We start from the raw sequence: 72,089 nt of genomic DNA on the forward strand, positions 1-72,089 counted from the left end.
TTTGAGAAAATAAATAATCATTCTAAATAATTAACAATAAGAGCAAGGATTCTCTCATTCACTTGGTAGTTGGTACCCAAATCTCAAAAGTGGTCGACCTGCGATCTGGTAATCGCGTGGGCTCCCCGCCAACACCCCTTTCGTCGGGGAAAGATGGGCGACAGGGTGCAACGCGATGGTTACAACCACCCCATCTCACGCTCCATTGATTGGTGGGCGGTCAGCATCTGTGGCACGCGCTCCAGTGGGAGCTGGGTCCACCGCGTGGCACTCATCTTTCTGGCACTACATAGAGTGCTCGCGTGAGATTGGAGGCTTCTTGTCGCCAAATGGATGCTCTTGGGAAGGGGGGATTGTTCTGGTGGAATTTTTCTCCGAGGGGCCACCGACATCGATCCAAGAGAAAACCCAAATCCTCCTCCTCGGAATCCATCAACGTCCGAGGGCGTGGGTGGTCCCTCGCCGACTTCCCCCTCAAACAGGCCACTATCGCTGCGTCCCTCACCCTCACCGGCGACACCGTCGCCCAGGTCAGGGACCGATGGATCGTTCATCGCCGCGGCGAGCCGGATTCAGAGAACAAGGCAAGTCCCATCACTTATCCCCATTCTATACATAGATTCTTTGATCCCGGAAAACCCTCGTCCTTTCGCAAGATAATCTCACGTATATATGAATCTATATCATGGAGTGGGCGTTTATATGTTTTCTATCGACATCAAGCAGTAAGAAAATCTGGTCAGGACAAAGACATTCATTAGACATCTAGAAGCTAGGATTTATGAGGCGGACATCTTGATAGCGGCATATCATCAGTAATTTGATGTGCTTAACAGTTGTTTACCGCTGGAAAGTCTTTCTCGAATGTGGTTGTTGTGCCTTGAATTGTACATGACCCTCACGACCCTTTCTTTACTCTTTAATCGCACTTGGATATAACATGTCCATTTTTAATTCTTTTCTTTCATTTCAAAGAATGCTATATTCACTATGGTCTGCTCCGCACTTGTATGATTTATGAATGGACTTGATTGTTCACGGTAAGTTGAATTCTCCCCCTTTGTCTAGCAATATTTGGAGCTGGCATAAGGATGGCAAGTTTTAGGGAGCTACTAAATGTAGTTTCTTGCGCTACTGTCTCAGTAATATAACCCTGAATTCAAATTGAACGGTAAGATTTTTCTTTTTAGTCCAAATGGATGGTAGGTAATGGCTTCGCTGACGAGATTAAGAATGTTACACTGACTGATTCCTTGTGAAGATGACCTCCGGTTGTTCTTTTATTGTTGTTGCTACTTCTAGTGGCCGTTCTCTTTAGTGAAGAAACATGGGTAACACAATTTCAGGTAATGGATATTTTACTGTTTCACTGAAATCTCTCACTGGCCTTCACAACTTTCCACAGCCTGTTGTCATGCTGTTTCATAAGCGGATTTAACAGGCCACATGCCTGGTTTGGACATTTTCATCATTTCGATCTTGGCATCCACTTTGATTAAAATCATCACAATTATTCTCTCTTCCTCCAATGACCTCTTTCATCATCAGTTTTTTGTGCTTTGTAGTGTTGTTTATAATTCATCCTCCTTCTCTAATTAAGCATGCATGTCCTTTGTTAGTAAGAGATGATGTAAAATGGGCCTCCTCACTAATCCTTATTTAATGCTCTGTCCTGTAATGGAGATTTTGTGTTGGAATAGGGGTGACCTCTGCTTGATCGAGTTCGCATGGTTGTCCAGTAATAAAATAACTAATATTTTGATATATAACATGTTTCACATCATCAAGAGCAAGCCCTTCCATTAGCGCACTCTGTTTTATCAGTAGATGGGTTGTCATTTATAAAAAAACAATTTATATACTATTGTATAGAGCACTTTACTTGTGCTTGTTGCTTTAGGTAACTAACTGGTTGTTATCGCATTATCTGATATCTTAAAGGGGACCCTTTCTTTACTTCTTATTTATTGTGAGTGTGTACAACTGTTTAAGATCTATCATGACTCTGTTGGTATCTGTATATTATCCTGGCTCCAAAAATCCAGTCTACTGATCAATTTGTTAGTTCTTCAAAAGGTTTAAAGTACCATGCTATATTGCTTTACATATGGCAAACTTTTGGTCTTTCATCCACTGTATGTTGAAGAGTTTAAAGTTATGAACTGCACATTGCTATGTTCTATGGACTGTACCAGAGAGGTTGTCAAACATATCCATGTAAATTGGGCTATAACATTCTTACATCCATAAAAAAGTTTGCCCAAGCATAGCTCTCAAAAAAAGAAATTCTCAATGTTCATTTTTTTTTTTTAAATGTTGATTGCATGATCTTCCATTAGTATGGTATACACTTATATTTTCCAAGCTGAAATATTGGCTTCTATCTTGCAAACAAGAAATTCTAGTAAGCTTTCTTGGATTATAATCCTTACATTCATATGAATCCCTCGTCCTAGTTATTTGTTTATGATATAAGATCTTATTACTAATTACTCTATTGTGTTTGGAGTCATGCTTGAGTATTGTCAATATATGTTATTCATAGGACATCACATCAGTGCTCCTGTCACATGATTGGCTTCGTGCTCTACGCATGGCTTCCTATGGGTTTCTTCTTTATGGTCCAGGCTCTCAGGCATGGTATCAATTCCTTGATCGTTGTATGCCAAAGCAAACGCTTGTAAATCTGTCGATTAAGGTAATGTATTTTGAGCTCTAGTATTGAAAATGTAATGGCATTATGTAAGGCTTCCTTTGCCAGTTTCTTGGAAACATAAATATTTGTTGATTCAGCTGATCTTCATTTTTTTCCCCTTCAGGTTTTACTAAACCAGATTGTACTGGGTCCATGTGTTATTGCTGTTGTTTTTGCATGGAATAATTTATGGCTAGGGAAATTATCGCAGCTACCTTCAAAGTATCAAAAGGATGCTCTTCCTACACTTTTCTATGGTGAGGAGCTTCTATATCTATATTTTTTCGATGGCAGGATAGGTCAGAAATAATTCACTGACTTTTTGTGTTCAATTTGTCCTTATGCAGGGTTTAGGTTTTGGATTCCTGTTTCAATACTTAATTTTGGGTAATCTTTTGACCCTTTGAACTTGAAATATTGTTTCAGCATAATGGTGGTGATAATATGAAGTAATCTAAAATATTCTTAAATTTTTCTAACTAACTGATGTTTCAATCAATTAGATCTTTCGCTATGTCAAAACTTTGGTTCCCTATTTATGTCAAAACTAAGAAAAATTATCTGACTTATTATTTGCTTTTTGCTGTAACAATACCATGCAGAAACTTGTAGTTTTTCTGGATTAACACATGCCAGAATACCTCCTAAAATCTTTGTCTATATGTATCTTTAAATGTGACTATGGTCTCAGCTAGGGGTGGTTAACGAACGAGCCGACTCGGGCTCGACTTGGGTTCAGCTTGTTAGAAGCTCGACTCACGCTCGGTTAAACCAAATCCAAACCTGAGCTCGAGCCAGAATATAGGCTCGTTGGGTTTAATGAGCCAAACCCAAGCTAGTAAGATTGAGACTCAGAAGGCTCAGCTCGGCTTGGTGGCTTGGTTCTAAACCCTAAAATCTTTAGCATCCTTTCCAGTTTCCAATTTTCACCTTTCTCATTTCAACTAACAGCTGCTACAAGCGGCAGCCTCCTGCCTCCCTTTTCTTCTCCCTGCCTCCCTTCTCTTCCTCAGGTCCTCAGCCCGTAGGCTGCGGCTCCTCAACCCACCCTCCATCGTGCCGTCGCCCATCCCAGCCGCGCCGTCATCCATCCCAGCTCCGTCCCAGTCGTGACGTTGCTCGTCCCAGCCGCACCGTCACCCCTCCTAGCTGCGACGTCGCCTGTCCCAGCGGTGTCGTCGCCCGTCCCAACCGCGCCATCGCCCATCCCACTCTCCTTGTCTGGTGACTCTGGTCTGGTTCCCCCTCGGCCCTCCTCTCATCTGTTACCGTCGGATCCTCCCGCCATCGCTTGTCCCAGCCGCGCCGCTGCCATTGCCACTCGATTTCTTGAACTGAGCCGAGCCCAAGCCGAGCTTGAGCTGCCCTGTTTCACTCTCGAGCCGGATTCCTACAGGCTTGTTGAGCCCGAGCCGAGCTCCAAGCTAGCTCAAAAAAGAACCGAGCCGAGCCGAACCGATCAAAGCTCGCACTCGACTCGACTCGACTCGGTAACACCCCTAGTCTCAGCTGAACATCAGTAAGTCATTGATAACAGACATTGAGTCTCATATTGGTATTCCTAATGTTTAAGAATCATTAAACAATCAAAATAAAAACATGTTCATTATTAAACATTTTACTTATGGCACTGCATTCTTTTTGTCATTTTGTAATCACCAACTAATAGAACCATATAATGCTGTGCAGTAAACTACAGTTGCATGTATATGTTGGTGATCCTTGCATTTTATTTTGGATTTCATATTAAAGTATGTGAGATCTGTTCTGTACGTCTATAGGCATATAGATGTCTACCTGAGCATGCCTATTTAGGTGTCCTAGAAATTCAGCTCTTCTGATACCTGTTCATGCAGTCAGTCGGGGCAAGTTAGCACATTATGGTCACTCTGGTTGCTGTAGAAGTTGAATTATGTATTTTCATTGAATTTGACTGTTGTTGATATTGAAGTTCATATCGCACTTGGGATAAGTTCACATATTTGCCCAGTTGACATTTCAACTGGTGGATCCCATTTGCAAAAGAGAATGCATTCTCATAAGTTGCGAGGCAGAAAAGGGTACAAGGTTAGATTTTTATTTTTTTAGTGGATTCACTTGATTCCATCGTGTTTTTGTTGGTTAATACAAGTTTCCTACTAATTTGGGTTCGCAGCAATGCCCTTGGCAATATTTCTTATGGATATATTGCCAACTATTGAGATATGATCATTAGCTACAAGGATACAAAAGTCACCCTGCATGCCAACAATCATGAGGATGTTTTGCTCTTTTAATCAGTGGTGTAGAACATGTTGATGTAAGTAGACAAGGGGAAGAAAAGACCCTAACAATTGATTGGTTTAAATCATGGTATGCCGTAGCGGTTAGTACCAATGCATATTAAGCATATACCGTATTGTACCAATACTGAACCATATGCACCATAGAGTGTACTAAGTATCGATACGCCGAACTAACCCAATACCAACCTTGCCAACACTATACCAAGATGTTATCAGTATGGGGTCTAGTACTGAGATGGCAAACATTGGCTTGGACAATGTTGTATAAAGAGAAGTGATGAATGATGGTCCACTAACTTCAGCTTAAGACTAAGATGGAGTATTATAAATTTATTAGTTGATGGATAGTTATCATTATGATTAAGGTTCGCGGATTCGGTACCGATATCTGTGCCAATTGGCTAGCGGTATAGCTCAATACAGGTCTGTATCGGACTGAATCGGCACGAACCGACAAGACACAAAAGGAAGAGGAAGAAAGAGAGGAAGAGATGGGGGAGAAGGAGAGGAAGAGGGGGCCTCCAGCTATTGTCGGAGGCCACCTGGGATCTTGCTGAGTGTCGGTCTGCGCAAAGGGAGGGACGGAGAGAGAGTGGGAGATCTCACCGACTCACTGGAAGCCCTCGGAGGCCTTCGAATGGGTGGTGAAGCCGGTGAGCTCTCCAACGTCCAATAAGAAACGCAGAGGGTGGCCGAGGGCCGCGGAGGATGGTGTATTCGAAACAAGGGTTTGTCCCTGTTTTGATTTTTATTTTTGATTTTTAACGAGTGAAGTCGACCTTTAAAAAAATCGAATTCTGAAATTTTTTTAAAAAATAAAAATTCGTGAAGTCGGCAATTGTGTTGCTGACTTCACGTGTTAAAATCCAAAAAAAAAAAAATCTGAAAGAGGGGCAAACCTTTATTTCGAAAACGAAGAAGGGGACAGAGGCCCTCCTTCAGCTCGGCCGCCCTCAAGCCCCTTAACATGGGCTCACTGACCGCTGGAGATGTCACGACGGAGGCGTCGTCCATCCGAAGGCCTTCGACAGCCTCCGGAGGCCCGGTAAGGACCTTTCGCTCTCTCTCCTTCCCTCTATCCATACGTACTGACCTCGGCATGACGTCAGATGGCCTTCGACGGCCGTCAGAGGCCCTCTTCCTCTCCCTCTCCTTCTTCCCCCCTCTCTCTCTTCCTCTCTTTCTTCTCCCTCCCTCCAAAAATCGTTTTGGACATCTGAACTGTCCCGGTTCCCTGTCGATCCGGCTCGGTACGGAGTGTACCGGATGGTTTGGGTCGGTTCTCAAAACCATGATTATAATAGTTGGAAGATGCTTTGAACTGTCTGGAGTCCTTTTTATATAGAGGATTTCTCAAGTAACATTAACTACTTCACCTAGTTAGTTATTCTTATGATGTTTTAAATATACATTTTTCCTGAATAAAATGTCCTTGCGCTAGTTTCTCAATGTGAATATATAGCTGCATGGATCATTGAGTACCTCACATCAGCTTATGGTTACCTAGATCCTTCTAAGAAGGCTGAAATGGTATTTTGTTTTGGTGGGAAACTGAGGGATGCCTTGTGTTCTGGTCTCCCTAAGTATTGCAGTGCTGGAATTCTGTTGAAGAAATGGAGACTGCAAAAAGTCTATCTTCTTCATAGTAACCATCTTAACTATAGCTGTAATGGAGTCCAGATTGGTTAGGTTTAGACAACATATGACTTAGATAGCATTGCTGTCACTAGCGGCAATTTGCTTCTTTGCATGTGAAACATTCCTCAAATGAAAAATCCATAGGTTTCATTTCCTTTTTTCTCTTAAAGTCACCGCTCTGTAGTTGATCAGATGGAAATTGTTCTCTCTTGAATGCCATCCTGGTGCTGATACTTCATGTTTTCAGGGTGGTTCCTTTAGCTGCTCGTGTTGCATTCATGTCCTCCTGCTCCATTTTCTGGAACTTTTACTTGTCAACAACTATGAGCAGATAAATTGTTAGAGCTTGCTGGGCAAAACCTGGAGGTTCTCTCTCCCTTAAAAATGTGGGGGTAATGATGGCTTCAGTTTCACTTATTCTTGCCATTGCAGGCGTCTGGTTCCTTGATCACGTTTGATTTGGAGGTGTTGAATATAGTTCTCCAGAGTTTACAAACAGGAGAACTTAGAAAGTGTTTATTTAGAAAAAAATTATTGTAATTTGTTGAGACTTGAATATTCTTTCCTTATTCTTTTCTGGCCAATGTTGTGTATGGAAGGTATTTTAATTTTCAAGTTGTTTGTAGATTAAAATGGTTTGTTGTATGACAGCAGCCTTATGATCAAAATCTACTTTTAGATTATTGTAATTTTGTAGATCAAAAATGGAGTGGCCTTCTCTGTTCTCATTCTGCTATTCGCCATGGCTTGCTCTTTTCTTGTCGGCTTCCACCTTTCAAATTGCATGGTTATGTGCATGGACTATAATTTGGATGATAAAAGTCTGATGGCAAATGCGGCATCCATTTCAATCATACTGAAACATGGTCCTTTGTTTATCAAATTTCTTTAAAATGTATCAAGTTATAGGTTAATTCCTTTCCTTAAAACTATTGTATACGTTAGAGAAAGTAAACAGGGAAGTGGGCCAATTCCTTGCTGAAAAAACAATGCTGTGGTTGCACTCCAAGTTAGAAATGTCACCGGCTATGCTCATTTTTTCAGGTTAGACCTGGCAGCAGAAATGTCTGGATACTGCCCCAAATTGATCCTGTATGCGTGCTCAGGCTCCATGCTTCTCTCTTCAACCTCAGTTTTATTCAAATTATTATATACATTTAGGATTTGATATCTAAATTTGTTTGCACCCGGGAGCGGGGTGTTGGATTGTGGAACCTATTTATTATGCCTAAATCATTTTGTGATGTTTGATATTGCGATAGAAAAGTTTTTCTTGGAAGCATGATTATTGTTATTATATTCTTTTGTGCGTTGCTGTTGACCGCAGTGTAGCCTGATGAGTTTGATCAAATGAAACCTGATAGGTACACAAACAATATCCAAATATTCAAAAAAAAAAAAAATCCTTTATCTCGGCGGCATTTGTTTTGGCTATAAATGGCTCTGAACTTAGTAAATTTAATTATCCAATGCCAAAGTCTTAATTGGCTCGTTTTGATTCATATTATGCATTTCTTACGATATATTAGAGTTGGATCTGGAATTGGAACCTGCAAGGGTGCAAATGTCAACTAAACCTTGTTCCTATCTTTTTATTCAGTAAATAGATGCGTTTCACATCCGCACCAACCTGAGGACAATCGACAGTCGACATGGAACCCATACAAGTCTAATGGGACGGTTCACCCAGCATGTAGATGGAGTTCTTCTATCCGCGAGGAAACGTCAGTACCCACGCACCTTTTTTTTTTTTTACCCAAAAAAAAAAAGAAATTTAAGTACTTAATTAGCTCACAGAAACAAAATGCACATAGCTCCTGCCCAGATTCTGGAGGTTGCATGGCCCTGAGCCCAAACCGGGCCCATACAAGGATAAGCCAGAAGCCTTTGCTTCTCTCTCTCTCTCTCTCTTAATAATTTTTTTCTTTCTTTCTTCTTCCTCCCGTTTTTTTCTATATATCCATATAGAATTTTCTTCCTCTTGTTTGGCTTCTATTCTAAAGCTTTTCCCCACAATTCGATTTCCCACCTACTGAATCCTTTGTCGGTCCTTTGTTAAGGTTACGGAGCATCCACCGGCTGGGTTCCAACTTCCAAGTTCCAACAGCTGGTGAAGGATGTGTGCTAAAAGCTTCGCCTTCACCGCCCCAGCGAATGCAAGAGCTTGGAATGAGTACAGATGAGGCTCTCCAGATTATGACCCATACTGAAACCGGCAGCCACCGGTTAGCTTCTGTCTATATCTTTTACCAAGCACCAAAGAACACTTAACATCTACCCATTATCTTTTTTTTTGTAGGAGTTGAAGAAAGCTACGAAGAAGTTGGGGAAGCGCGAGAAGTATCCATGGAAATGAGACGGAGGAAGGATGAGTAGGAGCTGTGCACGATTTCCTTGGACGCCTTTGTACCCAACAAGCAGGTGGTGATGACTGCATGCAATCATATTGTTGGGATAATTCAATCTACTTTTTCAATTTACAATCGATCGAGCGAATATCTATCGATTACGGATGATGAACTATCAAAACTACATTACAGAATAAGTTCTGTCTTAATTACAATACATCATCCGATTTTCAATCGATCTAATAGGAACAGACCACCGACTATTAATCAGTAAGTCGACTAACAGTCGGCTATTTTCAACCAACTTCTCTGACAAATACAATTCAACTATAGCGACTCAACTCACTTCATGACCGTTGACCATTTGTATATCAGAGTTACCGATCGAAGATCATTCGGATTTCTACAATTACCGACATACAGTCGATACATTCAAACTACCGATATAAAATCGGTATACCGGAAACCGTCAGCACAGAATGTGCATAATGGCCACATACTATGATCATTGATGGGTATTAATTCCTCATCCCACGATTACATAGTACCGAAATAAGTGAAACTCACGTGTCCAACCATTACAAACGGTTACCAACAACTCATCTATAAAAAAGAAGTAAATGAACAACATTGATAAGATACTTCTGGACTAATACTCTGCCTCTCTAAAAAATCTATTTGCTGTTCACCACCCCCCACTGACTTAAGCTTCGGAGGATTTTCATCCAAAATAACTCCGATCAACGTGGACTTCTTTTGCAGGTGTTCTTCTCCGGCAACGGGCGCAACAGAAGATTGACCACAACAGATTGGTGTATCAGGTAGGGGGGAATGAAAGTGATTAACAAAAAATTATGGCAAAAATAAGAGCTCAAAATAACTCCACAGGATCCGCAAGACAATCTTTCCATTAGAAAGATCCCCCACCTCCATCGGTAGAGCCTAGTTCTTCGCATCCGATCATCACTGCGGACGTTCAGCAATTTTCTGTCGTCGTGCAGCAAGTAAAGATGCTGACAGAAGGCAGTTCACAGCCTCTAGAAGCAATCGAAGGAGCTCTCACTGGTCTCGATTGTTCTCTCAAATTGACGTCGTCGACCATCGACTGCCCTGTATTGGCATAGCTAACAATCAATGATGGTGCAATCTCGATGGCAGTCTCATCGGTGGGATAGGCCACACCACTCAATCCATCACTCTCAACTTGCTAATCACCACCTATTCTCCCCTACAAAGTTGATAAGGGAAAATGACGATGTTCTTTTCTTTTCTTGTCCAACAAAAGTTCTACCCTTGGGTGCTCTCTCTGAGAAGATTTTCAGCATGTGAACAATTACGAGTAGAAGCTCCAAGAGCCAGATCATCAAATTAAAAAGCTACAAAATGATTAAACGATGAGGCTTCGGAGGGCAGACATTTTAAAAGCTTCTTCAAACGATGAATCGATTGCGATCGATAATTTTGAAAGCTTCTTCAAACAACGAATCGATCGTGATCGACAATACAGAAAGCTTCACTAAACGACGAATCGATCGTAATCGATGATGAAGAAAGCTTTTTCAAATAACAAATCGATCATTATCGATGAGGTGGAAAGCTTATCTAAATGACGAATCGAACTTAATCGACGATTTGAAAAGTTCCTCCAAATAATGATTATGCTCCTCGACAATGGAACGATGTACGATCATATTTTGAATCAACGAAATAATTTACAAATACAAGCTTCGGCTCAAGCTCCAAAAGGCCAAAGCAGGAAAATACCGATCTTTGAATCGAAATGAGTCTTAAGAGGATCAATATGCCAGCTCGACTCCGATCGGACGGAACAACATACTGACTCGACTATGATCAGATAGAACAACATGCTGACTCAATCATGGTTGAGCGAAAGAATAAGTCGATTTGACCTCAGCTAAATCAAAAGATATACCAACTTGATTTCACTGGATCGAAGGATATTCAGCTTGCCACTGTCTATCAAATACTTTTAAAAAGAATTATGCCTAAAAGCTAAGTCGGCTAATACCCAGCTAGCAGGCAAATTATTCTGCTATGACTATCGATCGACATTCGACACATCGATTGATAATCAACAGATAATCGATAATTCAATTAACATTCGACTGCATTGACCGCGGTCATCTACAATGAAAAGCAGCATACAAAGTTCAATACAAACTTTTCAATATTTGAAAAACTATTTTTTTCATTCATGAGCAAAAGATTACAAAATTAGACCCAAAGTTCGATTACAAAAGCAAGTTGGACTATTGTCTGATTACAAGAAAGAAAAAAAAATATCTACATCAGTCATTAGTCTATTTCTTCCTCGACTGTGTCGGTAACTGCTGCAGGTCCGATTTCGTGGCCTTCGACAGTAGCCGACTCTATTTCAACCGACCCTGGTGCGGTTTTCTTTGTAGCTGGGGCCGACTCTATCGTAGTCGGTGCGACTTCTTCAGTTAGGGCATTGTATCATCGGTTGGATCCTCTCACAACACACCGACAGGGACGGTTATGTTGCTCAGATCTAGGTCAGGATAAAGCTTCCCGATCGCATCTCTCCCGCCTTTATAACCGACCCAGCCTCAAGGATTTCATCTTGAAATCCTCGGATACTTTATAATCATCAACGGCCTGCTCTCGTGCCCGACTGAGTGCTTTTTGGGCCGACTTTGCTTTCACTTTGGCAGAAGCCGACTCTGCATCGATCAGTGCCAACCTCTCCTCGATGGCCCGATGCCTTCTCTGTTCATTCACCAGCTCCTCGATGCAGTCATCACGTTCCTTCCGGAGCCGATTGATCGAGTACTTCTTGCTCTTAATTCGGGACTCCAGGGACTTAACGTTCTGTTGGACCGACTTTAATTCGGCTATGATTGACTCCAACTCGATCTTAATGCGGAAGATTTCCTCTTGGAGCCCTTTCTCCTGCTCAACCGCTGCCTTCTCCCATTTAGTTGCTGCTTGGAGGGGTTCAATAGTAGCAGCCTTCTCGATGTTCACCGCCAAAATCTTATCGCTCTACATTCAGCAGAAGTTCGCGATCTTTCGATAACCACTCTCCAGTGCCGACAAGTCGTGGGCCAGCTGAAAAAAAGAAAAAATAGTTAGGAAAAACTAGAGAAGACGATCGAAAAGTAAAATATGGACTTATACTGAGGATCATCAGGTAGAAAGATGAGAACATCTCGAACACCGTCTGTCTCTTTCTGCTCTCCTTATCAGTCGGAAGAAATGCAGTCTCAATGAGTCACTTGGCCAACTTAGGTTCTCCAAAGTTGACTCACCGATGGAAATTCGAACGTCGAAAAGCTCCGTGAAGCCCATCAACGATCCATCGTCGATCGAAATTGCCGTGCTTTCCCTCTCTCTCCAATAGGCAACCGATCGCTTGATCCCGCCATCTATTCGACTGTTGAAGGTACCCGAGATAGTGCCGGTCTTGTCTTGATCGATCCTGGTTCGGGTGCAAAAATTTTTTGAGACTCCATCAGCTCTACACTGACCGGCATTGTTCTGGCTGGTGGTGCTTCGATGACTATGGCATCGTCATGATCGCCTGGCTCCTCAGACACCGAAGGCACTTCAATTGGTAGAAGCACCATCAGAGCTGACAGTGCAATGATAGGCTCAACTTTGGGAACCACTACCGATGCAATGTCGATCTCCCTCATCGATGCCGACTCTGAGCCAACCTGACTCTTCTTCGTCGTTCGGGATGGTCCGGCATCAGTCGCTGCTTTCTTTTTAGCAGCATGTTGTCGAACATTAGCCATCGAGATTCGCACTACTGATCGCATAGCTGCAATCAGAAAGTAAAAAGATTCAGTTACAAAGTTCAAAGATAAATGAAAAATAAAATGAATGACCGACTAAACTATACCTAGGAAGGTCACCGGACTAAGTCCAGTGTCATAGAGAGCTTGCTCCGTCAGTAGCTCTTATTGTGCGAAGACTTCCATATGTGAAGACTTCCATATCCTTCAGTTGGAGAAAGTTCTCCCGATCGATAATGTCGATCCGACTATGTTCATTGGGATTTATTCTTGGATCTCTTCAGAACGAAGGAAAGCTCCAGGACGAAGAAGAAGAAATAAAGAAAAATTGATTCTTCCATCCGTGATAAAGAAGATCAGAAATAAAAAACAAACTCTTTTTCAGGTTGAAGAACCACCAACCCTTAATTTTTGGGTGGGGATGAAGAACAAAAAAAATATAAAAAAGTGAAGGCTGAGGGGTGGTCGGGATCATGTGACACAACAAAGCAAAACTGATGATCAACCGAATGGAATTCAGAGCCAATTGAGCAGGGCAAAGATAGTAATAATCAAGGAGATTCTGGATAAACTCTGAAATCATAAAACGAAGACCATCCCAAAGGTCCTCTATATAAATCGCTATCTGATCCGGAGGAGAACTCATCTGACTATCCGGATCAGGTGCAAAGAACAGAAATTGCTTCGGAATACGATATTGTTCTCAAAGCCAATCGACATTAGATCTGAACAAGGAAGAAACTTCCATATTCGGATCTAAAAGAGAATTGTCAACTGAATCTTTCGATCGATCATCTTGAGGAGCCTCATCTACTCTAACCTTTTCTTTATCTTTCCTACTTCTATTAGCCATTGAAAATGATAAGAAAAGAAACTTAGAAGAAGAAGAAAAGAGGGAAAAAAAAACTTAACCTGAAACTAAGGGATGATTTGGAGACCGCAAAAATACGAGAAGGAAGACTCCAAGAACCTTGAAGCTTTTGGCACCCAAAATAAAATCGTCAGTTGCAGAAGAAGATAACAAGTACAGAAATAAAAAATCTAAATGAAAGCAACATTGTATGTATAGGGCTCGTCAATGGTCGAGATGAAGTTGTTTAAATCAAGATCGTTCTAGATTTTGACATGTGGCTATATCAAAACCGACCATCAATCGGATGGTTCGACACACATATTGCCAGATCATGCCACTTCATCTCTATCCACGTGAACGGCTGAGAGCCAATAACACTCGGACACGTGATCGAAATCGACTAGTCAGAATCAAATCAGTCGGATCCTCCGGACGCCAAATCATCTTTTCGAATCAACATCCCAATGATGATCTCACAGTTATCAAAGTGACAAAATGACGAAGATTCTTCGTTTTTCGAAAAAATCATTAATATCTGCAGTCGAATTGGGACTCAAGATAACACGTAACAACTCCCTTCGTCCAACGTATTAAGCTACATGCCAATCCACATGTTAGACCACCTTGGACTTGAGAGTGGGGGGCAACTGTTGGAGTAATTTAGTTTGCTTTTTCGATTCACAGTCGACCAATCGAATATCTATCGATTACAGATGATGAACCATCAAAGCTACATCACAGAACGAGTTTTGCCTCAATTACAACACATCACCCGACTTTCAATCAACCTAATAGGCACAGACCACCGACTATCAATCAGTAAGCCGACCAATAGTTGGCTATTCTCAACCAACTTTTCTAGTAAATACAATTCAACTATGGCGACTCAACCGACTTGATGATCGATGACCATCGATATATCAGAGTTATTGACCGATGGTCATTCAGATTTTTACAATTACCAACATACAGTCGATACATTCAAACTACTGGCATAAAATCGGTATACCAAAAACTGCCAGTGCAGAAAACACATAATGACCACATATCATGATCATTAGTGGATATGAACCCCTCATACCACGATCATATAGTGCCGAAATAAGCGAAACCCACATGTTTAACTGTTACAAATAGCTACCAACAACTTGTCTATAAAAAGGAGGTAAATGAACAGCATTGAAAAGATATTTTTGACTAATACTCTGTCTCTCTAAAAATTCTATCTGCTGTTCATCATTCATTGATTTAAGCATTGAAAATTTTTATCGAATATAATTTTGATCAATATAAATTTTTTTTTATAGATATTCTCCTCCGATAATGATCGTAATAAGGGATTGGCCTCAACGCATACGTTCCTTGGTGATTGCTTGGCTCCGTGGGCGAAGGAGCACGGGAAGTGCCCGGTTTGCAGGCATGCGCTCTCGAAGAAAAAGGAATCTTTCGGGTGGGTTAGCCACCCGAACGCTGGTTCATGTCATTAAATATGGGACAAGCTGTTTGGGCATCTAAAACATTTATTGCTACTTCGTTGTCAACTCCTACGCAGACATGAAATAAAGTGGTGATGCTCCTCCTCCCACGAAGCTTAATTTTATGTATTGGTTGTCATTATCTTGATTTTTTTTTTTTTTTTTGATTGAAGCTGGATTTTATTTATGCCAATCTAAGAAAAATACATCTCTGTGAATTAAAAAAAATAATTATTTCAAAAAAGAATCAAAAAAATAAAAGAAAAAAAATATATTTATGATTTGTTACCTATGTCGCTATCCAATCACATTATCAGCTTTCCTAAAAACATGCATCACCTCATGAAAAAACAGAGCATAAATTATTCTCGAGCAATTATATGTTAAAGTTGGGTCATGACCCTCATCATTCCTGCAACCCCCCTTCAGTCCATAAAGTAGTTTCTTTATGATTTGCTACAAATGTCACTATCCAATCAACAGCATTATTAGCTTTCCTAAAAATATGCATCACCTCATAAAAACACAGAGCATAATTTATTCTCTCAAAGCCCATCTTGAATCACCAGAACCTCTCAACGAAAAAGAGGGGGAAAAAAAAAAACATTGCTACCGATAACATAGTAACATATGGTCCTGTAATACCAATCTCAATCTAGTGCCTCAGTGGGAGTTCCCCACAAAACCAACCATGCGTAAAGCTATGTAATGTGAAGCGTAAACACTGCTTATCCGAGGACGGGAAATAGAAGGTTAGAACTATGTTGCTGTGCACCATTCTCTATCTACGGTGAGTAATTTTTTTTAAAAAATATTTATAAATTTTTAGATAGATCTAAATTATTTTTAAGTCTTTAATTTTTAAATTGAATAATTTTTTGAAATACTAAGAAGTTATTTTTAAATTTCTGCGTCCACACAGATTGGTTACACAAGTCTATGTTCATGTTACACAGATTTATATTCAAGTTACACAAATTTATGTTCAGATTACGTAAATTATCTAGTTTCAATATCTAGTTATGCACGTTCATGTTCAGCTTATACAGGTATGTATCTTGGTTACATAGAAATAACTTCTTAGCATTTCAAAGACTTTTTATTCAATTTAAAAGTTCAAAGACTTAAAAATAATTTTGGATCCATCTAGGGATCTATAGATAATTTTTTCTTTTCTTTTTCCTCACCGTAACACTCTATTTGCAATTCGATTGGGAGCTCGTCTAACCTGAATATGGGCATCTTGTCAAGCCAGACCAAGCTCAACTTGAATCTAACTCATATTCTAGCCCAAATTTTAAGCTGTGCAGCAGAAACTCATCGAACCCTTAAAGATCTTAGGCCGCCCCCTAGTACATGTACAACCGCAATTTCATTGCCGGCCGCCAGTTCCGCTCGCTGGCTCTCCTCGAGATGTGTCTTGTGTGTGATTTTGGTTGCTGTGAAAGAAAAATGCGAGTAATATCTCTCTTTTCATATATAACATAATGTATTATGTGAGATAAATTAACATCTCAAAGGTGCTCGCTTATCCAGTTTGTACCAAATGAATTAGAATTGACTCCCACCTTTCCCAAAAGTTTGGTGATTAGAGGTATCTAGAAAAGAACCAATCCCATTGGATAGCCCATTGTCTATGGGCTCTCTCTATCAAAAAACCAAAACCCTAAAATATTCATGTTCATAACCATGAATTCTAACACACGACATGTTGTAGCACTTATGAAGGTCTATCTATCTAATTAGTATTGTACAGAAAGAAATGACCTTATAGCAATTGATATAATTAAGTCATCTCACAATTCATAGCTATATAACTTTTTTTGAATACATGGTGCAAGGTAAAGATCGGTTCAAGCTCATGATCACATCCATTTCTACATGGGTAGCTGCAAAAGATCATTAATATATGACATGTCATGGCATAACTTTTGTTGTTATATTGAAGCTTCTTTCCAGAATTTGATTTCATATTCTCACAGACACTTGATAAAGATCTGGAGCATCCACCGGCTGAAGGAGAATACTCCTTTTTGCGTGCCTCAAGTCATTGGTCATCAGAAGTGGAAAGAAAAGCAGATTCTTTCTTGTACACCCACAAAGGATAAAAACGACATCATAGAGCTAAGCATTCATTTCCATATTGCCAGGGATTGGGGTTCCAACTGCAGCTGAAGGATGAGAGCTGGAAATGATCATGGTAACTCCTCTCCTAATCATGATCGGCGCTGGAACTGGAATTCCACCGTTCCCCGGACTCTATTCCCTCGGCTGGTAGGTTTATTCTCCATCATATATTATTATCACCAAAGATTTCTAACATCAATCTAGCTTCTTTGATAACATTCCAGGATGAAGACAGAGGTATGTATGCTCCTTGGAGATTGTTCGAGGAAAGAGTGAGGACTGGACCCTATGGCTTAACCCGGTATGCACCATAAGATGATCTATTACCATGACCACGCTTATGGTGCTTTTCATGCTTAAGCTCTGTTTCAAGGTTTTAAATTTCAAAAAAAAAAAAAAGAAAAAAAGTGAGTAACAATAAAGAGAGTTTAAAAGGATCTATTTCACTAGGCTGTTTTTAAGACATGAATGATGTAGATATCATTTGCTTGTTATATGATAACCTGTGAATACCTCGTACTTACCGAGTAAAAAAAGACAACATACACAATTATGAAATATCATAATTTAACTATCCATCTAACCCTTAAGCAATTTCGATCAGCTTTCCATTACGACCTTATTCGCCGATACGGATCCTTCTTGTTCATGGCGAAGAGGAGGATAGGGTGAACCCGAGGCTTCGACAGTTTATCCAACAATCCCCACCACGGATCCGGGGAGAGTGGCATCTAGGGCCAGGCTCGGAGCCGGAGGACCCCGGCTTAAGTGAGGAGGAGTTCAAGAAAGCTATGAAAAAGGTCAGGAAGCATATATATAATCCTCCCTACCCCAGGCGGAGGGCATGGAAGCGAGGCCTTTTCAGCAGGAGAAGCAGCAATGTACCTAATGAGGAAGATGATGAGAAGGATGAAGAGAAGCACTGCACCATTTGCTTGGAAACCTTCCAACCCAACGAGCAAGTAATGATGACTCCATGCAACATATGTTCCATAATGACTGTTTGGTTCCATGGGTGAAGGGCCACGGCAAGTGTCCGGTCTGTAGGTATGTGCTTTGTGAGAGAAGGGAGACCACGTTAGCACGTAACGTTGGTCACAATAATAATTACTACAGCAACAACTCTGGGTACAGCAACGCAAGCTATGGGGGTGGTGATGACGACTTGGCTGCGGACTTCATCAGGCTGGTAAGGGCGATGGAGGAGGCTTTCAATTGGGTTACCGACTCGCTGCCTGGTTCATATCGTTAGATGAGACGTGCCTTTTGTTTGTTGACACCTCTCTCTCTCTCTCTCTACTTGGTTGCCTAAGTCCTACGCAGGCATATAATAAAGTAGTGATTGCTCCTTATGGTGCTTAATTTCATGTATGGGCATGTATCATCCTGAGCCTCACAATGAAAAGAGAGAAAGGAAAGAAAATAAAAACTTGCTATCAGTTGCTTGCCACACAAAAATTACCAACCTTGATGCATCTGACCACAATTCAGTACAAACCCACAGTTTGTGAGCTCATTATTTCTTCATTGGCTACTGTTGATATTTATTTAAGAAAAAAGAAAATAGAAAAGAAAAATGACTTATATAAGTGTGGTAATTTTCTAGCACTAGAGTGTATCACCTTCAACTCTTTTGAAGAGAATCTGTTTGTAACTATATAATCTGATTACATGATACATCAGTCTCATCAAAATCCTGCTCGCAAGCCGTCTAATGTCGTAGCAAATCTATCGATTGTTTGTCAAGACTCCATATGTGTTGCCAAAACACGTGATGTATAGATTTTGAATCAACCTATTATGTTAGCTTAAAGGAACACACAGGAATAGGAATCCAGTGGAACAAAGAAGTGCAAAAATATTACGATGAAAAAGGAATAGGATCATACTCGCATGCAATGTCAATTGAAGCATGAAGAGTTACAGGGACACCAGGTGGGATTTCTGGTTTAACAAGGACATATATTAAAACAAGGACCTTGAGTTTAGTAAGCATCGAGTTTGATGGAAAATTTTCCCTGTAATCGGGGTAGATCGACATAACAGGGGAAGGCTAGGTAACGAGTTGATTCATTGCTCAGCTATCAACTTGATGCTGAGGGAAGCAGCCAAACAGATATCAGCAATCATACATAGGCAAGGAAATTCCCTGCAGATTCGATGGCAACCAAGGGAAAACCCAGGGAAACACTTCCCCAAAATAAGCATTTCATGATGAACCTGGTAATTTGATGTTAAACAGATATATATACAGCTTACACAAGAGTGCTGAATCAGTTCATTTACTCATATTAAATACATTCCGTCAGGGATACATTAACATGTGGAGACAGAACTATAGGAACATAAATATTGTGGGGGCTAAAACACTATATATCACATGCATATAAAAATTTGAATAGGTTTGGAGTTCTTAACTGAACTTGGCCTAGGGATTCCTCCACCAAAATGGAAGACTATGCCAAAGCTCTAAACTGAAAAAACTTACACGAGCTTGATGTGCTCAGCTCAGAATATATTGTGACCCCTTCTTATAAAGCATAAAAAAATTAAGAGGAATGCATTAGCAAGTGAGATATTTTATGTAGTCTTGATTCAGGTTGAGCTCAGGCAGAAAACATCAGATATGGACTTCCCTTCACCAGTTTCTTCCCAAAATGATAAAAATAAGAGACATATTTGCAAACTTTAACATAAAAGAATATGGATTTCATTTTTCATTCTTTCACTTTTGACGAATGTACAAAATTTCCTAAAATGACTGACATAACAAAGTCAAAAAAGAGAACTAATAATACATGTAAGACAACTGCAGCAATGCAGATATGTCTTATACATCCATTGACACTAATCGGATATGAAATGGGGAATTTACCTTGGGGATCTAGCACGAAGGCATCTTCCACATGTCACTAGCTTTAACAAAGAGCATGGTCTCCGTGTCCTGATTCTCAGATTTGAGAGCTGCAGAGACAACTTACAAAGTGAATAGCATGCTCATCATGAAAAGGGGAATACGCACATAGACATGCATAATGATCAAAGATATCAATTTATGTCAACGGCCATGGTAAAAACACATACACATATTACCACTAAATTACATAATGAAAACTATTGCAACTTCTTGTTTTCAGCATCCTTCAAAAAAAGAATTTTTAGAATTAATTTGCCTAAAGATCAAAAATATGAATGGGCAATTATTCTTTCTATATTGCTTACTTGTTCAAAAATACTAATTTATGTCAAGACCATGGTAACCATATCAGACATCACATATTCATGTGGAGCACTGATTTCCAGGACAGTGGATTCTCTTTTACCAGGGTGGAACAACAAAAAAAAGGCACACACAAGTGGTCCATGTGGTGGAGCCCATGCATGCATCATCTTTACTAGATAATCTACATTCATATTTCAGTATCTGTCAAAATATGTAGGACTAGTCTTTATTATATAACTAGCTATTTTCCTTCTTTATTAGGCATGGAAAGATGCAGAACCATCCACACCTATAAATTAACAAAAGAAAAAGAACAAGAGTTTCTTATGATGTCAGATAATGATAAAATACCAAGCCCAATTTAAACCAGGCATCCAGCAATTTAATGAAAATATCAACTACTTAGTCAGGAAAGCTGGACTACAGCTTGTAATAGAATGTGATCCGATGTTGTTGAAAACATTAACAGTAAAAAGAAAGTAAGTTGTTGTTGGCATTTAAAAGCCTGTGTTGATTCTTAAAAAGATTCACATTCTGGAGAAGGCTATTACCATGCACATAAAAATGCAATAGATGATATTTCAGTGCAATACCTTTGTTTGAGTTACCCTAGAAGCTTTCCAGCAGAGTAAGGTTCGTGATCTGGGCTCCAGTCTCCTGTATAATTAGGTAACTATCAATACAACCAACCAAGCTTATTTCTTAAAGTATAATTGAGACAATAAATTCACATAAGGCTTCACATGCACAATGGAAATCTAAAATATATTGTTCAGTAAATGTGTGGGCTGCATTTCTTCAAGTGCATGATATACTAGCGTAGTTCCAAGTATAATATAAAAGCACACCAAAAATTTCCGCACGGAAGGATCCAACTCATGTTATGAGTTAAATTCTTCTACTATTTGTTATGAAATGAACATTTATACACATGATTAAATGTTGTCGACTGTTCAACAGTGAACATGTACAAACTCCTTATGTGATCAACTTGCTATTGAACATTTATTTTCAATTTAGCATGGCACTATTCTGAAAAGCATTCAACATATTTCACTTTATTATAATTCTAAGAGCCAATCCTCATCCTAGTCCAGCAGTTTCCACACTTGAAGAAAAAGCCTAGGGCATATTGCTCAAATTATTGGCCCAATATGGATTTTTATCTTTACCCAGGCAAGATGCCTAATATTTATGACGTTTTGGTACTTGCAACTGGGTGGTGTTCAAGATCGACTGAACATCAAACTGAAAAGGAGCCTGGTCAGTTAGGACTGCAAATAATCAAGCTGTTAATGAACAGTTTGGACACAGCTCAGTATATTCTATTTCAGCTTCCCTCCCCTTCAACCCACCCATCAGAAGCTACCAATCAACAATATCTAAATGGACTAATGAGCCATTTCTCTCCTATGTTGTAAGTATAGAGAAAAGTTCTGGTCAAAAACTTGAGAGGAAAGAAACAGGTAGATTGGAAAAATACCATGGATCCCCAGAAATGAATTGTATAAGGATTATGGGAGCTTGATGTAACAATCAGATTGAACAATACTAAGGCAAAAGCACAGAAAAGAACAATGATGGACCTCAAGCAAATTAGGTAAGATTTGATTAAAGATCAGATCTATATGACAATGTGGAGGAAGGTGTTAAGTTTTAGTGCCTCTCAAACATGTCCATTAATCAAAGTCGAGGTCCAAGAGTGAGAAATATACAGCTCACAATGCTTTTTCCAGTATAGATAGAATTATGCTCTCAAACATGTCCATTAATCAAAGTCGAGGTCCAAGAGTGAGAAATATACAGCCTCACAAGTGGCTTTTTTCCAGTATAGGATAGAATTTTATAATCTAAGCTGGATTTGATGGGTTGAATTAAACTTTACGTAGTTCTAAAATGTTGGAGCTATAGTTTAAGTGAATGCAATGTGAGTATTCATTATTACACCCCAATAATCTAAATAATCAATTTTTTTTAAAGAATGAGAAAGAAAATAATGTGTGATTTTTAAAATGAAAACTTTTGATCTTTTTTAACTATACAACTTTCAATTATGTGTGTCTTGGTTTATTTAATGAATCTAAATCATGTAAAATTAACTATACTTAAATGCTCACTTACCATTAGCCTTTCTCCTGTGTGAGTGGTAATGGGTCAGGCGAGGTCAGATTTGACTTAGCTAAAAAAGCCCTTAACCTGGATCTCACATTTTTATAATCAGGTTGAAGCGAAAAAAAAAAAAAATCCATGCCCAACCCATTTAATTTATATGGATTAGACCCAACCTGCCAGCCCAATTAGCATTTTACTTGCCCATTATATAAGCTAAAACATGAAAACAGGACCAGCAAGAGGGAATGAGGTTCAGGAATCCAAATAATGTTTGTGTGTGTGTGTGTGTGTGGAGGGAATTCAAATAATGTTTGTGAGAGAGAAAGAGAGAGAGACTCGTAGCTATAAACTGCAAGGTTTCTTAAATCAACCAATAGGGTCTCAGCTAACCTGCAGCCCACCAAACTGCCAGTGCTGTTCTAGGAACCTATGCAGTGTCACAAGGGTATGTTCATGGATGGGCAACTCATAGATCCATGGCTAAGGTCTTTTGCATTACAACAGTAGAGACGTAAGTGTATTTGATTAGAAAGGTCAGCAGATACCAACTGTCCATTAGCTGAGAGAAGATTGTACAAAATTGAGAATTGGAAACAAAAACCATAAAGAGTAAACTAGTTTTTACCAAATTCAGTACAAGTCAAAGGTAGATTTCTAACAGCTAAGCAGTCTCTTAAATGAAATGTTCTTTGAGGAAATTAAAATAAATAAACAGGTGTTAAAAGGACCCATTCATGTCAAATAATATTAAGATCAAAATCAGGACAATATTATCAGTAGTTCCTTTTTTTCCTGAATAGAACAATTTGTTTAAGAGGGTATCTGCATTTCCATGCAACAATTTTCAAGTTACTTAATGAGAAAGATCCTTTTCATATCTTAACTCCAAACACAGTGAAAGTCTGATAATATTTTCAGCACAGTGTCGATACTTCTGATTTTCTATATGCTTTCTTATCCAACCGTGATATATTAAATACAGCAGCTTTTAAAGGAAATTTAGTTTCCAATCAATTGTGGAAATAAGATAGACAATCCAAAAACAGATGCATATGATCATTGTTCTTAATTTTTTTCTACAAATAACAAAACAACAAATGAAGCAATAAATAGATACCATAAATAAGAACTGCAATTCCAATACTTACAAGTTCTCTTGTTCAAGTTTTCAGCAATTGATATTGCTTTGCGTCTAGACCATCCACCTCGCTGGGAACAACCTTCAGCCTGTTGAATGACATGTGCAAGGGATACTTTTCCTCTAACCAAGCTTTGTCGCCGATATTGTTCTTCACTTTCCCTACTTTTTGATAGAGGAATCAAGTTAGCTTGGTGCTGAGAAGATGAAGCTTCCTCAACCCATACACCCTTCATGTGCCTTTTCTGTATGTCCTATAGTGTTATTGGTTAATTCAATGTTCCCATGCTCTAAAGCAGTAGCTCCTGTTTCACTTATTTCACCTTCTGCCATTACATGGGGATCAGAGTGCAACCGTCGACCTTGTCTAGAGCCTATCCCTTTAATACCATTTTCTTTTGGTAGCCTTCTTGTAAGTTTTTCAGAGCCTGAATAAAGTGACCTCTGATTGGTGATTGATTGCCGCTTCGTCATCTGAGAAGAACCATTCTCAGAAGCAGGCAAAACATGTTGATTTTGGATGTCTGAGTTCCCATCTTTCCTATATCCACATCTGATTTCCAGTATTACTGCAGAAGAAAGTACATATTCAAATGCTTGTAAAATCTGCCCTCTGAACTTTTCAGCTTTGGACTTGCATCCGTCTGAGCTGAACAACAATTGCACTGTAGGGGCTGCAACCGGGACACAGCAGTGACATCAATTATTCAATTTTAATCCATTAAGAGTGGAATATTTTCAAAGGAATTCAAGATATATTCATTTGGACTTAAGGTTGCCATTGCAAGCTATATTCAGAAATGCTCATGGTGAGGCAGGAAGGACCACAAGCATCATGCAAGAAAAGATAACATAAAGCAAGGATAATTACAAGCTAATAAAACCCATTTTAAAGTGTTTCTACAGCCGCCAGACCTTCTAAATAACAACAATTTTTCAGGATGTGCATACTGGCTGCAATTCTTTTCTTTCAAATTATAATATCATATACAAGTTCTTTTTTTCCTCCTTTTGGCAGAAAGGCCTACAGGAAATGGACTACACAACTGGAGGAAAACCCTCACACAAATACCACTAATCCCCCAAAAACATGGTGAAGGTGGGATTTGAACCAAGGTCACCAATGCAACCACCAGGAGACCTTTCCATCTTAATAAGCTGGCAATTTCAAACAAGCTTTACAAAGACAACTTCCATGGAGGATAACAAAGGAAATGAGAACTGAACAGATCAGATAGCCTAAGCATGCAAGAAACTTTTCATAAGCTATTGAAATATCGAGCCTCATACTAATTTTTCCCTATCGAATTTACAAGTTCTTCTTTGTTGTTCATTGATTTCACAGGCTCTCTTTCCTGCCAGCAGCCTTCTCAAATTATTTTCACAATTTTAAAAAACGAGCTAGCATACAATATCCAAAGAATATTTACACATTTTAACTATGCGTTTATTTCTTTTCATGGAAATTTGACATGATAAGAACAAAGGCAGGATACAGAAGCAACATGTATTTAAGATCCTAACAGCATCTAGGCTGACTGAATTCAGCCTGCCTTCTTGATAGAAAAATGCCTCAGCATATTCATTTCAATATATTCATGTTATTTTCCAAACTTTGATCTGACTATATTCAAAGAACATCTTAACTTATATCTGAATATGATGTTTCTTGCCATAGAACACGGTAAGGTTAAATATAGGATATATGAACTTGCATGAATTTAAGATCTTACCAGCACCTAGGCTGACTGAATTTAGCCTTCCTTCTTGATACAAAAATTGCCTAAGCATGTTTGATTGAACATTCTCAAGTACTGCTTGCCAGATCTTCTCATTATCCTTGTTGGTTTTACCATAACTATATTCTTCACCTGCTTTGGTAGCTCCACCGGACAGCATAAGACTGCATGAAGTGTGCTCACCATGTACCATTCCACTAAGGTGATTACGAATCATCTTATTATTACCACGCACTGCATCGCTAGCACCTCTGTAGCCATGACTTCCTGTTCCATTTCCTCTTAACAGGTCCCTGTCATAAATATGCATCTCCTCCTGCTCATTAATAAAATTCCTAGGTTTATCTCTGTCACTGTAGTTGTTTAAGACCAACGGGCTGTGGTTGAGACTAGCATCTGCAGAAGAACTTGGCAACATATATTGTTGATCTGGAGCAAGTTGAAGCAGAGCAGCTGTAAGCCAGGTCAATTTGTCATTTGACACCCTCAGCTGTTTTTCAGTTTCAGATAGCGTTTTCAAAGCCTGGCGCAATTTTTCCATATCTTCCTTGGATACTGAAACAATCAAAATGTGAGATACAAATAAGTTGTGCAAAGCCTAGAAAATAACAAGACAATAGTAGCATAGTAGCATATTTCAGTGAACTAAGCTAAAGCAGGGTGGAGCTAGTCAAATCACATGAGAAACATGCCGTACTCTCAGATATTGAGATTTGTTCCCAACAAAGTTAAGCAGAAGATGAAACTCAATAACAAGAAAAAAAAAAACCTAGAATTTGTAATGATTTTTAAATATAAAGGTTGAAGCAAAAAGAATTTCAACTCACAGGACAGTCGGCGAAAAAACTTTCTGCGTAGTCTTTCTCGTGTGAATATATAGCTACCAGCAAGGATATCAGTAATAACTGTAGCAAGTTGTGACATTAATGCCAGAGGCTCCACTCCAGTTTCCATTATCTCTCTTAAGCTCTTCACAGTGTTCACGGTGTCTGCAGATAATGCCAAATCAAGTAGATCAACCAATCTTTCATCAGACACCAAACCAACCTGGGAAAAGAGCCAATAACAATAAGAGTTGTTTATGTCAGATAGTGCGAATCTGAACTGACTTCTAGAAGTTAAAATTTTACTACAGCAGACTAATGCAGTAAATTCCTTCATTACCAGTTAAAGTGATCTATATGCTCTGATGCCTAATCCACAGAATCCTGGTGTCTAAATGTGCCATAAAGAGCCAGTGGTTACTTCATTACCTCCTAACTCAAGCAGCAGTTAAAACTATGAAGATTGAGATCTCAAAATTTTCATGTGGGTGTATCACCAATATATACATGAATTATGCATCTTAAAAACAGAAGGATTGAAAATTAGATGTTTGAACTGCATATGACACAACATATGATTGCTAATTCATAGATGGTGTCTTATTTTCACAATGACCTCATTTGCAACTGGAATTCAAAATGCAGTTGCAAGTCTGTCCCTATTTCCAAGTCTCTGTTTCCTCATCATTCAAAATCAGCAAAATAAGATTCTCTTTAAAATTTTTGAAATTTAAACATTGATTTATGTTAATTCTCGTAAAATTTTAGCAAGAGGCATGTTCAAGTTCAATGAAATCTATTTGAGTTTAGAAATGCAGATGATGAACAATTCTAGATCAGTTCCAGAAATATACTAATTAAATATTTAAATTATGAAATCCAATATAGAAAATTGAAAAAATAGGAATAGTGGAATAACTTACAAGCTCCTGAACAAGAGAAAGAGAAATTCTTTGTCCAAGCAAACTCAGCTGATCGAGGGTCATCTCAGCATCTCTTAAGGATCCATCTGACCGTGATGCTATGAGTTTCAAAGCATCCTTGTCAATTTCCATGCCTTCGCTGGTTGAAATCCACTGCAAGGTAGAGATGATATCGGAGTCTTTCAGTTTTGGAAAAACGAACTTCTGGCATCTGGATATGATTATATGAGGCAAATGGTCAAGATTCGAGCTGACAAGGATAAAAACCACGTGCCTGGGTGCTCGGTCAACAATCCTTGAGATGACATTCCATGAGTTAGGGGGCAGGGTATGACAGTCATCAACAATGAACACTCTATACTGAGACGACAATGGTGATAGCATCACATTGTCAAGGACATCCATAATGCTCTCAAAGTCGAAGTTACCCATTGGCCCCACTTCCAGCACATTTTGACTCTTACCCAAATTATGTGAGATACAGGAAGCACAGACATCACAAGGTTTTGGATGCTCCAAGGATTGGCAATTCAAAGCTTTCGCAAATACACGAGCACAAGATGTCTTCCCTGTTCCATGAGGTCCATAAAAGACATAAATCAACCCAACTTTTTTTCTCAAAACAGCATTTGAAAGAGCTTGCACAACCAAGTTTTGACCCACAAGATCTTTGAAGGTTCTTGGCATGTATTTCTGGGTCAGCTTCGATGCCTGCCATGGCGGCTTCTAGATTTCCACTGATTACCTGACCGTGCTTCAGATGCAAGGTCAGAGTCTTCATGTCTTAGGCTGTGATTGGAAAAAATTCCAAGTTCTCCTGAATAATCCTGTATCAAATAAGGATTGACATCACTATCCTGAGATCCTGATGCCTCAACTAGTAATAGTTGTGCCTCTGAATCAGAGCTCGTTGATGAACTTAAATGATCAGATGCAATTTGAGGCATATTTGAAGTATTCCCTCGTCTTTGTCCAACAGGACCTTCAGCTTTTCTCAACCTTGAATCAGATAGCCCACAGGACAAACTCCTTCCTGCCATATCTAGAAATGTTTTACCTCTATGATGAATCCTAGACCAATTCCATGGAATCCCACATACATGTCTTGGCGCCCGTGCAAATTCTAGCTCAGCATCCTCCTCTGGTCCTTCCCCTGCATAGCCCTTCTGATGCATGGAAACTTGAGCCAGTGATTGAGAGCCGGTAGACATATTATGTTGAGCTCTCACACTTCTCGAATTAGTGGAACCACGGGCTCTTCTCATCCCTCTGAACCTACGCCTCTTCCCCCTTGTCAACCCACTACAGTGGCCATAACTGCTTGCTTCTGGCTCCTCATGGATTTTCTCTTCACCTGTGTGCATCCTATTTCGGCATAAGTGAGGAGGATTCCTCCTCTCATTGTCTGTATGACCTGCAACCTCCTCCAATTGTTCCGAAAGAGTCTTGAGACGAGCAGCCTGTCCATGGGCAGCCCTCTGGGAAATCCTCTTGTCCTTTGCCTCCACCTTGTGTGGATTCTCGCTTCCTTGTGAAATATCACTCTTCCGACTCTTTCTGCTGTGCTCTTCCCCTTTACTTATTTCAACATCCATATCTCCTGCAATGTTGTGGCCGCTGCTAGAATCTACAGCAGCAACTTTTGATGTTGCAACACCTGCAGCCAGCGGTGAGCTTGCGGACATCCGACCAGCCTCCTTTCGCCCATCAGCACCTATAGATCTTCTTCCACTATGCATTGCACCATCCTTACCCGGTCTCTTAGTGTGGCTGCCAAAAGTGGAAGGGGAAAACCACGATGGAGGACTGGTGGAGGGATCTCTAAGGGATTTTGACTTCTGAAGAACAATGAGATCCCTCATAAGGGACCTCTCGGCCGGGTTGGGGCTGTGGTAGTGCATATGGTTCTTCAAGTGAATACAATTGGTCAGATGCACATGGTAGCGGAGATGGTCGCTAATGGCACCATACTCATCCTTAAGATGATTACCGATAGCACTGCTGTCATCTTTAAGAAAATTGCTGCGTACGGCCCTGGTCATGACCAAAATCTAATTGTGTCTTCAAGCAGCAATAACAGTAACAAATCACCCCAAGAATGGCACAAATAGCCGTCTCAGGCCTCCCAATTGCCATCTTGTGTCTTGATAAAAACAATGCCGAACCATAGTATGCATTTCATCTCATTCTACTCCTCCAATGCCCACGAAATCAAATCCCACATGCCTTCCCCCTTTCAGAAGGCACCATACAACCCGGCATTAATTCAATCCCTGATTTCTTGAACTTGAAACAGGCACCAAAAAACAATTTAAACCCAAAGAGTTCAATAAAAACCAGACGTCACTATCAAGACTCTGCAATCACTCAAGCTCCATCAAAAGAAGAGCCAACAGGAAAAAAGAAAAAGGAAAAATTCTTTTTCTTTCAAATGGCCAAAAGATTGAATAAAGAAATCCCAAGAAACAGACTCGCTTGAAGACGAAATCGAGAGCAACCTTAAGAGCTCCTCAAAATACCACTAAACCCGAAGTATCGGATCCAAAATCAGATTATCCTGCAAAATAAACCCCCCAAAAGAGCTCAAAATCGCAACTTTACGTCCGCTTCCTGTTCCAAGAATCGAAACCTAAAACCTCCATCGTTTCGGATAATTCGAAAGCCAAGAAGCATCAAAGCCAAGAGAGAAGAGCTCGTGCAAGAAGAAGAGCAGAGCCACTCACCAGAAAAGATAATCACATGCTTTGCACCCTCCGCCCACCGAGCGGATCTCGATCCCTCGGCCGTTCCATTCCTCTCTCTTTCGAAGGCCTATAAGAACTCGCCGGGCGATCTCCTTTATAGCTAGACAGATACCTAGAGAGAGGAGGGGTCCGTTGGCGAGGCCACTGACCCCGTGCCCGGTGTACTTGCGGGCAGCCCTTTCGCCTGCGGGCGTACCATAGCCCTAGACTAGGTTTGCTAGCAGATTTTACTTATACATCCCCGACGTTTAGTTTTAACAGGCAATCTGGCCGTCCGATCGGTTAGACCTTCCGTTCGATTTGATGCCCTTGTCCCGTTCTGGAGACCGTCTCTGCTTTGGACGGTCCTGATTGAAGGGGATCCCTTGGGATTTGGAGGATAATGATATTATATTTGGCCCTAATTAGTGATAATATATTAATTGTAGGTAAGATTAAGAGTAATGAGGAGAGAGAAGGGTGGAAGCACTTGCTATCGCAATCATTAGTATCAGCTATCGCCACGAGGGATAACGACAACGAGGGTGGCGCGACGCACGTGCTTCGGTCAGGAGGCTGCCGGTTGGGAGAACACGTGGCTGGTAGGAAGGGCACTTTTGGTAATTTATTTCAAGGAGATTGATTAGGATCCGTCGGATCGACGATTGACTGTTGGATGGGAGGCAGGGGAGCGGTGACTGCTGTGCGTGAGAAGGGGAGCGAAAATTTTGTGTGTTATTGCGATACGGTGAAACAGTAGAGGATGGTCGGCAAGAAGGGACATAGCGGGACCCACACATCCAACCTATAACGGTCAAAAAAACGCTGAGTTGGAAAAGGATGTGACCGGGACGGGCTGTGCAGATGTTGACAGGACCACACTTAAATCATCAGATCAATAATGGAACGGATGGATTTTATGGTGTTATTGTAAATGTCGGTACTGGGATTAACAACCGTTGGATGTAGTGTCTGGGGCTTAATTTCTTTGATTTAGAAAATATTTATCCACAAACAATTGCCAGGAGAGTACGGCTGCGTCTGCATTCAAAACTGAGGTGGACCTTCTGAATTGACTTTCATATTTAAATATTGATAAAAATTTAAATATTTAACTACAATTCATATCCGCATATACATATATATATTTAAATTATAAATATTTATATCTATTTTTTAATAAATAAACAACTATCTAATTCATATATGCATATTTGATTTTGTTTATAATTTTATTTAATTTTTATAATATTTATAATTCTTTTTAAAATATATAATTATATTAATATACTATTAATTTAATTTACAAACGATATCTTTCACTTTATGATCATAAAAATTAATTATCTAACTTATATTCTTTATTTATATTCATCCATCTGATACCAATTTGGATACGTATTCGTGCATTTAAACTTTTGCATCCGACGAATATATATATCTATATTATCAAATAAAATAAATATGAATATGAATATATTATATATGATCTATAATCAATCCAATTTCAATCCTAATTTGAACCTTTAACCCTACTTGGAAAAATCTTAGGACTTTGATGCTTTAGTACTAGGATCCATTGGACATGAGTTTTAATATTTAGTTATCAAGTTGGAGCAATTTTTTTCAAAACAAAAATAAAATAGATGAATAAATTAAGCAACTAATATTTAAAATTTTATTTTTTTCTAGATATGGTTCTTGATGGAGCATAGAGTAAAAAAAAAGAAAGATTGCGTGTCAAATATGTAGCAATAACAACAATATCAAATATGTAACAATAACACAATTATGTGGTGTATATTGGATTACAACAACTTTCCTAACGGTTCTTCTCCATTTTCTATATTATAAAGCACTGAAACAAGCTTGGTCCTGATCAAAAAAAAAAAATAAGGAAAAAAAATGTTACGGATAAAATATTTGACAAAAGAGAAGAGTTCTCAACGGGGACAATAGAAGAATACGACGGAAAGCATGTATCCATTATTTCCAGCGGTTCCATTTGGCTGTTCCTGAAAGGTCAAAGGAAACCAACTGATAAGGTTTCTTACTTAGCTTGTCCAAATTTATAGACAATCAAACTTATGTTTTGTTATTGTTATGAATCAGCCAGGACCTAAAAAATAAATTTCATTAAGATAACTTCCAATGGCAAAGTTTAAACCGCAAAGTTAAACCATTTCAAGTGAGGTGGCAATTGAATCCGAGTCGAACTACGTATGGATGGGATCACATACAAGATAAATTAAAAATCTATCAATCATAATATAATATATTTATTAAATACTTCAAAATTGAAGATCTAAATCTGATTATTTTATTAAGTTGATAATCTAACTCGATCTATAAAAATTGAGTCGAGTTAAATGGGTTAAATGGTTAAGCATTATAAATCCGAATTTCAATCGCCTTTAGACCGTGGGGACCTAGCTCATCTTGTGGTCCCTGATGTCCACGGCCCATTACATGCTTTCTTCCATTAAACAACGCTTTCATGGCAGGGATTGTGTGGTCGCGTGCGTGCTTAGCCTCGTAAAACACATCAAAAGCAACGGAACAAAGTATTTGCGAGCCTGGTTCCCACGGTGTGGCGGCCAAATCGAGGGAACCGGTGCCTGCCGTCCTCTTCAGTTCCAAACTCGATGGAGGCCAAGTCAATGCTTCAAGTCCCGAATCCATTCTTTAATCATGGCTGTCCCTTCTTTTCTACTCGTCGCTCCCACGACCATTGAACCGTTCTTTAATCACAGTCCAGTCACTTCCCTTTCTCCCTTTGGGAATGGTTGCCAGAGCTAGGGTCTTCCATTAGCTAGACTCTCCTCAACTCTCAAGTGGGAGGAATGGCGTGGGCTTATTAAGTCATTGCTGTTTTTAACCATTTTAATGTCCTTCGAACCATTTGCATTATCGGTTTTAAGCATTCCTGAAGTCGCTTTACATTTAGTCTCTATTGATCGAGCATTTTTACTCTTGGCTTTTAATTTTGAGGATCATTTAATATTTTAATTCTTGATTTGCATGTATAACAGACAGTGGTGCAAGGGAACCAGTGTATAAAAACAAGGCCGAACTATGTGTAAAGGATTAAATATAAAACGATCAACGATGGAAGTGTTAAACTGGGTTATAGCATTCCCTTCTAACTTGCTTGTAGTCATATCTTGAAGGGAAACCAGCTAGTAAATTCCACAAAGCGTAAAAGATAGCTAGCAGCTACAGTGAGGTGTATGTCCTTATCTCTTCTCTTTCTTTTTTGCAAACATATAATCCTGGCAATTATTTAGTTTGTCGGATTTGGGAATGATGGGGACCTGGATTTTGTTAGCATTTTACAGGACTGAAGAAGACAGATAGATGCTGCACGCCAACTATACTGCTAATCATACACAGATTATGAAAAGAAATTCATGGGGAAGAAAGAAAATATAAGAGTGGATGTGCCATTTGGATCAGATATTAAATGACGATTTGATTTGCAAAGAAATGAGAATGGCTGGCCCATTCACATGTCCTATCTGGATGAATGTGCCATAGGCAGAATATTCTGCACCAATTTTATATCTTTATTGCTTGATCAGCAAGCTCTTGTACCCAGATAAAAAGGAAGCCCTAATCCTACTGTGCCTTTTTAGGCATGGGCTATGAATGAAAAGGGCACGTGCAGACCAACTCGTGTACATCGCCTCCTGACTCACTGCTAAACTGGACAGAATGTTCCAGCTAGAAAGTCCAATAATCACGTAGCTTGACCCTGAAATATTATGCGTCACGTCAGATATGTTGTGCTAGTGGATACACTAGAGAATGAATAAGAATTCTAAGTTAAAGTTTTGCAGTAATAAAATCACTAATAACTAAAAACCCTATTTCTTCACAGGGCTTATGTTACTCCCACAACAATCTGGAAAATGAGAAACATTACTGGCCTGGATAAAAGAACAGCATAAACAGGGTTTGCATGATCCAGAAGATCATCAGATCATAGTGCAAGAACAATCATAAGCCTCAGCTTAACTTGTGACTGGTTAGAAACTAAAGCAATTGCTACCATGGTGTTTCTTGGAATGCAAACACAAGTTCAATGGTCATGCAAAAAGGTTAATCGACAAAACTATTTCTTGCACTTATTTTGGTAGTTGATCCATACTTGGCTGGATCATATTCCAGGGAGACGCTCAAGGGCCGAAAGAACAATGCCTGTTCATTTAGACACTTCAGATCCCGTTAACACTTGGCATCTTGAAGGATATACTTGCAGAAATCCCGGTTTATATAAAGAATATATTGCGCTTGAGTTCCATCTATCAGATCGCTCCATCCATTCTGAGTTCTGTCTTCAATGGGCAGAAACAATAATTTTTCAACAACTGCATCCTTTTAGCACGCACACATAAGCCAGAAAGCACATCTTTTCAATTATTCTAAAAACATAACAGCTATTAAGTTACTGTCGACCACCATAAGCACAGCAAATTTGTTTGATGTGACAAGAAACTACCAAGAGTATACCGTCATTTGTCTGGTTAAATTACAAAATAAATAAATAGATAAAGCAGAACAACATTCTGAGAGGAATACTCTGACTATACAAGATTTCGTTGCATTACTCACTGCATGAAAACTACTCCCAAGGGTAAGCATGTCTCACAATAGGCATATAATAACATCCAGAAAATAAAAACAAGTTGGAATGTAATATGTAGGAACAGATGAATTGACCATTACACAGGGCACGCTTGTATTCTGTTCATTATCGAGTGAACTCCAGCTACAGATAAAAGCTTAAGAAGAAAAATGGTTCAAGTTTAAAGTGCTGAGCAGAAGCTTAAACTGGCCTTCCAGTAAAGATACGAGGAGGGTGAGTCATTTACATGATTTACAATGATGATGTATTCATGCTTGGGCTCCTCATTTGGTCAACTATCCCGAATCAAATTTGTTGGCTCACTCAAAACATACTTGGGTAATTCGTATTTAGCACCTGCAATAAGGCTATTGTTAAAAGACAGTTCCACAGGTATGATTGATATGCAAAGAGAAAAACAGAAACATGACACATTTTTACCTCTTTCATCATAACAAAGAGTCATGTCAACATTTGAAACAATTATACCAGCACTGTCCACTATTGCTTGTGCAAGGGTTAAATCAGCTTCCGCTGCAGCTCGGAGTGCATCCCAAATCTCTGACATAGCAAAATAGAATATAAATAACATATAATCCTTAATGTTCTAGATATTTCAGAAGCAACCCATTGGCGAAGTAGGTTTCCACGTGGCTACAATCTCTCTCTCTCTCTCTCTCTCTCTCTCTCTTTCTCTCGCTCTGCACCTAAAAGAATGACGACGTGAGTAGAGCTTGCATGATGATTTTATTTGAAACTTCTCTTAATAATGATTCCAAAACTTAGAACAGATGGACCTGTTAAACCTCTCAAGGTGCAGTTAATTCTAGGAATGCATCAACTAATCGTGGAAGAATGTGCAAAGAAAACATGATGTTTCTGAACCATTGCACTCTCTAAACAACTTGAAAAGGTATCTTAGAGAATAGACATTGTATTATTGAGAATGTCTTCTATGTAGACAATACCACACTATTATTAGGAAAACGAAACACTAACTGATAAAAGAAATAGTAAGACTACCCCTCATACATCTTAGCACTTTGCTGAAAGGGCACTTGCACGCTAAGTGTTCCTTTCTCTTAATTGATTTGATCTCTTTTTTAATTAAAAGGTCAGTGTTAGGAAGGAAGTACCTAAAAATTGAAAGATAAGTAACACTTATCTTAATAAAGTCAAATGAAGGTAATAGGAGGAAAAGTAGAGACAGGATACAAATGAACGAAAAACCTTGGAGCATTAGCAAGAAAAATGACGGTGCAGTGAAGAAAATTTTTTTGTCTGGTGTCCAATCCTTTATCTGGTTTCTCATAGGTGGCTATCTCAGGTACTGAAAACACCTAGATACTCGACTCCCATAGCAGGGACCAACTGTACTGGTAGCACTTCTCACCTCAAGTTTAATAGGAAATAAATCAAACTGGATGGAAATCCAACAAGTTCATGACTGTGTGATCGTAGCAAAGAGGGCATGTTGATAATGTTCTTTCAATTAGATTTTTTTTTTAAAAGCAGATTAAATAACTTTAGACTTTCCGTTTGACAAGATAAACATGACCCTCCAACTTATAATTACTAAAAACTGTTAGAGGTCCCATATGTTACTTTGACTAGTTATCATTTTAATAGAGGAAGTGTTATTTTGTAAAATTTGCAACCCAAATGTCAAACAGGCGTATTGACGAATATGATTCATTCACTAGTTTATATTTGGGATCAAGAATGGATCAGGAAGATTTTCATGGTGGTCATTTAACTAAACTCAATAAACTTATTCTTTTTCTTCTTTATTATTTTTTTTTTTTGGTTTTGGTGGTTTTCTTTTCTCGGAGGGGGGGGGGTGTTGAGGGGAGGTATGGGATCGTGGGGTTGCAAGTTTGGGTCAGCAGTAACTCTCAATGGCCATTTCCCTATCATATTTATTGCATGAATGATCTGGAAGACTTTTCATTGAAAAATAAATGTAACATTTTTGTTCCATATAACAGAAAAACAATTAAAGTTTCTGTCTGTCAGATCAACTTTCAGGGGATTGGCTATGGGCTTCTTTCAATTTATTTTTAAAATTAATGTTGATAGAACCACAAAAGTTTTAGGACAAAAACAGAAATTAATTACCTGCATTAAAAGTTTGATTTTGCTGCATGGAAGTTCATGTGCAAGTTAAGGAATGTCAAGTTTAACGACTAATTGACTAGAAAGAAAAAGATCCATTACTTCAAGGTAATTCTGAAGGTTAAATTTGGGAAAGTAATCTACAAAGAACATGAGATGGAATCCTCATTTGTCTTAAAGAAGCAATGATGATGAAAATGTTCTTTCACTGTGCAACTTAAATGGTTATGTTGTTCCATGCAGAAGTGCCGATTTACATGTCAAGAAGAAAAAAGTGGATGTGGTCCATTTCCATATGCCCTCTATAATTGTTGGTCAAACTAAAGTAACATGAAAGGAATATACAGGAAAAGAGTTGAAGAAGGGGTTTTATAAGAGCATGGAACAAGAAGGAATAGCTTTATGATTTTAAAACATTAGAAGATGGACACAGTTTTACTCATTAAGAGCACAACTTAAATTTGGGATTTATTCCCCTTATTATATTAAGGACCAGTAGAAAATAAAGTTATCTAATGACCTTGCATGTACTTAAGAGAGTTTCTAATAACAAAAGAGACATTCCAACCAGTGGGTCATCTGGCTGCAAAAAGAAGCTTACATTAAATCTGGGAGAGACTATATGGACTAGATTCAACTTGTATTGTGCTTTGAACGTTAGTTTTTATTTTTCCTCAACTTTTTCATCTTTATGGAGCACAGAATCCTCATTGTAATACTTGGTCACCTCTAATTAGTTCACCTTACAACTAAACTAGCTATGGCATAAAACTGTAACAAGGTTCAGTCAAATGGATATGAAATTCATCTTTCTTGACCATACATGCATCCACTTTCACTGAGACAATAAAATCTGATAGACAGAAAAGAATTTTAACTGCTCAGCAAAGTGCACCACAGAAAGTCCTGGACAAGTCACACAGCTTGATATTCCACCATCACATAGAAGAAGTAAACAGGCATGCCAGCTTTAAAATGTCAACAAGATGCCATGAATATGGAAAGAATGGCATTTTTAAATATCATTTGTACTTAGCACGCATTCCTCTCATTTAATAAGAAAACTACCTGTAATAGTGAAAGGAAAATGAACAGATGACAAAGCTCTTGTTAAATTTCCTTTTTCAAATATGTGACTTTTCAGAATATATGATGATTAGAAACCCTCATTTTCAATGATTTAATGACAGATCCTAATCTCAAACTCTTTTGCTCTTTTATGATTCTAAGGCCAACAATGGGAAAATAGATACTAGAGCAAAAGTTTCGACGCACGCGAGTACAGTTTTGCTTTTGTCATCAAAAATGTAGATGGTGCTAAATGCTCAGAAAACTCATGTGGTAATAACAAACAACAAAGATGAGTCAACTTCAAGGGAATGAGCACCTTTCTGGCCACCGTAATGTGGGGCTGTATCCCAAAATTCATCACGCATCTGTATAAGCTGAGTCCTGGTTATTGGCTGATTATGCTTCCATGGTTTTGGCTTTCGGAGTTTTCTGGTAGTATTCTCTGCGAGCATTAAAGCTCACCAGATCAAAAACTTGAACAAACTGTATAAAAGGGCAAAATTACAGGTGTAATAGAGAGCCGGGCTGTATGTTACTTGAACAAAAACCAAAAATAATGATATTAAAATAGGAAGTACAAGGTACAGATGTAGGAGTAAATTGCAACTGTAAATGCACTCACATAATATGTGCCAAATAAAAAAAAAAAAAAGATTGCATATGAGAACAAGATTTCAAAATTATAGCTCACTCTACCAATTAACAAAAGAATGCAGAACAATAGAAACTGATCCTCATTTCTAACACAAAATGTGGCTAATTGAAGTAGGATATTAAAGAAAAGATGCATCTCCATTAATATGACTTGCACTAAAAGGTCAAGCCACCAAAGACATGGGGATACATTTTCTGGTCTAATCAAAAGTCATATACCACTCAAGGCTTACTAGACTTACATGAGATGTAGTTCAGACTTCTATGGACCATTCAAAAGTTTCAAATGACATACAAATCGTTCCATTAAACAGTTTTATAGAAGCTGCAGTAAACCTAAATTCAATAAGTCTTTGACAAATTGAAAACTGTCATTTGTTATGACAAAAAATAAAACTAGTTTTTTCATTTTAGAGAAAATGAACACTGGTGGAAGACAATAATACAGAATATATACTGAACAATGTAATTTCAACACTTCAAGAGAACCTAACAATCCCTGTTGGATGTAAAATTTGGATCTATTTATCTCTTCTATCAGGACATGCTCCAAGATTTTTGTAAGTGGCCAGCACCTTTTGTCTCTAATGTTGAAAATTCATGCAAACATGCCATAACAATGCATGATAATCAGAGAATTGTCAGAAAAGATAAATTATTGTCAAATGCTATCCTGTCCTTTAAAATGTCAATGATTTTTGAATCTAAATCATGAACTAAAGTGTTGGTTGGCACAGAACAGCATGTACTTTTCCATTGCCCTACCAACATACAGTTTTGGCATGGTATTGGCTATGCTGATGCTCAGAACACCATGCACCAGTTCGTGCGAAAAACCAGCATCGCACAAAATGCTGTGCTACTGCCAGGGTAACATGGCACCAGGACATGATTTTTTTTTTTAAATTCTTAATTTAAATGGAATAATAAATTCAAGCAGTTTGAAAAATTATGTATATGCATACATATCAAAGTTCAGAGGGAAGCTGCTTTGTATAAAGTACAAGATACAAATAATAAATTATTAGACGATGACTTGTTCGGTTGAAAGTTGTATTATAAGTAATAGGGGCATAATGCTAAATGTGGTTGTATCTACTTCCACGTTCTTTTTCATCATCCTCTTGAATAATTTGAAGTCTTTCAGTAATTTCATGGTCAAGACTTTCCTGATCAAATTGCCACATAACATCATTTTAGATAGGGTTTTGCTACTGTCATTTTTTATAATTTTTAATAGATAGAAGAGTAGATCCCAACCATTGGTTGATGTGGGGTACATTACGAAAATTACTAATTTACGACTGCCAACCATTGTTTCCTTGCTTTTATTTGTTCTTATCTCTTATTCAAGCAACATCCCCTTCCAAGGATCCCCCTAACACATCCATCTCTGCCCCTCCACCTCATCCAATGCAGACTTCTGGCAAGACCCATATCATCCTCTACCATGAGATTGTAAACTTTTTCCTCACTGCCTTGTAGACCGACTCATTTCGTAGGTAGCCCGCCCTAGCTCGACTCCTTCAAAACAGACTTGGGCCATATTTTTCAGTCCAACAAGTCGGACCGGGCCTAAAAATCAAGCCCGAGTTTCAAAAGGGTTGGACTCGGGTTTATGTCAACTTCTCTTGAACCTACATCCTAGGTAAACCCTTTGGATGATCCGAATCCCTAATTCCCTCTTCAACTCTTCCCTAATCCAACCTGCTTCATCGCAAATCGCAATTAGAAGGAACACATCTTGGGGAAGGAGGCGGCAGTGGCTCTAGGGCTGCTCCTCCTGCCTTCCTGCTTCCTTCCTGACGTCCCTACCTCCTCCTCGCATCATCCTGACCTCTCTGCCTGCTCGCATCATCCCAGCCTCCCCGCCTCCTCACATTGTCCCGCCCTCCCCGCCTCCATGTTTTTTGTTACTCCAACAAACCAATTGAAGAACAAAAAAGATTTTAGCGAGGTCTGAGGCCCGGCTTAGAAGCCCGAAGCTCAGTATGGAGGGGACTTGGACATGGGAAGGAGACTGAAGGCTGAGCCGAGCCAAGCTTAGGCCTAGAAAATCATTGTTGTACCCTAAATTGAGCCCAGCCAGAACCTAGCCCAGTCCACCCAATAAGCAGGTCTACTACCTTGTCATATAAAAGGGCCCTCGCCTCCTCCCCAGCCTCTTCTTCGCCCTTGACTTCCAACCATCTCTAAGGAGCCCTCTCTGATCCATAACACATCCTTCCCCACTATTAGCAACCTTGCCCCACCAGAGATGACACCAATAACTGCTCTCCATCTCGGTTATTGCATTGCAAGACGTATAAGAAGAAGGTTATAAAAAAAAAAAAACAAGAAAGAAAGGAGAGGGAGCAAGTTAAAAGAAGGCATGACTAGTGACCCATTCACACATCTTACTCTATCCATTTTCAAACGAATGGCTAGGATCATGTACCTGTATGAAAAGTCAAATGCACCATATGATTCACCTTTCAAATACTATACTTAACTATGACATAACATCATCTATACTAAACACTAAATGCATAAAATTTTGGATCTAGTTCTATATCATCAACTAAGTAAATAGCCATTTAAACATCTAAGACCTCTATGTGAATGTTTAAATGGCTAAACAAGTGGTCATTTAGAATTTAAACAGGCAAGATTTTAAAAAAAAAAAAAATTACACACCGCAAAGCCATTTAACTAGCCGCAAATAACTGCATGGCCATTTAACTAGCCACTGAATATTGTATATGTTAATTGGCTAAAAAAGCTCCTTTACGACTCTTGTAAGTCATCAACTAAGTAACAAAAATAATGATCTCATCCACCAGTTGGCAGATGATTCAAGGATGCCAATAAGCATATATGCATTTTTATGTCATGTCAAATACTTTATGTTGAACTTATGTCATCATTTGTCGATATCGAGGCCCACCTTATGCTTCCAAACCCCCAAATCTTTACATATTAGATCCCAATTGTTTTAATGAAAAATGCTAGCAAGATAATAAAAATCATAAATGTGAATTAGCTGAAAAATTAACTATCGATGCAATAAATCATCAACTAAATAAAAAAAAAATAGTAATCTCATCCATCAACTAGCAGATGATTCGGGAATGCCGGTAAGCTATATGCACTTTTATGTCATGTCAAATGCCTTATGTTAAACTTACATCACCGATTGATAGTACCAAGGCCAAGCTTACACTACCAAACCCCAAAATTAATTCTTTACATAGTAGAGAGAAAAATATTCCATCAACAAAAAAAAAGCCATAAATGTGAATTAGCTGAAAATTTTACCATTGATGCAATCAATCACCAACCAAATAACAAAAACAAATAATCTCATCCACCAGCTGGCAGATGATTCCGAATGCTGGTAAACATATATGCAACACGTCAAATTCTTTGCATTGAACTTACATAGTCCATTGCCGGCATCAAGGCCAATTTACGCTACCAAAGCCCCCAAATTAATTCTTTACATATTAGATCCAGGTATTTTTGAACAAAAATTAACAAGACTAGATATGTTTACAATATACTAAATGCTGTAAATGGTAATTAGCTGAAAAATTTCACTATTGACTTAGTGAATCACCAACAGAATCACAAAAACAGTAATCCCATCCACCAGCTGGCAGATGATTTGGGAATGCCGGTAAGCATGTAACACACTTATGTGCCGCGTTAAATGTTCAATCTTATAGTCATGTTATTTTGTTGTTGGTATCAACGCCCCAGTCATGGTACCAAACCGCCAAATTTTTTTAACATATTAGAATCCATTTTTTTTTCCAGGAAAAAAATGCTACAAGATGATAAATGTTTACAGGGTGCAAGTTCCATCCTGTTTTTTCACAATCTATACACTACAGAGACATCCTAGTCGACAATTGTTGAAAAAACCGGACTTTTGATACATGGACCTGAACTGATCCAGTTTCAAAACACCTGCATCCATATGAAGCATTTAAACAAGGGCTAATAGCAATAAAGAGAGCATAGCGACTACCATCCACCAATCTATAACCTGGAATAAAGAAATCCCGTCATGATCAATCAAGAAACAAAGGCAAGATCGAAACAGAAAGGTTTTGGATAATGAATATAACTCGGCATCTCAAGAAAATTACACAATTTGAGGATACACGCGAGACAAAAACCCATCCCAGATGAGGAAAAGACCTGGAGAAATCGAAACCTAGGGTGAGATGGGGAGAAGAAAGAGTTCACCTTCGCCTTTGCTCTGGGTGGATCCAGCACAGCCCATCGTAATCACTTCCCTGTGACGTCTGTCCTCCGGATCGAAAGGGAGGGGGTCAGACCATCGCCTTCTCGCCGGCCCCGGCGAGAAGAGGAGGAGGAGGAGGAGCGAGCTCAAGGGCTCCGATGTCCGGCGAGGGATCTCCAAGAGACGGCTCGGAATTCGGGGGGTGTTTGGATGGATGCAGGTGGGAGGAAAGAGCGCAAGGCCGGGAGCTCTTCTCCGGTGGGGATGTCCAAAGCGGCACTCGTTGGACTGCTGGAGGTGTTGGCTTATGTATTAATTTTCTTATGGATCTTTTTTGTTTTTTTTTTTTTTTTGGCCCCTTGAGGGACCTCCTGAACGCTTCCTTTCTTGCCGCGACGGCTCGGCTGTACCGATCGAGCCGCCAGCTTCTCTGGTTCGCATTCAATGGGCTAAACCATTCCTTTCTTGCCGCTTCGGCTGCAGTGATCGAGTCGCCAGGTTCCTGGTTCGCGTGCAATGGGTTAGATCGGGGTGGGAATTAGATTGGATCGGCGAATAGATGAATACAGATTGGATAAAAAAAAATCATCAATTTATTAATTAAATAAATTAAAAATTTAGATCTAAATTTAATATATTTATTAAATAAATAATCTGATACAATCATTTAATTTATTTATTAAATAAATTAAATTAGATTAAATAGATTAAATAAATTAAACAGATTAGATTAAATGGATCAGAAATAAGTTAAATAAATTTTAAACTGACGAAATAGGTTAAATAGGATAAATAAATTATCTAATTCAATCCAATCTGAATATTAAAGGGGTTAAATGAGTTAAATAGATCAAATATCTGAAATTTAAATCCGACTTAAATATTAAATGAATTGATTTGTTTATGATCTAAATTTATTTAGTTTAAACCTAAATTTATTTATGATGAGTCGAATATGAATTGAGTTGATAGATTGAGTCATATGTTGCTCCTCTAGAGCTAAAGCAAAATTTTGGCTTTTGCACCCTCCTCTCTTTCTCTCGATATCAATTGTGGGTACCATCTACTCGGTATAATATTCTCTCAAAATTATCATTTCCTAATGAGATGATTAAAATGGTGTAATATATTTATAAAAATTAATAATAGCATGGTAATTATTTGAGCGGGTGATCTTGAAATATTTTTTATTGTATTTCAATATTCAAATTTTATGTCATTTGGATTTTTTTTTTTGAATTTTTTTGTTGAGATCTTAAGAAATGTCAAAAAAAATATGTGGCATTTCAAGATCTCGCTTTATCTAGTAGGTATTTTCAGCGTCTTATGGTTGTGTTTTATAGAAGAGTGTTAATGAGATCCAATCATGAAGCTCCAAGTGACAACCAACTCGATTTTTTAGCATCTCATATTGCAAATAATTTAGTGCAAGACAAATAACCTCATCAAGATAACGTCAAGTTAAAATGAAAGGAAAACAATATAAAAGATGCAGTAAGAGATCCAATAAATAAACTCTATTTCTATTAATTATATTTATATTTTTAAAATACTCATTCTCCTTGTGAAACACCAACCAACCAACCACACCACCTACTTCTACGTAACCATTATCTGGAACGTAACCATCTCATTCACGGAGTGTACTATTAAACTTTGGTTGTTAAGCCTTATCGAAACAGAAGAGCCACCAAATGGAATTCTAAGATTAAGGAATGATTTGGGATATTAAATATCTATTAAACTTAGAATGATAATAGGTGCAAGAGTGTGTTTGAATGTCTTACTTTATATATAATTTCAAATATAGAAGGGGGAGATGGCTTGAATCCATAAATTAGAATGGGAGTCCAAAGAAGGACAAATTATACAAGTCGTAGGTAATATAATCTCCACAAGCTTCATCTTTGTTACCATGGTTTCAAGCTTCATCTTTGTTATCGTGGTTTCATGGATGCCTCGGATTTACAACTCTATGAGCTATGACTATACTGTGAAGAGGCATGCTGTGAAGAGCTACCTTTATATGAGTTGAGCTGATCCTGATATGAGCTCCTCTGTGCTGATACGAAGTATCCTGAGTACTATGCTGATATGAGCTGAAGCCAAAAATAATAAATATCTCCACGTGGAAAGCACATGAAGGCTAAAATCTTTCCTGATTGACAACCTATATAATTAATAGGTGGGATCCTCGTCTGCCATGAGGTGACACCACTCATTCAATAAGGTCAAAAAATCAAGCACGAATTTTGAGGTTATTCAAAAGGGATATTCAAATTTTTCACTCAGGATGCTACCAACAATGATCTCCTCACTTCACGAGAGTGATCGAGGGCTGAATTATCTCACCTACTAAGGCAATTTCAATGGTCCGACAATCTCAGAATCGCACGATCACACAGCTATGCAACCAGCTATCCAATATTCTTCTACATAAACAACCAGAGCCCCGAGGATCCAGGTAAGTCAAATCGAATCCCTCTTAAAGAACCAGTTGCTGTTTTGTTCTCTGCTTTTTTGACTTGAGCGTTGGAGGGTCCTCATCGAAGCCACAACCTCCGGTTTGGGACTTGTTTTGTAGATCTCTCCAGCACCTGCATCCCTGCACTAGGATCAGACATCTGATTTCCGACCTTAAATGTCCATCTTCCGATCTCGACTGATTTAAGCAGCAACAGATAGAGAAGGGCCTACTTTTCGCAATATGCGATCAATGAAAACTGCCACCAAATGATCGAGGCAATTTACCGCCTCTCGAACCACCGTCGGTGATGAAAAAAGCCATGTACCATCGATGTAGCCACCAGCAATGGAGGCTCCTCTGTCAACCCAACTAGTGCTGGTCACGGCAGATCATTTTGATCTGCTCTTCCAATAGGTCCAAATTTTGATGGCTACTGTTCAGACAGTCCAAACTGCTCCCACACTTTTTTCAGCGACACAATCGATACCTCTCTTGGCGGTGCCACTGGCATCTCCTGCGGTGCGCAAGCTCCTCCCAACAATGGAGCTGGGCCCGAAGGCTCTAAAGTCTCCTCCACTCATGTGCTTCACCTTCGACAACATCGAGGAACTCACCTGCGAGCGACCTTGAGGTCCTCCCTTTCCCCCATGTCCTCGAGCTCAACAGCATGGGCAGCCTTCCCACTGGTGGAGATGCTGATGTTTTAGGCTAAATTTCAGCTGTTGCACAAAGAAGCGAGCCCAGATGGAGACGCTCGTCGACCAGCTCGGCCTTTTGAGGGCGGTCGGTACCACCAGCAGAAGCGAAGGCCACCATGTGGTGAAGCTCCACCTCTTTCTCTTCCATTTTGTTCTCATCTGATGAAGGCCTATCTATGCACCGCCTTCAGTAGCGACGTCTATAACCTCTTCATTGGTGCTCTCATCAGCATCGCCCTGGTCCCCACTGAGCTGATCGCAAGTGCTCTTTCTCTGAGCTTTTTCCTCTGAGCATCTGAGCTCCCGACCTCTGATCAAAATTTGAGGATAAATCTTTCAAATCTGAGGAAAAATCCTTTAAATCTGAGGTAAAATTATTCAAATCCAAGGTAAACTTCTTCAAATTCGAGGTAAATCCTTCAAAACTGAGGTAAAAGCATGCAAATCCGAGGTAAAACATGCAAATTCAAGGTCCAAGTATGCAAATCTGAGGTAAAAATTAGGCTAATCTGAAACTCAAAATAAGCCCAAATTGAGATGAACAACAGGAGTTAAGCAAAACTCAAAAAGCTCTCAAACAGTGCTCACAACTCTCATGATAAAAAGGTTTTGAACCTTATCTATTATTCTGTGTCATTTTTTTTGAACACAGGTCTTCAAGCATTTAAATTGAAATGGAGATCAAACCAAAGCCACAAAGATGAGGTGAAACCTACGAGACAACCTCTAAAAATCTAGCCTTAAAGAGTCAACATCACCAGAAGGTAAATCTGAGCAAGCTAAGGAGAAGCAAACTAGTTCAAATGGGTAACAACAGTCTATTTACCTCCAAAAGTATGATCTGACTAAAAAATCAAAAGGCCCAGTTAGAGCTGGTTTGCCAAGTTTTCATATCTTTTGTATGCAGATCCACAACTCAAGACCTCGATGACTCTGAGGTGGGGCTAACTTACAAGACTCCTGCAGAGTCTGAATCATTCGAGAAGTGAAGGGAGATCCTTAGAAAATCTCTGGAGGGATAGCTAATCAGATCCTGAGAAGGCCATCAAGAGTGCATGCCACAGGCACAAGCTCACTAATGGCACACAATGCCTCTCGTGCGAAGATGAGAAGTGTTAGATACTGCGGACACAAGATCACCACAAGCACACAAAGCCACTCGTGAGGGATAACTTATCAGACCCTCAGAAGATCGCTGAGAGTGCATGCCACAGGCACAAGCTCACCGCCGGCACATAATTCCTCTCGAGTGAAGATGACAAGTACGAGATGCTGTAGGTACAAGATTGCTGCAGGCACACAAAGCCACTCATGAAAGATAACTTATCAGACTCTCAGAAGGCAGCCAAGAGTACATGCCACAGGCACAAGTTCATCGTCGGCACATAATGCCTCTCACGTGAAGGTGAGAAGTACTAGATGCTGTAGGCATAAGATACCGTAGGCACATAAAGTCACTCGTTAGAGATAACTTATCAGACCCTCAGAAGGTCGTCAAGAGTGCATGCCACATGCATAAACTTGCCGCCAGCACATAATGCCTCTCGCATGAAGATGAGAAGTGCTAGATACCGCAGGTACAAAATTTATTAAAAATTATGTTCTAAAGTCAATCGTTTGATGATTATGCTAATTATAAATATATATAAATTGATAAATAATAAAAATTATTTGCTATTTTTCATCACAAGGATACATCTTCTAACGAACTCCTATATTGTGATAAAGTCTTTAGGACTATTTTGATCGATAAAAGAGGATTTATCGCGTAATCCTTAAATTGGTTCGCGATCAAACGATACGCTATTACTATGACGATAGCGATATCAAGTGTAGGTCATTGTGTGCCATATGCGTTGGTTATCCTTGTAACCAAATGGTATGGAGATACTGATATGGCATGGAGATACTGGTATGGCATGCAGGTGAGATGTAGGAGTACATCGTTACTGAACGTAACCAACTGCAAAGTACTCTACTGTCAAGGATAGCTCGCAAAGGATTTGGATATAAATATCCCTCCGATCTGAGATCACCACGGTGACTTGCAAACAACTCACTGTGCTTTGATGCTGGACTAACTAAATTTTTAATTCAGTGATAAAAAATTTTTGGATATAGTCAAGTATTTGTCAAGTCAGTGCGTGAGTCAAGATGGGATTGATCCCTCCAAATTAGTAGGAGATATGCATCAGTGTATTTCAATTTAGCAAAATCTGAATCCGGATAATCCATGTGATGGATTTAAAAAAGATTGAAATATAATATGGATGACTTATCTAGGATTGACAGTTAAATTTTTTATCATTCTCGAGCATTAGGGTCAAAGAAATGAATTACACGGTAACCATATGCCAATAGGTTCTTGAATGTTGCTTCATCATCATTCGACCTATCTGGACGTCGGGTCATCATTGCTAGATGGTTACATTGATTGGTTCAGAAAGATATTCTTATACTATCGATTTAGATTTGAATCTATGAAGTCATACTCTAAAGAAGTTTCTGACTAATCATGTGGCTGATCAACGATTGAGAATCGTTCAAGGACTTAATCGTCAATTCGATTGATGGTTAACCTTATGTAAAAATTATAATAAATTATTTCATCAAGTGTTAGTAAATTAATAAAAGATTAATTAATAATTAGATTGCTGATTAGTTCAATTTGATTGAATAAAGAAGATTAAATAAAATTTAATTAAATTGGATTCAATTAGGTTTGACCTGATTAGGTTATGAGATGACCTAATCGCTAAGGAAGAATTATCCCTGATTTATCAGGCCTTTGGTTTAATCAATTTTTAATTTAATTAAGATTTGATTAAAAATTTATGAGCCTAATTAAATTAAATTTTATATATTTTATTTGGGCTAAACCAGATGTGATTTGGTTTGGATTCAAATAAGGAAACTTAGGATCCTTATTGGAATAAGATTCTTCTCCCTGTGCCAACCTAGATTGCACATCATATATCTTCACACACAAAATTATTTTGTATGATATTTTTTCACACCAAAGAGTTCTTTTCCTTATCTATCTCATGTCCAAATTTGATTTGATTTTGATAAAAGAAAGGTTTTGAAATTGAATTTCAAAAGTTTCTTTATCAAGAGAATCTGTTCTCATCCAGATCAACCTTTCCATGCCAATAAATTTTTTTCTCTTTATATGTGTAACATTTTGAGGAGATTTTTTGTGGAAGATTAGTTGAAAAATTGATTTATTATAAAAAAATATGACAAGGGGTATCCCATATTTTTTTGATATGTTTTAGGATATAAAATTATGAAGGAAAGTAGAATCCTGTAAGAGTCCAAGATCATTAGGACTCTTCACCTTACCTCCTTACATGCCTATAAAAGGGGCTTTTGTGGTTTTTTTTATGTGTGTAAGATATCAGAAGAGAGCTCTTCAGGTGGTAGAAGTTTGGACATAATTCATGATGTGAAAAATAGAGAGGAGGGTCCTCTCTCTTGAGATGTGTGCAAAAATTTGAATTTCAGATTTTTGGTTCTAAGGGTTTAGGAAGAGAGAATAAATTAAAAAAAAAATTATTTTCTTTTCTATCTTTTTTTTATCTCTTTATCTCCTCTAAAAGTTTATCTTTAACTTCTAAAAAAATTTAAAAATTTGAAGAAAGGATCCAGATCAGCCAAGAAGAAGGTTTTCGCACGAGCTAGCACTTCTGAAAAGACCGATCAGATCAGGACTTGAGTGGATTTTCTGTAGAGGTCAGAAGCATGTGTGGCTGTGAGCAATCAGTAAAGATCCTCTCCATCATATCTCTTAGAAGTGAAGATCGTCGATCCGTGATCAGGTATGGAGTTCTGAACTCAGATTAGAAGTAGATGTGATCTACTGCTCATATGCATGCATGCTGATTTTATCTTCAGATTATTTCAGATTTTTTATGCAACATAATATGTCATAGATCCTAAAGTAGGTTGATTTGATGATTAGATCATATGCGTATTAAATTAATTTGACTAATCTATTTATCTTTCGCTGTAATTTTTTTGAAAAAAAATTTAAAATATATGCATGAAATCGCCTATGTATCCCAACAGTGGTATCAGAGCCTAAATTCATTATGACATGATTTATGTACATATTAAATTTAAATTTAAATTTTATTTAGATCTGATATATAATATTTTGATCTAAATTTAATTAATAATTTATCGCACAAACTGAAATAAGGTTGTCCTGCTGTAGGGTTTACCCCTTACAGTGAAAAGGTTGTCCTAGTTTGTGCTGATCTTTGATAAAATCTGATTTTATTTCATGCATGTAATATTTATAATTTAATTTAGATGTGATCTAAGATTATAATCAGATCTAATATAATTTAGATTAGATCTAAATTCAAGCATATATGATATGTGATTAGATTAGATGATCTGATTAGCAAGTACTTGGATTGGGTTGATCACCAGACTGTACGATCATAGGAGCAAGAAGGATTTAAAGGCCCTCTCTTCCCATTCGATGAGGTATTCTTATGGCGTGTAGGGATGTCATATGATTAGATTCGATGAAGAAGAAAGTAAAAGGAGAAAATTTACTTTCTTGCAAAATTCTAGATCTTGAAACCCTAGGTGTGTTGTATATGATGCAAGTTGCAAAGGAGTTAGTTACATCTAATCTTGTTTAATCAAAATTATTTTGATTTAAAATCATAAAAAGTTTAGATTTGATCTAAAAGATTTTATGATTTATATGTGAAAATTATTTTCAAAATCTCAACCATGTTGATGTGAAACTTAATTGAGAATTAAGTATAGAATCGATTAGATTTAAAATTATGATTTAAGATCTAATGACATTCGCATAAAATATGGGGGCATGGGTTAGCTTAGATTAGGTCCTCTTAATTAGGTTAGATCTAAGGTTAGACTCAAAGAGTTAATGGACTAACTAGAGAAATTGAGTAAATCTAACCAAATGTTGAATTAGATTAAAATCAGAATTTTTCTAGAACCAATACAATAGTTGTAGATGGTCAAGTCCATATCCTTGATTAGACCAAATGGATCTTGATTATAGCTCAGTGGTTGAACCCGAATCATTAGGTTGGTCAAATCAAAACTAATTAACCAATTGATGTTTAAGGTAAGTTTGGCATTTCGACTGGTGGTCTTTAATTGGGAGTGGCTTATCTAGTCATTTCGATAGTGTCTAAGGCAAGCTTAGCAGACCCTCTCATTGATCTCACTTATCTGACCAATTTGATGAATTATATCTTGATTAGACCGCTAAGTGATTCGACTTGAGCCATGCTATTAAGGTTGATCAGTGTGACTGATCTAGGTACCATTTCAACTAGTATGATCCTAATCCAATTCAATAATTTAGTGAAGTTAGTGGGACGATTGTGATTTATTGGTTGATCTCTTCTCATCTTTTCTCTAAATTGATTAAATTTTTTAAATTATTAGGTTCATAAAATGAACTAGTTATGGGATAACTAGATCATAGCCTCCATTAAGGTGAATAATAATGGATCCATTATTTCAGATTGACATTGCAGGCGCCATCCATCTGGTGTTCTCTCGGAATGATGGAATTATTATTCATCATATGATGACTCTATTGCACTATCTGATGATGATTGGGTTCGTCGAGCTATCCTCGGATCTGATCATTCATTAGTTAAAAATACTGAGTAGGTTCATGTTAATGGTTTGACCTAACCAGAACTTTCAGTAAAGGTCCATCGCCTACTGAAATAAAATCTGAGGTAAAATTAATTACTAAAAATTATTTGAAGAAATAATTGATTGAGAACCTACCCATAGATACATATGGGTTGATCGAGCCATCCTCGGACTTGTATGTAGTCTGTGTGGATTCTAGTACCCGCTAAAAAATTAAGATAATTCCTCAGATTGAAGGTAGAAGCTATCAATTCGATTAAAATAGTGAGAGAACCTTTAGACTAAAGTTTAAATTTTCAAGCTTAATCAATTCATAAACATAGAGGTCATATCTTTTTCTTTTAGTTATGGCTAGATGTCCGTTGCTCCATTCACTATTTGACAGTAACTGACTTATAGGATCCAACTTCGATAATTGGTATCGAAAGTTGCGAATAGTTCTAAAGCATAAATGAATCCTACATATGATTATAGATCCAGCATCTAAAATTTTCACATCCAACACATGTGATGCGATCAAAGATACTTATCAGAAGTGGCCAAATGATCATATCACCATGTGGTGTTATTGAGAGCAGTAAAAAATATGAATTTAGTTATAAATTTGATGATACTCAATGGGAGAAAATTCTTCAAATATTGAAGGAGTTCTTTTGCAGCTCTGAAGATGTGTCTTCAGTATGGCAATAATTCTTTAAGAAAAAAAAAGAAAAAGAATGTGCAAAAGAATTGTGCTTAGGCTAATGAGTCCGAACTAATAAAAGAGTCTAAAATTAATCCAGTCTGGCAGAGTCTCTTGATCCGAACAGGCTAAGAAAGAGAAATCAGTAAAGTGTTGCTGAACAAGGTACTTTTATGATAACTCCTTGTGATTTCTCTATCTATAACACTACTACCTGGCTATTGGATATTAGAAGTCTATGCAAATTGTTGCAATGACTTCAAGTTAGTAGAAAGATTGAAAACAGCAAGAGATTTTTAAATATTGGAGATGGAAGTTATGTTCCAATCCTGATTTTAAGAATCGTCGAGCCTATTTTCAATTCTAAGAATATCATTTTAATGATTGTCACTATTGTCTAATGATTTTATGATATTATTATGAATGATATTAAAATCATGTGAACAACTAAGAAATGATATTTATGAATAGTCACAGCTTGTTAGTGTATTATACATAATTAAACAAACTCCCTAAAGTAGATAATGTCATTAAAGCCTATCTTTGACAATTTAGGCTCAGTCATATAAATAAGTAGGATCAACAGGAGATAATTCTTAAGGTCAATGATTATGAATCATTGTCAACCTATTAATTTTATCTCTTTAGTAAGATGACTAAGTCACCTTTTGCTGAAAAAGGTGAACAAGCCAATGATGTTCTGCATCTGATACATACTGATGTATTGGATCTACAAATATGTTTGTCATAAATTTAGATTATTTTAAATATTCAAATAAGTCCATAATAAGATAGAGAAATAAACTTGGAAGGATATTGAAATTCTTCGATCAGACCAAAGAGGAGAATGCATTTCAAGTAAGTTTTGACATATCTAGAAGAGAATAGGATTCTCTCCTATTGGAATTGACTTTATTAGACATAATTCGATCCATGATGAGATTTACAAGTCTGCCAGTCTCTATTTAAGGTTATGTTTTTAAGACTATTTGTTATATTTTGAATTGGATTCTAAATTAATCAGTTGCAAAGACTCCATATGAGATATAGACTAGGCATAAGTCGATACTTTCTTACCTTGGGGTTTGAAAATGTTTGTTTTATGTCAAGCATTTGCAGATAGATTAGCTTAGATCTTGGTCATATATATATATATATATTATTTCATAGGGTAAGTCCAAAGAATCTAGGAAATATAACTTCTACCATGCTAAAGAACAAGAGTTGTTCATCATTTCTTTCAGAAAAAAGAGTACCTTGGTGAAGGTACTGATGCGTTTAATATGGAACTTATGAAATTTGATAGGTAGAAGAACTAACATAATTTAGTGAACCCATAGAATCAAATTTGATTAGATCAAATCCAGAATTCATTGTAAAAGTACCATCAAGGAGATCTGGTAGAGTACTACGTCCGTCAGAAAGGTACTTTGGTATCTAGTTCCGGGACGTGATCCTATTGAACTCAATGAGAACAACAAGGATTTGATCACCTACATAGATACCATGCAGAGGTTCGATTCTGATTAATGGCTTGGAGTCATAGGTACGAAATGGAGTCCATGAGGGTAAACGGTGTATAGACACTCATTGATCCACTTGAAGGGGTAAAACCTATAGAGTATAAGTGGATCTCCAATAGGATTAGAGTAGTGCAGATGAGAAGGTGGAGACCTACAAAGCTCATCTAGTTGTCTAAAAATATTATCAATATTATGATATTGACCATAACGAGATATTTTCTCTTGTGGCAATGCTAAATATTGTAGAGTTGGAACATGCATTTTGATAAGTGATCGAAACGCATGGCTTCATTGAGAACAAAAAAGAACCCTGTCAATACAAATGGATTAATAGTTCTACGAGTGAATTTCTTATCTTGTATGTCAATGAAATTTTCTTAATCGAAAATAACATTCCTTATATTATAGAGAATAAAGGTTTCGCTATTATCATAGTTCTCTATAAAAAATTTAGGAAAAGCATCTCTCATCCTAGAAATGAAGATCTATAGAGATAGATCTAAGAGGCTGCTTAAGTTTTTTTAAGTCCAACATACATAGGATATTTATGAGTAAAATTTATTCTATCATGTACACCATGTATGAGAACTGGATATGGTATACTTACTAGGGTAGTGAGTGGATATCTACAAGATTCGGATGAAAATCACTGGAATGTCATTCTTAAGTATTTGAGAAATACTAAAGACCGATGACTTGGTTATGAAGAATCTGACTTAACACTTATGGAGTATGACTCCAATTTTTAATTGGACATAATAATAGTAAGAATGTGTCGGAATACATTCTTACCCAAAATAATGGAATAATCTACTGGAAAGGTTCCAAGTAGAAAAATATAATCAAATTCAAATTGCGAGCCAGAATGCATTGTACCATTCAATATTTGCAAGAAAGCTATGCGATTGTATAGGTTCAATGGCAAGCTAGGAGTGGCACCCTCCGATGATGGTCCTGTCGTATTGTGCAGCACCGGAGCCATAGCTCATGTCAAGGAGTCGAAGTTCCATTAGCTTACTAGGCATTCTGCATCGCTACCATCTTATTCGAAAAAATATATTAAGGTGACATCAATCTTTAGAAGATCGACAGAAAGAAGAACGTGATCAATTTATTTTACTAAAGCTCGATATCTAGGAGTTCTAAGATAATAAATCAAAGATGGGTATGTGATACTATACTGATTGACTTTAGTCTAAGTGGAAGTTGTTGGAAATTGTATCTTAAAGTCAATCGTTTGACGATTGTGCTAATTATAAATATATATGAATTGATAAATCATAAAAGTTATTTGATATTTTTCATCACAAGGATACATCTTCTAATGAACTCCTATGTTGTGATGAAGTTTTTAGGACTATTTTGATCGATAAAGGATGATTTATCATGTAGTCCTTAAATTGGTTCACGACCAAACGATACGCTATTACTAGGATGATAGCAATATCAAGTGTAGGTCATTGTGTGTCATATGCGTTGGTTGTTCTTGTAACCAAATGGTATGGAGATACTGGTATGACATGTAGATAAGATGTAGGAGTACATCATCACTGAACGTAACCAACTGCGGAGCACTCTGCTGTCAACGGTAGCTCGCGAAGGGTATGGGTATAAGTGTCTCTCTGACTTGAGATCACCACGATGACTTACAAGTAACTCACTGTACTTTGGTATCGGACTAACTGAGTTTTTAATTCAGTGATGAAAAATTTTTGGATATAGTCAAGTACTTGTCAAATCGATGTGTGAGTCAAGATGGGATTGACCTCTCTGAATTAGTAGGAGATATGTATCAGTGTATTTTAATTTAGCAAAACTGGATCCGGATAATCCATGTGATGGATTTGAAAAAGATTGAAATACAATGTGGATGACTTATCTAGGATTGATAGTTAAATCTTTGATCATTTTCGAGTATTAGGATCAAAGGAATAAATTATACGGTAACCCTACGTCAATAGGTTCTTGAATATTACTTCGTCATCATTCGACCTATCCAGACGTCGGGTCATCATTACTAGATGGTTATATCGATTGGTTTAAGAAGGTATTCCTATACTACCGACTTAGGTTTGAATCTATGGGATCACATCATATGGCTGATCAACGATTGAGAATCGTTCCAAGGCTTAATCGTCAATTCGATTGATAGTTAACCTTATGCAAAAGTTATAATAAATTATTTCACCAAGTGTTAATGAATTATTAGAAGATTAATTAGTAATTAGATTATTGATTAGCTCAATTTGATTGAGAAAAAAAGATTAAATAAAATCTAATTGAATTGGATTCAATTATGTTTGACCCGATTAGGTTATAAGATGACTTAATCGTTAACAAAAAATTATCCTTGATTTGATAAGGCTTTTGGTTTAATCAATTCTTAATTTGATTAAAATTTGATTAAAAATTTATGAGCCTAATTAGATTAGATTTCATATATGTTATTTGGGTTAAACCAGATGTGATTTGGTTTGGATTCAAATAAGAAAACTTAGAGTCTTTATTGGAATAGAACTCTTCTTCCTGTTCCAACCCAAATTGCACACCATATATCTCCACACACAAAATTATTTTGTATGAGATTTTTTTATACCAAAGATTTTTTTTCTTTATCTATCTTACGTTTAAATTTGATTTAGTTTTGATAAAAGAAAGATTCTAAAATTAGATTTTAAAATATTCTTTATCAGGAGAATATGTTCTCGTCCAGATCAACCTCCCCATGCTAATAAATTTTTTTCTCCTTATATGTGCAATATTTTGAAGATATTTTTCATGAGAGATAAATTAGAGAACTGATTTACCATAAAAAAATATGGAAAGGGGTATCTCATATTTTTTTGGCATGTTTTGAGACATGAAATTGTGAAAAAAAGCAGAATCCTGTAAGAGTCCAGGATCATTAGGACTCTTCACTTTACCTCCTTATATGCCTATAAAAGGAGATTTTATGGTTTCTTTTATGTGTGTAAGATACCAGAAGAGAGCTCTTCATGTAATAGAAGTTTGGATATAGTTCATGATGTAAAAAATAGAGAGAAGGATTCTCTTTCTTGGGGTGTGCACAAAAACCTGAATTTCAGATTTTTGATTCTAAGGATTTGAGAAGAGGGAATAAATTAGAAAAAAATTATTTTTTTTCCTATCTTTCTTTTACCTCTTCATCTCCTCTAGAAGTTCATCTTCAATCTCTGAAAAAATTTTAGAGATTTATAAAAAGGATTCAAATCAGTCAAGAAGAAGGTATTCGTGTGAGCTAGCACTCCCGAGAAGATCGATCAGATCGAGGCTTTGAGTGAATTTTTCATAGAGGCCGGATGCATGTGCGGTTGTGAGCAACCAGCAAGGATCCTCTCCACCATGTCTCTTAGAAGTGGAGACCGTCGATCCGTGATTAGGTATGGAGTTCTAAACTCAAATTAGAAGTAGATGTGATCTACTGCTCATATGCATGCATGCTGATTTTATCTTCAAATTATTTCAGATTTTTTATGCAACATAACATATCATAGATCCTAGAGTAGGTTGATTTGATGATTAGATCATATGCATGTTAGATTAATTTGATTAATCTAATTATCTTCTGCTATAATTTTTTCAAAAAAATTTTGAAATACATGAATAAAAATACTTACGCATCCCAACAAGATCACCGTAGGCACATAAAGCCACTCATGAGGGATAACTTATCAGACCCTCAAAAGACCATCGAGAGTGTATGCCACAGGCACAAGCTAGCCGCCGGCATATAATGTCTCTCGTATGAGGATGAAAAATGCTAGATGCCCCAGGCATAAGATCGCCGCAAGCATACAAAGCCACTCGTGAGGGATAACTTATCAGATCCTCAGAAGGCCGTCAAGAGTGCATGTCATAGGCACAAGCTCGTCGCCGGCATATAATACCTCTCATATGAGGATGAGAAGTGTTCAAAGCCACTCGTAAGGGATGACTTATCAGACCCTCAGAAGGCCGTCGGGAGTGCATGCCACAGGCACAAGCTCGCCGCCAGCATATAATGTCTCTCGCACTAAAACGAGAAGTGCTAGGTGCCGTAGGCACAAGATAGCCGCAGGCACACAAAGCCACTCATGAGGGATTATCTTATCAAACCCACAGAAGGCTATCGAGAGTGCATGTCACAGGTACAAGCTCACCGTCTGCACATAATACCTCTCACGCGAAGACAAGAAGTGCTAGATGCCACAGGCATAAGATCACCGCAGGCACACAAAGCCACTTGTGAGGGCTAACTTACCAGATCCTCGAGAAGACCTCGATGACTCCGAGATAGAACTAACTTACAAGATCCCTGCAGAGCCCGAGTTGCTCGAGAAGATGAGAAGTGCAAGATACCGCAGGCACAAGCTTGCTGCTGGCACACACTGTCTTTCGTGCGAAGATGAGGAGAGCTAGATACCGTAGGCATGAGATCGCTGCAGGCACACAATGCCACTCGTAAGAGATAATTAATTGGACGCTAGAGGAAGAATAGAAAAGACAGCATATGGATTGAGACATCATGTCAATAGTACTCCTTTCACTTGATTCTCAGACTTAGGAGTAGGGGGTATGTTATGATGGTATCATGGATGCCTCAGATTTACAGCTCTATGAGTTATGACTATATTGTGAAGAGACATGTTGTGAAGAGCTATCTTCATATGAGCTGAGTTGACCTTGATATGAGCTTCTCTATGCTGATACGAGATATGCTGAGCATCTATGCTAATATGAGCTGAGGTCAAAAGCAATAAATGTCCCCACATGAAGAGTACATGAATGCTAAAATTTTCATGATTGATAACCTATGTAATTAATAGGTGGGACCCTCATCTGTCATGAGGTAACACCACTCATTCAACAAGATCAAAAAATCAAGCACGGACTTCGAGGTTATTCAAAAAAGATATTCAAATTCTCCACTCAGTATGCTACCAGCAACGATCTCCTCACTTTACGAAGTGATCGAGGGCTAAATTATCTCGCCCACCAAGGTAATTTTAATGGTCCGATAATTTCAGGATTACATGATCACATAGCTATGCAACCAGCTGTCTGATATCCTTCTATATGAATAATCAGAGCCCTGAGGACTTAGATAAGTTAAATCGAATCCTTCTCAGAGAACCAGTTACTGCTCTGTTCTTTACTTTTCTGATTTGAGCATCGAAGGATCCTCATCGAAGCCACAACCTCCAGTTTGGGACTTATTTTGCATGTTTTTCCAGTGCCAGCATCCCTGCACTAGGACTAGACATCTGATTTTCAATCTCAAATATTCGTATTCCGGTCTCGATCGATTTGAGCAGCAGCAATCTTCAATTTTTATCTTAAAGTATGTTTTGTTCCCCCTATCCTAGAACTCTTAAAAGTTAATTTCGATGCAATGTTTTTGAGCAATCAAGGAGCCACTCGTTAAATTATTCAAGACCAACGGGGAAGATTTATTTTAGCGGGTGTTAGAAAGTTTCACTGCAATGCTATTCCAATTGGCTGACCTTAGGCTGCTTAGGAGGATCTTTTTGTAATTGTGATGAAGTTGAATTGTATTAAAGCTATTTTGGAAGGGGACTCATGCGCGATGATTGATCTGATAACAAGCCAATGTGTCAAATCAACCCTCTCTTCAAATTCGGATACATTCAAATTTCGTCGAGAGCGCAGACTTGCTCTGATACATTCAAATTCTGATTTACACCTTGAATTCCTTGCCTACTAATTTAGCCATGTCACCGCGGAGGGATGGCTTGGGTATTCCTTCCATGCTGTGTTTTGATCTATTTATTATTTTTATATTTTATATAGTTTTGTTCTTCCTTCTATTATTTTTTTCCTCCATGTAATCATAGAAAAAAAAAACATCATTTATTTATTTATTTATTTTGATGAAGTGAAATACATATATAACTTTAGTACGAATACATCTAAAAAAATCTGAACAAAAAGCTTACCAAAAAGGCCGATGGATATCTTTCATATCAGTTCACACAGTCTTCCCAACATGTTCAACTACACAGGAGATAAGGATGGTAGTCGAGTCGGATCAGATCATAAACGGATCGGATCAAATACGGATCGGATAAAAAATATCCAAATTTGAATCTGACATATTTATTAAACAGGTCAGATATTGAAATCTGAACATGTCTCATTTAATAAATAGGTTATCCGATCTGATCCGTTTAATCTGTTTATTAAATAAATAATATATTTATATAATTTAATTTGACCCAATTTTCCTGTTTACTAACTAACAATATAATCTTTTAAAAAAATAAAACCTAACACATTTAATAACCTGTTTGAAAAAAAAAATAAAAAAAAAACCTGAGATCTCACCGCATCTCTTTCTCTCCATCATTCGTCCTTGGCCATGCTCCCAGTCATGCTCTCACCTCCATAGTGGACCACGGCCTGGAGAAACACGGACGATGGCCGATGCACCGCACATCGCAGCTCCGAATATTAAATATGAGTTCCCAGCAGGACGTAAAAAATATCGATAAATCGAGACGAGGGTCGGGGCCCTCTCAAGACCCCCCATCGCCGCTGGCACCAACTAGTCCCGACAACAATAGGCTTAGAAGTTGGATCCCTAGGCGGCGCACCAGAAGCCCTCGTGGGAGACATCATGGAGGAGGTCGGAGATGGAAAGACGAAGGAGGATCTCGAGTTGCTGTAGTAAGGTGGAGCACCGGTTGTCACAAACAAGGTGAGGCGAGGAGGAGGCAAACCTCGGTGCACCAGCATAGTTGAAGAGGGAGGCAACGGGGGTGAGACGGTGTCATGGTGAGAAATTAGGGCTTTACTTTTACGGAAGAAGAGAAAAAGAGTGAGGGGAACAATGACAGCGCGAAGAAGAAGGAAAGGGGAGGGTCGAAGGAAAGAGAAAAAAAGCCCTAGCAGGGTCGCAGGATGAAGAAATGGGGCTCTATGCTCGGTCGCTCGGGATAGATAGCGTGGCATGTTATCGACCATGGGATGTCACGCAGTCTAATTGCACGTAGGCGGGTGAATTTGAGAGAAAAAAAAAAAGAGCACGCTCCCAGCTCCACACCGCAAGCCTGTGAGCCCATTAGCCTGTTACCTAATGACCCGATTCATTAGATCAATTCAAAATTTATATGGGTTAAACAGATCAAGCAGGTTAGACATATAAAATCCGAACCTGACCCAAATAATAAACAGATCAAATAGATCGATCTGTTTACGATTGAAACCTATTTAACTCAAATCCAAATTTATTTATGATGGATCGAATATGGATCAAGTTGATGGATCGGATCATATTTTGTCATCCCTAATAAGAGATCATTCAGTCAATAGTACTATTGGCTTTCAATAGATGTTCAGATCTTTATCATGCAATAAATATCATATTGTAATGGATGTGCATTAGTTCCAGATAAATATCATTAAAACTAAACAATCACGATAGCCGAATCCCCCACCACCAGCAGAGATATCATTTATTCAAATAGATATTTTTCCTTCGTATCAATGTGAGCAGGGGCATCCAAATTGACACCATCCTGTTCTAATAGCGATTCTTGCTCTATGCGCCACCACAAAGTTATTTGAGACAGGATATTTCATTAAAAAAAAAACATATTCTGCATCCAACCACCTCTTTACCATTTAAACCGCGTGCCACTGAACAAATTGTCGCCAAAGGCCATGATTTCTATTGTCTAGTTACACACAATTGGCTATGCAATCACTTCGGCTATTGCAAATAAGCAATTTCATTTCTCGTGAGTTTAGGAGATTGTGTAACTAAAATCATGAAAGAGATTATATATATATATATTTTGTTGTAGTCTAATTGTTTCCTAAAGATGTGAGATTGTGTAACTAAACATACTAGAGTTGGCTAATTATAGCGACTTCAAGTACGACCAAAATCATCTCAGGATGAGTCATAAGTGGCGCTTACGTTACATCATATACCTGTTTTTTTAACTGTTATATCTACCTACATATTTTGTCATACATGTAACATCAATAAACTATAATGGCCCTAACAACGTGCAACAACAATGCTTGTATTTGAGAGGGAAAGTAAGGAAAATTCATCAAAATTTCATTGAGATCATGAAATTCAATGAACATAGATCTTGAACTCAATCTCTTATGTGAACATCAAGAGACTTCAATAACATGGTTAGCCGGCATTATATCAAAAATTTGATTGGTTGGTACACTAAAAAATGATACTTGAATTGCATCGTATACATGCAGCTAAACTAGAAATAATGCTACCTTCTCAAAATTTAGCATGAATCCTACCGTATAGTGCGGTGCATCATGCACATCATCTATCGTGTGATGGACAGCTATGCATGGATGTGAACGTCATGTGTAGCCGTCCATCATGCAATAGACAATGCGCGTGATACATTATGAGTACCATAGAGGATCTCTGCTCATCAAAATTATCTATATAACCTGTTGCGACCAACTCCCATCGCCTATCACTGAGAATGAACACCTGCAAAACAGCATCCACACAGACAGAATTTGTGTCCGATGGAGACCCTCCGATGCTTAAGTCAGAGAGAAAAGTTGGTGAACAGGAGTTGAATGTAAGTAGTAGCAGAGTTTTGGCCCAGAGTTGGCTTACCAGCTCCATTTTTCTTACCTCCTTTTATAGATGAGATTTTCATAACCATCGGACATGGTCCCGTATTTTATATTGCTAAATCATCGAGCTATAATCACGTAGTGGATCATTAATTCCACTGATTGCATCATGATATGCGGCCAGTAATCATTCATGACGGTTATGGTATATCTGAGTTGAGTGACCGATCATATGTCGGTAGAACCGATCATATGTCAGTAGAACCGATCATATATCGGTAGAATCCATAAGCGACCGTCGGTTAGTAGTTCTGTTATACCGATGGTCTAAGTTGTTCGCTGTCGATCGATAGTAGTCGAATCATTAGTCATCATTAATCTGTCAGCCGACAATAGTCGGTGCGGTTCGTTCAGTTGGTCGATAAAGAGTCGGAACAGCATATTAGCTGATGTAGAGTCGGAGTTGTATGTCCAATCGATCGACTGTTGTTGAGTCAGAGTCGGTAGTTGGTTGATCTGAGTCAGGGGTCGATTGACTTGCCCCAACAGTTGCCCCCCACTCTCAAGTCCAAGATGAGTCGACATGTATATTACCACGTGTTTGTCACGTTGGACGAAGGAAGTTATTTATTGTCACATCGAATCTCGATTTTGATATCGTTTTCTTCGAGATACGGATGATCGACTATTTTATCATATTGGCAGGTACAGTCATTTGTCACACTGACTGGCCGATTTGGTATCAGTTGTCAGTATCAGATATCTTTTCGGGAAGTCGATTCGATGTCTGATGATATGATTCTAACAAGTAGATTTGTTCCATGTTCGAAAGTTATTGGGTCAGAATTTTCATGTGGATAGAGGTGATGTGGCTCAATCTTAGGTAGGTGCGTTGAACTGTCCAATCAATGATCAGTCCAGATGTTATCATGTATCGTCATCGATAGATCTTTGATTTGACAGTCTTCATCTCAGTTGTTGAGGATCCTATATATATAGGTCACTCTCAGCCAAGTATCTATCCCTTATTTTTTTCTTCTGATGGGAGAGCTCCGTTAGAGAGTTGCTTTCGTGCGAAAATATTTCTTGTCATTTTCTCTTTGAGTTTCTTTGGATTTTTGATAGTTCTTCCAATGGGTGAGATTCCTGCAGGGAGTGATTGGTCGGAGGTTCCGACCAACGACTCCTTGTGGGCCCGGGAGTTTTCTTGTTCCTGAGTCCGATTATTGGTCAGTTTCGAAAGCGGCATTGCACTTCGGACCGATATCAGCTTTTCATTCCTGGTGCCGATGGTGGGATCAATGATCTGTTACCGTATATCCTATATCCCTATCTTAGCTGCACGATCAAAGTCATCTTCGATGGTGGACGAAAATTTGAAGTCCTCCTTTAGCTCTTATACGAGAAGGGTGTGGTCGTCGACCGGATGAGACCCTCTCTGTTCTCGTACGAGTAGGTCAGGCTGTTGATGTGGTTGGCCAGCAATATGATCGGTTAACCATCTTCACAGCTCAACTCGAGTCGTATTGTCCCCCGAGCTGAAAGGTGGAGTTTGTCGGAGAAGTCGATTCAAGATGGGCTCGTCGATTCTTCAGTGGAATGAAGGGCGGCAACGAAGATTAGTCAGTATTTTTGATTTATCTTTTTGTAAAGAAAGATGTAATCGGACTTTGGTCCAATTTTGTAAGTTTGAACTTTGTTCGTCTGGAATATTGTTTGCAATATCTATAATGTAAAGTAGTTACCGAACATTAATCGGTGATCCAATTATTTGGTAGGACTTGTAGAATATCCGTTAGTCGCGTAGTCATTTTGATGTACTTGATAGAAATTAAGATAATGATTGTAAGTCGAATATCCCATGCCCGATATTTGGTCGGGCTTGTACGTCAAATTATCTGATAATCGGTGGCGAGCCGAATATCCCTCGACTGGTCGTAGCCTAGTCGGTATAATTTCAATCCGATCTTGATCATTTTGGCATTTCATTCCATTCAATTAGAACTAAGTCGCATTTTAGTCTTTAGACTGTAGTCAGCTTTTACAGTAGAAAGCCGACATTGAAAATCGAGATATAATCGGCACTATGGCTTTTGTGGTGAAAGCCTGTGTAGTCGATGTCGGTTGAGATTGCAGTCAGTATGTCGATTTTTGCATTAGAACCAAAATACAGTCTGTTGGAATAGTATCCCAAAGCCAATCGTCAGCCTGTTGACGGTTGTGCTCATTTTGTATTAGTACATGAATTATAAATAAATAAAATTATTTTGATATTTTTTCATCACAAATGTTTATCTTCTAATGAACTCCTATGTTGTGGTGAAGTCCTTAGGACTATTTAGACTCGACAAAGGAGGATTTGTCGCTTAGTCCTTAAACATTTCGCGACCAAATGATACGTTATTACCAAGACGACAATGTTTATCGAGCATAGGTCGTTGTGTGCCATATGGATTGGTTTCCTCATAACCAAAGAGTGTGGAGACACTCCTATGGCATACAGGTGAGATGTAATGGTACATCTGCACTGAACGTGACCAACTCCGGAGCTATTTCTGCTGTCAAGATTTGCTCCGATGGGATATGGGTATAAATGTCCCTCCGATCTGAGACCGCCACGATGACTTGCAAGCAACTCACTGTACTTAGGCACTGGACTATCTGAATTTCTAATTCAGTGACGGAAGGCTGCTGGGTGTAGTCAAGTACTTGACTTGTCGGTGCGTGTGTCAAGATGGGATTGACCACTCTAGTTTAGGATCTGTGTACAGTCGTGCTTCAATTTAGCAAAATCTTGGCCAGGATAGTCCTAGTGAGGAGTCACAGGACTAATTGAGTTAAGCACGATTCGGATGATCTCATCAGGGTTGACAGTTTAACCCTGAGTCGTCCTAAACACAGGGGTCAAAAGGGATGAATTATACGATAACCATATTCACGTAGGTTCTGAATGTTGCGATTGCGATTATTGACCTATCCGATCATCGGGTACCATTGCTAGATGGTCATTTCGATTAGTACAGGAATTGGTTCCTGTGCTACCGGCTTAGGTTCGAACCTGCAGGGTCACACACATTAGAGGTTTCTTTCTGATCTGATGGCTGATTATGAGTCTTATCTGTCTGAGACTCTATGATTGAGAATTAGGATTCTCTGATCATGAGTTCCACACATTTTGGGTACCGGGGTCAAAATTTTGAATTTCAAATTTTGAATTTGAAATTTGAATTCTTTGATCAGGGTTTCATATCGATGGTCTCTGATGCCTGATTGCCCATCGGATTTGGACTCAATATTTATGAGAGTTTAATTAGTGATTTGATCGCTAATTAACTCAATTTGATTGAGTAATTATTTTTGGATCAAGTCCAATTGAATTGGATTCAGTTTGGATTGACCCGATTAGGTTAAATGTTGACCTAATCGCTAAGGTGGTTTAGTCCCTGATTTGATCAGGGGTTAGTTTAGTTAATTTTTATTTGATTAGATTTTATTAAGCCTACTTAAGCCTAATTAAGTTAGATTTAATTTATTCTAATTATGCTTAACCTATTTAGATTAGGTTGGCTCAATTAGGTTCAAACCACCTTGACTTTTCTCTCTATGCCACCTCACTTCTTCTGTGCATATTTAAATTCACGAGAAGCAACTTCTCGTAATTTTCTCCACACAGAAGCCATCCCATGCCCACCCTTGTGCGCCAAATATCTAGATAAAAATAAGTTGGTTGGCCATTCAAATTCAAACGAAAGTTTGAATTTGAATGAGCAACCAACTAATCCATGCGCATGGTCTTATCTTGTGCGCCCCATATTTTACACGAAAAAATATTTTTCGTGTAAACTCTCCATGCACAAATCAACTCACACCCCTTCTCTTCTCATGCACAAGTGGATAGGGATGAGTTGGTTTTGCATTTGAATTCAAATTTGATTTGAATTCAAATGTGCAACCACTTATCTTTATCCTCTCACGCGGATAAGACACGTTCGACATTGTTTTAAAAAGAGGAGAAAGGTGAGACGTGTGTAAAAATTTTAGGAGAGAAACTTTGGGGCGTGGGAAAGTTTGTGCATAAGGTGAAGGTCCAAAACCTTCCGAGAGAAAAAGAAAGAAAAGAAAAAAATTGAGCGCAGGGTTTCTAGTGTGTACCCTAGTGTTTCTACCTAGGGTTTGGGAAGTGAGATTGGTGTGCCACGAGTGTTGTGAGTCCACCAAATTTCAAGGAGAGATCCATCAGCCTCTCAAGAAACCATACAAATGATCCGGAGCATCCGAGAGTCAGCACACATTGATCGAAGGAGTTCGATCAACATCTACCATCAAAAGGGTAAAATCACGAACTAGCATTCGTGAGGAGCTGATCAGACGGGAGCTTCGTGTGGATGATCTGCAGAGGCCAGATATTTGTGTGACTGTGATGTGATGATCAGAGCCTCTAACAGTGATCAGATTGCGGTGATCGACTATCCGCAAAAGGTGATGTGTTCTGAACACAGTACTGTAAAAGGTTTACTGATTCAAATTTGAATTTCAAATTTAAATGCATGCTGTTGTATCATATTTAGATCCTAGTGTAGGGTTAATTAGTATTAATTAATGATATTAATTAATAATTTCCTGTAAAATAGTAATTTTGAAAAAGTTTTAAAATTACCATTTTACCCCTGCACAAAATTTTCGCTACAAATGGTATCAGAGCATGGTTCTAGAATATGATATACATATGCATGCGTAGATTAAGGTGTAATCTATAAGTTTAAATTTGAAATTCAAAATTTAAAATTCAAAATTCAAAAAAAAATTAAAATTTAAAATTTGTTAGAAGTTTCAAATTTGAAATTCAAAATTTGAAATTTGAAATTTGATTGAAATCTCAAATTTGAAATTTGAAATTTAAAATTCAAAATTTAAAATTTAAAATTCAAAATTCAAAATTTAAAATTCAAAGATTGAAATTCAAATTTAAATTTGGTTGAAATCTTAAATTTGAAATTTGAATTTAAAATTTGAAATTTGAAATTTGAAATTCAAAATTCAAAATTTAAAATTCAAAGATTGGAAATTTAAATTTAAAATTTGGTTGAAATTTCAAATTTGAAATTTAAAATTTAAAATTTAAATTTAAAATTCAAAATTTAAATTTTAAAATTGATATATTTAGATATACTTGATCCATGTAGCAAGTAATCTAATTGGGTTGGTTGCCATGGCCATCCGGTCATAGGAGAAAAGTAGGGTTTAAAGGCCCTCTCTTCCCATTCGATGGGGTCTCCTATGGCGGTAGAGGTGCTGATGCAATTATATCTCATGCCGATAAAGCAGCGAAAGGACTTAATTAAGAAATTTATCATGAATGTGTTAGATTAGATCTAAAAAAATAAAAAAAAATTCATGATTTATTTTGAGTTATTTTCTGTTATGAAGTGAGCAATGAGATTGCTGTTTATGAAATATGCTGATCCGTTTGTGAAATGAGTCAACACATTTGGTGAACAGAAAATAAAATCTTTCAAAATTTGAAAATTATTTTTAAATGCCAAACCCTGACCCATCAGCCCAAGTACTTAATTAAAAAATTAAGTGTTGTCTAGTAGGTCTAGAATTGTGAATTAAGACCTAAGACAATTGTATAAACTTGTGGGTCAATGGGTTAGATGAATTAGGTCATAATTGGGTTAGACCTAAGGTTAGCTTAAAAAATAGACTAAATGGAGTAATTGGTCAAATCTAATCAAAAGTTGAATTAGATTAGATCAAGGATACTCTAGACTCAACTTCAATAGTTGTAGTTGAATGGGTCCATGTCTTTAACTAGACCAAGATGGACTTAATTCATGGCTACGCGGTGGAGCCCTATTTACTAAGTTGATCAAAATTAAAACTAATGAACCGGTTGGTGTCTAAGGTAAGTTCGGCAGTTTTGACCAGTGGTTCTTAAGCGGGAGCTACTCGCATTGATTCGATCATTGACGAGTTAATGGCAAATCCCCACCACTGATCTCACTTACCTGGCCAATCTGGTAAGTTAGATTTTGATTAGATCACTTGGTGATTAGAGCTCACCCATGTCATTAGGTAAATCAGTGTGACTGATTTAGGTGCTCCTAATGCCAGCTTTAATTAAATCTTTTTTTAATCTGACTTGGTGAAGTCAGTGGGAGGATTGAAATTGGCTGGATGATTTTTCTCTACTATTCTTTAATAAAATTCTCAAAATTATTAGGTCCCTAAAATGATTAAGTTATAATGATAACTATGTCATAGCCTCCCATTAAGTGAATGATAATGAGTCCATTAGTTCAATGATCATTGGAGGCCCAAAGGCCTGGTGCTCATTGGCTAATGAATTATTATTCATAATATGATAATTTGATTGAGTCTTTCTGATGGTGGTTAGGTTGGCCGGCCAAAGTCGGGCCTGATCATTTATTGGTCCGATTACTAAATTAAGTCATGTTAATGGTTGGACCTAACCAGATCTTTTCAGTGGAGGCCAAAACCTACTGATTAGGTTCTGGGGTAAAATCAATTACTAGAAGTTGTTTAGAGAAACAACTGGTTAAGAACCTACCCATAGATGCACATGGGTTGACCAACCAAAGTTGGGCTCGTGTGTAGTCTGTGTGGATTCTAGTATCCATTAAGGAATTAAAGTAATTCCTTGAATTGGAGGATGAGGCTACCAGTTCATAAAAATATTGAGAAAAACTTTAGACTAAAGTCCAAATCTTTAGTATTAATTTATGTACTAATAGAGATCTCATTTTTTTTTATGCAGCTATGGCCACTACCCTGTCGCTCCGGTCATTATTAGATAATGACAAGCTCATGGGACCCAATTTCGATAGCTGGTATCAAAAATTGAAAATCGTCCTTGAGCATGAGCGGATCCTTTATGTATAACGGATCCAGCACCTGAGGAGCCAGCTCCGAACGCTAGTAAGGCGATCCGAGACACTTACTTGAAGTGGCTCAATGACTGCACCACCGTTCAATGTATTATGCTGGCAGCAATGAATGATGAGTTCAGCCGAAGGTTTGAGAACGCCCAGCCACAGGAGATGCTTCAAATGTTGAACGACTCCTTTGGCACGCCTGACGATGTTGAAAGGCACAAAACTAGTTGTGCCATTTTCAATGCTCGGATGAGGGATGGGGCCTCAGTCACTGATCATGTACTGTACATGATGAGATGATTGAGCGCCTAAGCAAATTGGGCTTTCCTCTGCACGAGCAGCTCGGTAAGGATGCGATCCTTAATTCCTTGCCCAAGTCCTTCCTCCCATTCCTTACTCATTTTCGAATGACAAAGCCTGCAGTAAACTACCACGGATTGTTGGGGTTGCTGCAGAACTTTGAGAAAGATCACCAACTCCATAAGGAGTTGGTGAATGTAGTGGGAGGGTCTTCTTCTCGTCGTCAACCCTTTGAGAAGGGGAAGAAGAACAAGAAGAAGAAAAATAAGAAGGTGCAATCTCATGCTCGGACAGTAGCACAGGGTCAGACCAAGAAGCGCAAGCACGACCAGAGCCAGGCGGAGTGCTTCTTTTGCAAGAAGCAGGGGCATTGGAAGAGGAATTGTCCTCAATACATTGCCTCCCTGGATCCGAACAGGCCAAAGAAGAAGCAAGGTAATTATATGATAACTCCTTGCAACTTTTCGATTGGTGATACTACTGCCTGGGTATTGGATATCGGAAGCCCTTATCATATTTGTAATTCGATGCAGGGTCTGCAGGTCAGTAGGAGATTTGATGAAGGCGAGAGGTTCCTGAACGTTGGAGATGGAAGCAAAGTTCCAGTTCTAGCTTTAGGAATCATGAGTCTTGTAATCAATTCTCATAATGTAATTCTAAGTGAATGTCACTATTGTTCAATTTTTTATTAAATATTATTTCTGTAGGCCTTTTGGCCATGTATGGTTATGATTTTTTAATAAAAGAAAATATTTGCAATATCATTTTGAATGGTGTTACAATATTTGTTGGATAATTAAATAATAGAATTTACTTACTATCACAGCCTGTTAATGTGGTTCAAAACTTCGATAAACGCTCTAGAATAGATAATGTGTCAGAAGTCTACCTTTGGCACTGTAGGCTAGATCATATCAATAAGAACAGGATAAACAGGTTGGCTCAAGAAGAAATTCTTGAAGTTAGTGATTGTGAATCACTTCTAACCTGTGAGTCCTGTCTTCTTGGGAAGATGACCAAGTCACCTTTTACTGGAAAAGGTGAGCGAGTCAATGAACTCTTAGGTCTGGTACATTCTGATGTATGTGGACCCATGAGCTCCAGTGCAAGAGGTGAATTTTTCTACTTCATAACCTTCACAGACGACCTATCTAGGTATGGGTATGTCTATTTAATGAAGCATAAGTCGGAATCATTTGAAATGTTCAAACTATTCTGAAATGAGGTAGAAAAATAAACTGAAAAGTGTATTAAAACTCTTCGATCTGATCGAGGAGGTGAATACCTTTCCAATGAATTTCTGACGTATCTAGGGGAGAATGGGATTCTCTCTCAGTGGACTCCTCCTGGAACACCACAGCATAATGGTGTGTCTGAAAGGAGGAATCGGACCCTGTTAGACATGGTTCGATCCATGATAGGGTTTGCTGGTCTGCCGATCTCTCTCTGGGGATATGCGCTCGAATCGGTTTGTTACCTTCTAAATAGAGTTCCGAGTAAGTCTGTAGCCAAAACGCCATATGAGATATGGATAGGACGTAAGCCAGTACTCTCGCACCTTAGGGTTTGGAGGTGTCCGGCTTATGTTAAACGTTTAATTACAGACAAGCTTGGACCTAGGTCTGACAAGTGTAATTTTATTGGGTACCCAAAAGAGACCAAAGGGTATTATTTCTACCTTGCTGATGAGCAAAAAGGTGTTTGTCAGCCTTAAGGTAATTTTTTTAGAAAAGGAGTTCCTTAGTGAAAAAATTGTTGCCTCTAAAGTCGAACTTGACGAAGTTCGACAGGTGAAAAAATCGACACATGTTACTGAACCTGAATCGGATTTGATTAGATCAGATCCGGAGCCCATTGATTATGCACCCTTAAGGCGGTCTGGTAGAGTACCACATCAACCGGACAGATACTATAGTTTCTTGGTCCGGGATGGTGATCCTGTCGAACTTGATGAAAATGATGAGGATCCGATCACCTACATGGATGCAATGCAGAGATCTGACTCTGAAAAATGGCTAAAGGCCATGAAATCTGAAATGGAGTCCATGAAGGTCAACGATGTGTGGACATTGGTTGACCCACCCGAAGGAGTAAAACCCATAGGGTGTAAGTGGGTCTTCAAAAGGAAGAGGGGCGCAGACGAAAAGGTGGAGACCTATAAAGCCCGTCTGGTTGTCAAGGGATATCGTCAACGTTATGGTATAGACTATGACGAGACGTTTTCTCCTGTGGCAATGCTCAAATCCATTCGGATTATGCTTGCGATAGCTGCCCATCTGGACTATGAAATCTGACAGATGGATGTGAAGACAGCTTTCCTAAACGGAGAGCTGGACGAAGAGGTGTATATGATACAACCTGAAGGGTTCACATCCACAGATGAGTCTAAGGTGTGCAAGCTACAGAGGTCCATTTATGGACTTAAGCAGGCATCTCGGAGTTGGAACATACATTTTGATAGGAAATCAAAACGTATGGCTTCGTTAAGAACGGAGAATAGCCCTGCATTTATAAGTGGGCTAATGGTCCAGTAGTAGTATTTTTTGTATTGTATGTGGATGACATTCTCTTAATCGGGAATGATGTCCCTGCATTACAGGGAATAAAGATTTGGCTATCGTCATAGTTCTTCATGAAGGATCTGGGAGAAGCTTCCTACATCCTAGGGATGAGGATCTATAGGGATA

At 38.3% G+C, this 72,089-nt stretch overlaps 4 protein-coding genes across 8 annotated transcripts; 2 read left to right on the forward strand and 2 right to left on the reverse strand.

The window, feature by feature from the left end:
* Window positions 1–307: 307 nt before the first annotated feature.
* On the forward strand, window positions 308–9,096 carry LOC105047481 (protein SYM1). Of its 3 annotated transcripts, XR_012142003.1 has the most exons (8): window positions 309–584; window positions 2,546–2,698; window positions 2,820–2,952; window positions 3,043–3,082; window positions 7,663–7,710; window positions 8,219–8,342; window positions 8,679–8,843; window positions 8,918–9,096. XR_012142003.1 is itself a non-coding variant. In XM_010926414.3 (5 exons), exons 1-5 carry the CDS (start codon window positions 330–332, stop codon window positions 7,784–7,786), a joined length of 705 nt encoding a protein of 234 aa, XP_010924716.1. In that variant the 5' UTR covers window positions 308–329; the 3' UTR covers window positions 7,787–7,877. The 3 variants fall into 3 exon arrangements, 2 of the variants coding, with proteins under 2 accessions (XP_010924716.1, XP_010924717.1); XM_010926414.3 differs by lacking the exons at window positions 8,219–8,342; window positions 8,679–8,843; window positions 8,918–9,096 and having other exon boundaries at window positions 308–584; window positions 7,663–7,877; XM_010926415.3 differs by lacking the exons at window positions 7,663–7,710; window positions 8,219–8,342; window positions 8,679–8,843; window positions 8,918–9,096 and adding an exon at window positions 6,866–7,354 and having other exon boundaries at window positions 310–584.
* A 7,889-nt stretch (window positions 9,097–16,985) lies between these two features.
* LOC105047484 (E3 ubiquitin-protein ligase RING1) lies at window positions 16,986–18,642 on the forward strand. Its single transcript, XM_010926416.2, is given in 4 exon segments — window positions 16,986–17,350; window positions 17,428–17,504; window positions 17,808–18,181; window positions 18,184–18,642. Coding segments are annotated over 4 exon segments (819 nt in total). The 5' UTR covers window positions 16,986–17,254; the 3' UTR covers window positions 18,456–18,642.
* A 1,255-nt stretch (window positions 18,643–19,897) lies between these two features.
* On the reverse strand, window positions 19,898–30,109 carry LOC105047480 (protein STICHEL-like 4). The gene is given in 8 exon segments (XM_073259027.1): window positions 19,898–20,167; window positions 21,020–21,080; window positions 23,683–23,924; window positions 23,926–24,350; window positions 25,410–25,970; window positions 26,243–26,462; window positions 27,163–27,866; window positions 27,869–30,109. Coding segments are annotated over 8 exon segments (3,642 nt in total). The 5' UTR covers window positions 29,205–30,109; the 3' UTR covers window positions 19,898–20,074.
* A 3,231-nt stretch (window positions 30,110–33,340) lies between these two features.
* Window positions 33,341–42,880, reverse strand: LOC105047479 (uncharacterized). 3 transcript variants are annotated; one of them, XM_010926411.2, is made up of 5 exons: window positions 42,586–42,880; window positions 38,015–38,140; window positions 34,954–35,073; window positions 34,760–34,869; window positions 33,341–33,639 (listed from the first exon to the last, which is right to left on the reverse strand). In XM_010926411.2, exons 1-4 carry the CDS (start codon window positions 42,620–42,622, stop codon window positions 34,805–34,807), a joined length of 348 nt encoding a protein of 115 aa, XP_010924713.1. In that variant the 5' UTR covers window positions 42,623–42,880; the 3' UTR covers window positions 33,341–33,639; window positions 34,760–34,804. The 3 variants fall into 3 exon arrangements, with proteins under 3 accessions (XP_010924713.1, XP_010924711.1, XP_019706614.1); XM_010926409.3 differs by lacking the exon at window positions 33,341–33,639 and having other exon boundaries at window positions 34,469–34,869; XM_019851055.3 differs by lacking the exon at window positions 33,341–33,639 and having other exon boundaries at window positions 34,469–34,869; window positions 38,015–38,181.
* Between the last annotated feature and the right edge of the window lie 29,209 nt (window positions 42,881–72,089).

The sequence above is a fragment of the Elaeis guineensis genome, chromosome 6 (genome assembly GCF_000442705.2).
Source record: "Elaeis guineensis isolate ETL-2024a chromosome 6, EG11, whole genome shotgun sequence".
Classification (NCBI taxonomy): Eukaryota; Viridiplantae; Streptophyta; class Magnoliopsida; order Arecales; family Arecaceae; genus Elaeis; species Elaeis guineensis.

Bases quoted from the DNA above. Each gene is read 5' to 3' on its own strand.
- LOC105047481 (XM_010926414.3), top strand. From the start codon at position 330: ATGGATGCTCTTGGGAAGGGGGGATTGTTCTGGTGGAATTTTTCTCCG. The intron at 2,953-3,042 runs GTGAGGAGCTTC...GTCCTTATGCAG, and splicing joins TCTTCCTACACTTTTCTATG to GGTTTAGGTTTTGGATTCCT. The intron at 3,083-7,662 runs GTAATCTTTTGA...TCATTTTTTCAG, and splicing joins GTTTCAATACTTAATTTTGG to GTTAGACCTGGCAGCAGAAA.
- LOC105047479 (XM_010926411.2), bottom strand. From the start codon at position 42,622: ATGGGCTGTGCTGGATCCACCCAGAGCAAAGGCGAAG. The intron at 35,074-38,014 runs GTGCTCATTCCC...TTGCTATGTCAG, and splicing joins ACATTACGGTGGCCAGAAAG to AGATTTGGGATGCACTCCGA. The intron at 34,870-34,953 runs GTAAAAATGTGT...GCCTTATTGCAG, and splicing joins TCTTTGTTATGATGAAAGAG to GTGCTAAATACGAATTACCC.